The sequence below is a fragment of the Aricia agestis genome, chromosome 9, assembly GCF_905147365.1.
Source record: "Aricia agestis chromosome 9, ilAriAges1.1, whole genome shotgun sequence".
Lineage (NCBI taxonomy): Eukaryota > Metazoa > Arthropoda > Insecta > Lepidoptera > Lycaenidae > Aricia > Aricia agestis.
Window position 1 is genome coordinate 8,053,069 of NC_056414.1, and position 53,771 is coordinate 8,106,839.

Genomic DNA, 53,771 nt, shown 5'->3' on the forward strand with positions numbered 1-53,771 from the left:
TTGTAAATGCGAAAGTGTCCATCTGTCTGTCACCTCATAACGCCCAAACCGCTGAACCGATTTTGCTGAAAGGTATGGAGATATTTTGAATCCCGATACTTTGAGTCCCGGGAAAGGACATAGGATACTTTTTATCCCGGCAGAATGTACGGTTCCCGCGCGATACACGAATTTTAGTGCAACGGAGTTGAGAGTCATCTAATTGAGTACAAAATAATTTAAATTTGAGCTAAGTCATTTTGTAGGTAACGTGAGGATGTGGATGAAATATTAAGGATGCGTCCCCACTCGACCATGGGTTAGGTCACATTACAACGTGACGCAGCGTAGCGATGCAATGCATTTCGAATAGAAATGCATCTACGCGTCGCGTTGCGGTAGTCTGACCTAGCTGCAGTTTGACAGATTTCTAAAGATACGAGTCATTTTATAAAATATGGTTGATTAATTAATATTATTTTGCAGTAATTATTAGTACTGTATTTGGTACTATATTACTGTACAATCTATTTTATTTTTAATAGATAAATTGGGCTGTATTACCCTTTTTAATTGATATATTAAAACGTAGATAATTTTAATAATACCCATTCCAACTACCAAGTACCAACTTATATCTAAGCTCCAACAAAAACAATCTTCATATTCCGTGAAAATTTCTAAACAGCAATATTTGTTGCATTCTTCGTATATGGAACACTATTCTTGTGGGACACATGTCGAAACTTCCACTTGAAAACTCCATCTCCACGAAGAGTAAAGCCTTGTTCCTTGTAACCTGCACTGGAATTTATACCTCACTTGCGAAATCCTAATGAAATATTCTAAGGCGTAACGCGTAAAGTTTCGTTAATCGTTTTACTTTGATGCATTATGATAATATAATATTGTTTGATTCATTATTTCGTGCACACCGTTACATTTTTTGCATTATAATATTTTGTCTCGTTTTATAATATAAACTAGTACATTTTAAATGTAAAAGTGTGTCTATCTGTCTCTCTGTTACCTCTTCACGCCTAAACCGCTGAACCAATTAATAATATAACTTATACAATAATAATTATTAAAGTGAGATTTCACTAACTAAACATATTTTTAAGTTCTGCAAAAACACAGACATAGATCAAGATAGATACCGCATGTCGCTCCATTTGTATGAAAACGAGCGTGCCACTTTTTTCCTACCTACTGTGACGCACCGATGATAAGAAACGTGTCCATTATCTAGACCAACGTTTCTATTTGAATTTCTATTTTCTACAGCTCAATACGGCACTTTTAGGCATTTTTAAAATTCCGATTGACGTCCGATTCTGATAGCAAACTAAACAACAGACTTTCGAAAGTCGAGCATTGCTCGTCGTTTGGGAACGCGATATGGCACGCGAAGTACATACACATGCGATATCTATTTTGATCTATGTCTGTGTGCAAAAACCATAGTGATCAAAATCTTTATAAAAAATAACGTGTCAAAAATCAAAATAACTTTAACGGTGTCAAAATAAAACATCCCAATGAATTTTCCGCGAATATTATTTAAAAGATATAATTTAAACTTGAAGCGGTTTCTTCATGGAAATAATCAACAATGGAATAAGGAACAGGAAAAAGAAAATCCGTTTTGCTTAGAACCCATCGACCAAGCGGCTATCACTTTGAGAAAACATGACAATAGGAGGCGACAGAGTTTATACAACTTCGGCTTATACGTAGCGTCCTGTATGCCGAAGTATGTCCAAAAAATCCAGCTGCAGCACACAGATGAATTGGAAATACTTATTGCGCCAGAGGGTTTGTATCCCGTGCTGAGTTTCATGGCGCACCATCAAAATTCCTGCTTCAATCAGTGCTCCGAAGCGACCGCTATAGATGTACCGAAGCGTGCTTATAGATTCGAAGTGGTGTATAATCTTCTTAGCCTTAGGTATGGTGAACGGGCTCGAGTGAAGACTTACACCGACGAACTGACGCCTCTACATTCATCGTATTCGCTCTGGAAGTGCTGCAATTGGTACGAAAGAGAAATCTACGATATGTTCGGCATAGTTTTCACCAATCATCCGGACTTGAGAAGGATTCTCACTGATTACGGGTTCAAAGGTCATCCCCTAAGAAAAGACTTCCCACTAGTTGGGTATACGGAAGTTCGGTACGATGATGAATTGAAGAAAATCGTGTATGAACCAGTGGAATATGCACAGGAGGTGCGATTGTTCAATCTCGAATCCCCTTGGAATTATATGAAAAATTTCCATGAAGGCTATTCTGATCCACCTAAAAGTAAAGAAGAATCGAAAAATGTAACCTAAGAAAAAATAGTAACTGGCCAAAGAAAAATATGTAGGTTACTATTTGGTGTTTGTTGATGATTTGAAAAAATGGTGTGATACCTTTGCTATTACATCATTTTTTAATATAATACTCGGTAAAGAAACAGGTCAACATTAAAAATTGCTTGACAATACCCTATAAGTTTTCACTAATGTATTTTCAAATGTTCCTGGCCATCTAGGGACTAACCTAACAATTTACATTTTACAATGAAACACGGATTTACATATCCAAATTAGATGTGAGATTGCATGTCTAGGTAATAATTAATAAATTCAGATTTGGTAGTTACATTGTTTTATTCAACTCTGAAAGAAGCTGTTATAGTATAGAAGAGTATCGTACTAATAGTAACGACTTAAGAGGAGGCACAAAGAAGGTAAAAGAAATAAAATGTTAGTCACCCTTAGAAAGCAGATTTATTTATTTATTTATTCTTCATGCACAAGGTTACAAAGACACATTTAAACGTTTGTAATAATGCATCGGCGTACTTATCTCTTAAAAGAGATCTCTTCCAGCAAACCTTATAATTTTGTGGATGTATTGTAATAGAAGGGGCATGTACACAAAGAGACAAAAAAAGAAATCAAACAATCATAAACCTATACTAACTAATACTAACTTAATCTAAATTAAAATATAAATTATACTAATAAAAATATTTACTTAGAACTTACATAAATACGCAAAATACATAATATTATACTAATACTATACGCATATAACTACTATAAATACTATAATAAGATAATACATAATAATATATAAATACTTAAATATAACACAAAACGGCAGATAGTGTGAAGACAGATGCACATTGGTTAAATACATAATGAAATTTAGTAAAAGAGAGAAAATAATAATAATAAAATAATAATAAGAAAGGATTCATTTAAATTCATTCAGGACATTCATTTAAAGTAGCCAATCAAGGTAATGCCAAAAAGTAACGCTTTACGTTTTTTTTCAAAGCGCAGTTGACAGTTGGGGCTTCACGAACGTGGTCCGGCAGACCATTCCAGAGACGTGCTGCGACAGCCGAAAATGAGCTCTCATAGAATATAGTGTTGTAGTGTGGTATTTCTAGAGGCTTCTTCACTGATTTAGATGATGACTTATGATAAAATTAAAAAATATATATATATATATAAATAAGTTCATAAATAATATGGTTACAACGTGTAAAGATTATCCCACCAAAAACATTTCTTGTAAAATGTAGCCAAGACGACTTCGAACAAACCTACGCGTCAGCGACGCGGGACGCCGGACGCGATCCGGGAGCGTCTGCAACGCGAAACTGGGCGTGCACACCTGCTGTTGTCCACGCCCAGTTGCGTGCTATATTTACTGATATTATGTAGATATTTTTTTTTATTAAATAAGGGGGCAAACAAGCAAACGGGTCACCTGATGGTAAGCAACTACCGTCGCCCATGGACACTCGCAATATCAGAAGAGCTGCAGGTGCGTTGCCAGCCTTTTAAGAGGGAATACGCTCTTTTCTTGAAGGTTTTGTTTAAGTTAGGGTCGGTAGAGTTAGACCGTGTAGATTCAGAAGCTTGTCTCCACATGAGATCTCATATTTTTTTCACCGGGTAAGCCTTATGTGGTCGTCTCGGCTACATTTTACAAGAAATGTTTTTGGTGGAATTTCATTCTTTTTGTATGTTGGTTCTTGTAACTACTTATTTAAAGGGTTTTTAGTCTGTCCCGTATAAAAACATAAAATTGGTGAAAGTCTTATAAACCTCCCCCCATTTTTGGAGATGGGGGGGATTATAAGTTTATGAATTTTTTGTTGGTTGGTTGTATACTAAAATAAGATTACATACCCAATTTCAGCTTTCTAGCACTTCAGGAAGTAGCCAAACATTTTGATGATCATCAGTGTATTAGTGACGAAATCGGTATACTTTAGATATCAATAATATCTAAAGATATTAATAAATCTGCTATTGACATCATATCCTGACAATATGAAGTATCTGGTACATCGGAAACCAACTCTATGAGGGTTCAAAAAAAAGTCGAAAAACTTCGAGAAAAGGTAGATATAGTGCCCTCGCGCTTCGCTTGGCTCGCCTCGGCGTCAGATGCTAAGTTTGCTATACTTTAGTAAAAATTTAGTAAGGCTGATTCGTTACAGCTATAACTGTTTTACTACTGTTATTAAAAAGTAAATTTTCAGTACAAGTCGTAGTACTTTATAAGCCATTTTCAATATTTTCTAAAAAAAAATAACGTCTCTGTAGTTATTAGTGTTAAGAGTTGCAGCAGGAACTCTCTCTACATTATATAAATAAATAAATAAAAAAAATATATCCACAGCTGAACATATAACCTCCTCGTTTTTCGGAAGTCGGTTAATAAAATGAATATAATATTATAATCTGACTTATTATTTACTTACTAGCTGTGCCATACATGTGCCATAAATTAGTTATGATTTTCAATAAGATGTTTTTCCGTAGTAAAATGTAGCCTATAATATTATGTTATAAAAAAAATAAAAAAATAAAATATCTTTTTATTCAAAATGGGTATCATGATACACTTTTTGAAAGTCGAACGAAGAAACTACGTTGCCTACCACCGGTTCGGGAACTACCCCGCCGAGAAGAACCGGCGTAAGAAACTCGCACGGGGCCATCTTTTGCAAAAAAAAAAATGGAAAATTACAATGTTATGGCTTACAGCTATGTAACAAAATTAAAAGAAAAGTAACCTGCATGGAGCCACCCTATTCCCAAGGTGTGCTGTCCTCAAAGAAATCATTGACTTTATAATACGCTTTAGCACACAAACGTTCTTTAACTGCTTTTTTAAATTTGTTTAAAGGTAGATTTTGAACATTTTCTGGGATTTTATTGTATAGGCATATACATTAATATTAATTATTGTTAATTAACATTAATGTATACGCCTATACAATAAAATCGCCTATACAATAAAATTAATGTTAATCCAGGATGTCAGCTAGCTCCATACCAACATCAAAATTATTGCAGCCCTTTAGACGTGAAGAAGTAACAGATATACAAACTCACAAACTTTCGCATTTATAATATTAGTAAGTTTTTTTTTATGAATTATAAGGAGGCAAATGAGCAAACGGGTCACCTGATGGAAAGCAAGTTCCGTCGCCCATGGACACTCGCAGCATCAGAAGAGCTGCAGGTGCGTAGCCGGCCTTTTAAGAGGTAATAGGGTAGAGTAGGGAAGGAAATAGGAGAGGGTAGGGAAGGGAAAAGGGTAGGGGGGCCTCCGGTAAACTCACTCACTCGGTGATACACAGCGCAAGCGCTGTTTCACGCCGGTTTTCTGTGAGCCCGTGGTATTTCTCCGGTCGAGCCGGCCCATTCGTGCCGATGCATGGCTCTCCCACGTCACAAGTAGTATGGTATAATTAATTAGTAACTTTTATTGATTTTTATAAGTCAGGAGTAGTCAGGACTCAGACGTATTATAAAATAGATGATTAATTATAATATTATGGCATCTACAGAATTACATTTCAAAGAAATATAATCACTCCTATGAAATGCAAAATGTGAATTAACACTAGAAAGACCGGAATTCTGAACTTCCTAGAAAGACCAAGAGCGGTCAAATGACCCATCGTATGTTTTTAAATTTTTTTGTGTATCTTACTATTTTGCTTTTGCATTTTATTGATCGTGTAATTATTTATAAATGTAACTTAATTAAATTATAGAACAAATATTCTAGAAAATTATTTAAAAAAGCATTTTATAGACCTGCTACTGATATAATGACATTATAATGACTCCACAAGATTTATTGGTTTTGTTCCTGTATTTGAGCATAAAACACCGTTTTTTCAGATTATATATTTTTTCATTTTAGCAATAGAATGGTAAAGTTACACTTATGTTCACGTCTAGAGGCCATGAACATCTTGATGAAAATACCCTATTGGAGGACAAAACTATTATTTTTTCGTGTCGTATTTTTGGTCACAATATAAAAATCTTTTATCACTAAAACTAAAATGTACAAAAATATACTTTAGAAATTAAATATATTAAAAATTAGCATAAATATAATATTTTTATCATATTTTCATATAATTACAATTTCGCAACCTTTAGTTTGTTATTTGCTTCGTTTGTATAGGTAAAACAAAAACTAAAATTAACTCAGCATAAATATTTTATTGAAAATCGAACTACTAATAAACTTAGTAGTAAGCTATGTTAGGTCAACTCAGGCAATAATACTATGAAAATTGACACAGATTTTTGTAGTAACGTTGATAATTTTCAAAAAACAGGGTTTCATTAGGCAAAAAACTTGAAATACGTTACAATATCACAACCGGCAAGGCAAAAGGTTTTATTTGTGCACGTACTATATTTGTAAATATAGTATGTGCACAAATAAAACCTTTTGCCTTGCCTGTAGTATATTACCATTATTTTTACATATAAAAATGTGAAATTATAGACCATTTATGTAAATAAAAGTATTTATTCCACTTTTGTCCTATGAGTCATTGTCAAGTCTATTTCAGTCGAGTTTTTTATACATTTTAAATTAAATTTCAAATAAAATACATAAACAAACCATAATAGCAATAAAAAAATTAAAAGAAAAATAAAACTTGCAAGAAAAACCCACTTTCTTTAGAAATTTTATTCAAGCGATCAATTGACCGCTGCGGTCTTTCTAGGAAGGTTGTTATTTAAAACTTATAATTATTGAGCAATCATTAAAAACACGTTATCTCAATTTAAACAATCGAGAATTATTCAATGTCACGAGAGGAAAACGAATTTCACGCAACGTTAACAAAAATATCGTAAATTAAAAACGAAAATGCGGTCATTTGACCGCTCCGGTCTTTCTAGTGTTAAGAGGTACCCTATTAAATTGCTCATATTCAATTCTTACCAGATGACGCGGACTCTTTGAAAAGCCTTTTCAATTCATAACTTAAATTGGCACAAAACGCTAATTGTTCTATTCATTTTTGTCCGGTTCGATTAAGATTTGTAAAGACAATGATCTCTATTTGATTTAGCGATTAATTAAAACCAAATAATGTATTATTAAATCTAGAGAATATTATTGAATACTTTTCATAATCTGTAAGGCCTAGTTAATGTAGGTAATAATTATTAGTGATTCATAAATCATATTACTTACAAGTTCGTAAAAAAATGGACTCATATTATTTATATATTTTTTTAAATCGGCCAAGTGCCAGTTGGACTCGCGCACGAAGGGTTCCGACTTCCGTACCGTAATAGAGCAAAAATTTTTGTTTTTCGTATGGGAGCCCCCCTCAATTATTTAGTTTATTTTAATCTTATATAAATACTCACTAAGTATTTTGTGAACATTTCAATTGCCTTATTGTTGCCATTATAGATATCGAGCAAAAAAATAGCAAAAAAATCACGTTTGTTATAAGGGGCTACCTTAAAATATATTATTTAGTTTATTTTGTTTTTGTATTTTTTGTTAAAGTGGCAAAAGAAAATCTGAGAAGTCTAGCTATAGCGGTTCTTGAGATACAGCCTGGAGACAGATAGACGGACATCCATCGAAGTCTTAGGAATAGGGTACCGTTTTCACTCTTTGGATACGGAACCCGAAAAATTATCCTTGTTCAAAAAATTACTTATTTAAACCTTAATGTAGATTGTAGACTTACTTCAGCTAGAATAGGTATTGCATATTTTGTGACACTTTTATATTGCATTAAAAAAATTACAACACATTTTACCTAGCTTTCCATGTTACCATTTTTTTTTCTGTTTTTTTTTTTTTTTAATTTCATCGCTACAAATACTTCCAAGAGACTTTGACCATATTAAGTTCTACAGATTAACCCTGTTACACTTACAGCTTATTCCCAAAGGCAGGGTCTATAGCCGAATAGCGTATGTTTGTAATCTCGCGGGTACCATGACGGTAGCTCAGTGTGTGCCGCGCGGGCTGCCGAGCGCACGGCTCGGGACCGTTACACCCGTGACCAAACTTCGCACGAAAACTTTACGAGGTAAGTACGTAACTTTTTTTTTTAGAATAAAAAAATTAAGGGACTGACAAAGTTTAAAGGCTGTATTTTAAATGGTGTAGATCACTGATATAACTTTAATTCAGTAACTTTGTTTGACTGAAAAAGTGTTTTTTTTTTAAACGCAATTTTTCTGTGTTACAGGATAGTAGTATATTTTTGTATTGTGCTATTTAATAATTATTATTATAAGTTAATAAAATGAGTGTATGTATTTAACCTATCGTATATGTTTGCTTTAACTTTATAATATTTTGTAAAAAAAAATCCCTGTGATACTTAATCTCTTTTTATTTTTATTTGTATGCAGTACAGAACCTACTGACATAATTTCGGTACATTTATAATTATTTTTTTAATAAGGAGTTGAAATTTAGAAACATTTCAAAATCTTGATGCTCGTAGGTACATAATACAAAATATTCAATTACAGATGTAACATAATACAAAAAGAGATGAATAAATTATCTACGAAAACGATAATCTAAAGTTAATTTAAAATCTGTTGTTTTAACTTATAATTTCAAAAATTATACTTAAATATTAACTTATATATTTTAAATAGGTAGGTATATTTTCTCTCAACTTCGTTTGTTCAAAACGCAAGTTTAACGTGCCGAAACCATATTGTTCACAGTTTCCGACATAAAACTATTTTTATCATTATGTCCTTTTACGGGACCTTAAGAAGTTAAGACCTTGTATTTATAATAACGAATGTATTGTTATTTTCTTGTATTTTATTTATTTTTAATAATTACTATAAAAATTCGAAAGCATAACATAATATTATGTCTTTTCGCTGAAGCCGCTTTACCGTTTTAAATTAATTTAATTTTATCTAGTAGTTATGATTTATATTCCACAAAAGGATACCTACACATAAATACCGATGAACGTGCAAAATAAGTAATTATCGACAACGTCTAATGATAAAAAATATCATTAATTAACAAAATATAATATAACTTAAACAACAATTTGCTTATACCATGAACGTAGCAAGTTAATGCTATAAAGTTCAAGTAATTTAATTAAAAGCGTTTAGTTCAATGGTTATAAATTTTACTAAAAGCTGTATGCCTATAAGTAGAGACTAAGTGGTACTTGGCTCAGGAGTGAGCTTAAGCTTAAAAATGCTTATTGCGCCTAGCCAAAGTAATTACTGCTTCGTGCTTATATTTTGTATTTGCTTTTAAAGTACCTACTTCTAGAGGCAGAAAAGACGAGCTGGCTTACAAAAAAATTAAAAATTTGATGGCAGAGTCGCAACATAATGCTTCTGGAAGGCGGCTACAAAATTTTCCGATATAATCCTCAGGGAATGCTTCGAAAACATGAAAAAACGTAAAAACATACACTAATGGAATAAAAATGGGCGAAGGTAAAAATCTGGCGCTCTACAAAAACTGCATTGTTATGGAAATTTTCACGAAACGAAATGAAACCGAATCCTCCTTAAGATATTTGTTTGGTTTTTAATAGAACTACTTTAATATAATAACTAGGACTGATGGATGAAGATTCAGTTTATTAATTAGTTTCTAATAAGGAACCTAAGAGCTGAAAGTAAAAATAGGGCTTCTAAAATGATATGAAAGATTGTTGCGTAAACGCAGAATGCAATTCCAATTTTTGTACTGAATCCGTGCTTTCGAGATTATGATAAACTGTAATGTTATTTGACCAGATGTTGTCGAAAAAAAATATTCATCGTGTCCAAACCATACATATATTTTCCAAATTCCAAGACAAAACTATATCAAATCCTTTTCCGGGGCTTAAAGTATCTTGAAACCAAAAATCGAAATCAGTTCAGTTTTTAAGAGGAGTCCACACCGCCGTTTTTCCATACAAACGCTGTCCCCTGTTTCCTCCCTGGATGATGCCGGTAGAGTTATGATTTTTTTCCTGAACATCTATGGCCACTATTAGCATGTCCGTATGTTTTCTTTTTTTTTTTTCATAATTTTATTATTAAAGAAGATAAGAACGTCCAAAAACCCAAAAAAATGGCAAGATTTTCCTCTGTGTTCAAACACCCAGAAAACAAAAGTGGCTAAAAATATACAAAAAAAATAAAACATAGGAACACAGCTCGAGCCTTGCTTTAATTCTTAATGAAAAAGTACTTAAATCGGTTAAGTTTTGGAGAAGGAATCAGCGGACAACGAATCGAAGATTTTCTGTTCTTTTATTAGAACTTTTGTCGTGTTGTCTCTATCGCGCTCTGCGGTAGGAGACTTGAGATTGGTGAGACAGCAATACATTTTCAAATACCTATTTTCAATTTCTCTCGCCCCTGCTGTATCCTCTTAAACGTGAAGAAGTAATAGACAGACGGACTTTCGAATTCATATTGAATAAAAGATAATCACTTCGTTCAAATTAGAGCGAATAATTAATATCTACTATTATTTTTATTATACTGTGAAATGATTAATTTTAGTATACGCATCTCGTTCTTTCCAACTCAGATATTGTTACAAACATTATTACGGTGCGTTCTTTTGTTGCTTCAGTACGATTTTTTATACTTATTATAATATTGATCAATAATAAAATGGTCTCAAATATTATATCAAAACGAGCTTTTGCCCGCGGCTTCGCTCGCGTTAAGAAGTATTATTATATACAAACTTTCCTCCCCTGTTTTAACCCCTTGTGGATGGAATTAATCGAAATCCTTTCTTAGCGGATACCTTCGTCATAACATCTACCTGCATGCAAAATTTTAGCCTGATCCGTCCAGTGGTTTGGGCTGTGCATTGATAGATCACCATGTCAGTCAGTCACCTTTGAGTTTTATATATTATATAGATATAGATTACTGTTATGTTTTGTTTCATGAACTGAAATGCTATTGCTGAGTTTATTATAGAAATGCGATAGTTTAAAACTTGATCGAGCGTCGGAGTCGCGATCTGTAACAAGTAATTTCGCGGCTTCGGGATAGTTTGTGTTGCTGCTAATTGTTAACATTAATTGTGCTGTAGTTTAATTGACTTTCATCATTATCAGAGCCACAATAGTAGCAATGGTATACGATACGTCTGGAAAATCATACCTAGAATAAGTGATACATGGCAATTCAGAGTCTATCTGCGGGGCTAAAATGATCCCTTTGAAGAATCATATTATGAATCATGTTATGATCAAAATGCAATTCTGCTTGCAATTCATATTTAGTAATTCGTATTAATTTGACATTAGCCAGTTTGACAGTTTTGACAATTCATTTGCTGAATTGATTGAGAGGAATTGCTAAATGTGACCAATTTAGCCATAATCAACTAGGTATTGGATCAGACTAGGCCCCCGTAGGAACCGTATGTTTTTTAAGGATAAAGTCTCTATGTCCTTTCCCGGGGCTCAAAGTATCTTTTAATCTCTCTCTCTAATCTGAGGCAGTTTTAACGGGACTTTTTTTGACAGATAGCGGATATAATAAGGAGTAACTTAGGCTACCTTTTAACCGACTTTCAATAAGGGAGGAGGATATATTTTAAATTTTCATATTTGTTCATACATATTTTGTAATTTCAACTTTCTAGCTAGCGCGATGCTTGAGATAATATATCAGCCTGCAAACATACTACTATTGTATTATTGCCACGGACGAAGTCGCGGGCAACAGCTAGTATATTATAATATTAGTGTGGATATTTATTATTTTTTTATTACTTACCGACTTAAGATATTATATAATTATTTGGAACAGAAAATAGATTATAAGAAAATTAGTTTTAATATATATAAATAATAATAATAACTTTGCTTTTATGATGATGATGAATTTTTTTTTAATAAAAATAAATAAATAAACTAAAATAAAATATATTTTTATTCAAAATGGGTGTCATGATACACTTTATGAAAGTCGTAGAAAGAACGAAGAAACTACGCTGCCTACCACCGGTTCGGGAACTACCCCGCTAATAATTTTAACGTTTGGACTATAAACCAGTAGGTACCAATTATTTGTATTCTACATTTTAATAGATTCAAATCAAACTATATGAAAGAATTTAAAGTAGAACAGTAAAGCTTACATCCATAGTTATTCGAAAAGTAACTATTGATTTAAAAAATGTAAACAGAACCACTTCCTATGTTAATTGGTAACAATGATCAGTTGATTTTAGATCTTACATACTATGGAATAAATACTGTTTTTGATGTTAATCGCTAAGATCACAAAACGGACGCGATGATCAAAAACTGATTGAGCTCTTGTTTAAATTAATTTTGAGAATTTTTGTTACTTTTTTACTTACATTACCTTACTGTTTTCAAAAGCGTTGAACATTCGGCCAGATTTCACAGAAGTTTTTTCTTAACTGAACCTTGGGGGATTTTTTGATATTATATAATATCGTACTTTTTGTATCGAATTTAAAATAACATAATATATCGTTTCGGCGTTTAATCTAAGATAACAAATAAAATTAAGTTACAATCAGCTACATAGAAGTCCCATATTTAAATTACACTTAGGTTGGGTTGCACCAACTAACTTTAACTATAACTTTAACTACAATGCAAAATGTCAAGTCTTTGGTTAAAGTTAAAAATGGACGCCATCAAGACGCCATATTTAACCATAACCATAGAGCTCGACAAGGTTTTAAATGCACGTGGCGAAAAAAGGAACTAACGCTGTCATCATACAAAAACGCCATTTTTGACAGTTCTCCTTTACCAGCAGCGCCCACGTTCATTTATAACCTTGTTGGACCAGCTGTCATCTGTCAATTTCTCCGGTCAAAGTTAAGGTTAAATTTAGCATTAACTATAACCATAACTTTAACTTTAACCACGCCTCTGGTGCAACCCAACCTTAGTAAAAACGTTTTGCTAAATTCATATCCTATCTTTTACAACTATTATTTTCACAACAAACTTCTTCAAAGATAATCCAGAAGAAGAACTTAACGTTTATATAGGTTGGTATATTCCCAGTAAAAATTCATCTCTATCATTTCCCTGCAACTTTATTTTAAACAGCTGCAAACTCTCAGTGAATTCTGATTTACTCGGTTGGTCACAAAAGTTGGTGTTTTTTGTAGGATACTTCGCAAAAAATGTCGAATAAGCTTTTACTTTTAACAATGATTACGTCATATTTGTTTTTTTAGTGACGAAAGTGAATTGTGCAAACTGTTACGTTGGGTATTTTTAGCTGTTTCCTATATATTATTTTGAATATCGAATATTTATTTAAACCGGCTAATGCTTTGTTCAAACCTACGCGACCAGGCGACTGCCAAGCGGAGCGTCAAGTTGTCAAATGTGTGTTTTGTATGACAAAAAACACATTTGACAACTTGACGCAACTTGACGCTCCGTCACTGACGCGTAGGTTTGTTCCAAGCTTTATAATTGACGTTAGTTATTCGAGGGCTTCGTAGCTCTCTTGTAACCTGTACAGCCAAAATTGCTTGGTTTTTAGTTTGATACGTGTCAATGAGAGTGAAAATAGGCAAAAAAAACTAAAATGTTTATTTTAAAAAATCTCTCTTTCTTTCATATATCAATCGCAGTAGTTTTAAATAAATTAACCGGTTTAATGCCTCAATGTTCACCATCCTTCATTCGGATAAACCTTTTTACACATGTCTGAGCAGACACTATTTAAATGTTAATTTGCGGTTGACCTACGCCAAAATAAGTATCCGCATATATCGGCCACCGCAATTTAAAATACGATCTATTTTTTTATAAACAAGTGTATGCCATCTGTGATCGTAGTGCCAATTAAAATGTTTTTGAAGTTTTTTTTTATAAAATTAGAGGGCAAACGAGCAAACGTGTCAACTGATAGAAAGCAACTACAGTCGCCCAAGGACACTCGTTACATCTGAAGAGTTGCAGGTGAGGTTCCTTTTAAAAGCACTATTTTGAAATGGATAAAAAATGGTAAACTCGCGTGAGCGGCGTGAGTGACCTGATCTAAAATTCGTAAGACAGAAGGGAAGAACGTGGGGTGTATATGTGGGAGAGCCATGCTTCGGCACGAATGGGCCGGCTTGACCGGAGAAATACCACGTTCTCACAGAAAACCGGCATGTAACAACGCTTGCGCTGTGTTTTGCCGAGTGAGTGAGTGTACCGGAGGCCCAATACCACGTTCTCACAGAAAACCGGCATGTAACAGCGCTTGCGCCCCCCTCCCCTATTCCCTTCCCATCCCTACCCGCCCCTAATACCCTATTTCCTCTTAAAAGGCCGGCAACGCACCTGCAGCTCTTCTGATGCTGCAAGTGTCCATGGGCGGCGGAAGTTGCTTTCCATCAGGTGACCCGTTTGCTCGTTTGTTTCCCGTTTCATGTTATAAAACTAACATTTTATAACATGAGGACAAATTAACATTATCGAAGTTATGAGTCATAATAATATAGTCTCTAAAAATCCCGATCAGATTCAAATTACGATCAAACTTCGACCACAAAACACCGAAAATTCACGGACAAAGTCACAGCTTAGTCACTTTTATAACAAAATCGTCGCATCGTAAAAACGTTGCAAAAGCAATATCAGTGAAGTATCTAGAGAACCATAGAACTTATCTCGGTGATATTACATTCAAGAGTTTCTATACAATAAGTGCGCGGTCGAGACCATTACTAGTAGTACTTCCAATATGTCGCACCGCTGTATCGATACGACTAAACCGAGGCTCGAATTTTTCTCCGCATTATCGCGCCTTTGCGGAAAAGTAGTTACCGGTTTGCGATGACATCCCCTACACTACACTTTCGGCATATGCACGTTGTCGTAACTGTGAATCACTATGGGCTGATCGAATCACAGATAGTACCTTTATATCGCCTCCACACGTTTATACCGCGATGACGTAATAATACTTGTAACTTTGACGTTTAATTTTAAATGTAATCAGTAGAATTTCAATATTCGCATTTTAATTTATAGGTACGTAATTGTTTATTGGTTGTACTTACATTTCGGAGGCATTACGTTTCCGGAAATTATGATTTTAATTCAATTCATATAATATAAATCAAAATCATTAAATTATAAAAACATATCGACGCCCCCACCGAATAATCGGACAATGTGCTATTGTGGGGTTTTTGCTGTTATGTGATTTTTGGCATCTAAAAGTTAAAATACATCATGTGATTTTTTTTCAGATTTTTTCTATGGATAGTTACAAAGATATAAAATATTATGTGATTATTCCATAACAATACTTAAAATTGTATTTTACACCAAAAACTGGGCAATAGGCTATTGCGAAAAAATATGTTAAAACGATTTAACGATAAACGACTATTGCATGATTATTCGGGTAAATACATTGCTGCCTACTGCACACTTCCACTCCTGCACATCTCACTTTCATACTCCTTTCACTCAGGTAGCCGCTGATCACCCGCCTCGGGTTCCCCAGACACCTAACTTCAGTTAACCGAACCTTTACAGCTGGCCACCAAGCATTGTCGAAGGCCCCCTTTGTGTCCAGCGATACCACAACAGAAATTTTCTCCTTCCCTCTCTTCTTTCTGATGTGGTTCACTTACCTATAGAGGGCGTCTTCGGTGCACCCTTGGGGCATAAAGACATATTGGTTGGGTTTTATTTTGGACAACTTGTAGAATCTGATTCGGACGTCCATCATATATCGCTGTGATCATCTCAGTCCACTCACCTCCAGCCTGAAGTCTCAGACCAGCATCAGATCAGTCATCGCAGAGGTTTACACAGGTCCCAAGAGTCAGGAATGGTCAGACTTTCTTCATTAAAAAAATTAAGAATGTCTGACTGTCTCTGGCAAGCTTTTCTGGATGTCTTAAGTCGTCATAGCCGGAAGAACGACCAGCGGTTGTTTTGGAAGACATCAAGTGGTAAAGTTCTTACTAACATTCGTTACATTATGTACATTGCTAATATTTTTATTTTATACTTTAGGGTTATTGTAGGAATCCGTCTTCTTCAGTTTTCAGGATATATAACCATATTCTGTTTCGATTCTTGTAATCCACATGCGGGTTTTCTCACAAACAAGGATGTATGGGCATTGGGAAATACTTGCTACAAAATCGTGACCGATAAGCAGCGAGATCTGTTACAAATTAACGAGAACGTATTTAGATATTTTCTTCTTTCTCAAAGACTCCTAAGAACTGCTTAAAACTGTCACGACAGCACTTGTTACAGTTTCACGCCTGCAAGCAGCTGTCAGACAGTCAAACATTATTGGTGGAAGTTGTCCTGCAGGTTCTAATGGGACCCAATTCAGTATTTAATTAGGAATGCGATTGCTTGCTACTACTGGTAAAAAAAGTGGGCCCCGTGCGAGTTTCTTACGCCGGTTCTTCTCGCCGGGATAGTTCCCGAACCGGTGGTAGGCACCGTAGCTAATATTAACATTCTGAAAGTATTTTCTTAAAATCTACTCAGAAATAAAACATTTTTATTTTATTATTTTTATTTTTTATAATATGTGCTGTTATAGTATGTTGTGTGAATATTGTATTGTATTGTAACTTGAGAAGTTTTTAACATAGTTTTGATCCTGATGACATTGAACTGTATTACGATGTAGATAGAAGTCGACGATTAAAGCACCGTCATATAAGAAAGGCCTACTATGCTCTCGGAAGACTATCTAAAGCAATTTCCTACAATTATCATTCATTTTATTAGATCATAATATGATATTGATTATTGTGACACCAACTCTAGAGGCGTCGGTGGCGATGAGGGTTATCATTAACATTTTAGTTAACTGCAATGATTATAATAATAATAATAATAATAATAATAATAATACTCCCCACACCGGTTTCGGTGAGGGTGGCCGGTTTCATTGAAACCAGACCAGGTATGCAGGAGTAATTTTATAGTGCCCAAGTGTGTGCGCAGTACACAAGAGCACTCTCTATTCCTTTACTCTCATAACCCAGTGGGACGGAAGACCGACACGACTGGCGAGAGATCAGGCGCAGGACCGACTTTTTACATGCCCATCCGACGCATGGATCATCTTACTTGTCAGACAATCAGGTGATCAGCCTGATTATAAGTACTATTAAAATGATAGACCCAGTCTCCAGAGTGTATTTTTTTAACCTAGAGCCGTTTCAATTGCAAGAATGTCATTTATGTCATCAAATAATGAACGTATTAAAAACAAAACTACATATTATTTTATTTTACCAATAGTAGAAAATCATTGGAATAAACGACAATGACGATAATTGTAAAGTGTACAATATTTTTTAATCACCGAATAGTAAAGTAATAGATGTTCACCAATATTCTTATCCCAAACAATTTCCCCGAATAATATTGCAATAAGATATTATATGTGCATTTTATTGCAGTCGAAACGCAAAATTACCCGAATAATCATGCAATAGACAATAATGATTAGAGCTTGACCTACTCCAGAACGATAAGTTGCGTTTTGCTTTATTAAAAAAAAAAACCTTCGGTGGTAATTAAGTGTTGTTATGATAGCAAGATAGGCAAAAAAATTAGCTTTCATTTGAGATATAAAAAGTTTTCGATGGTTTTTTTTGACCGAGTTATTAACAAAAATCTGTTTTTCGGCTCTCCTGAACATTTTCAGTTTTACGATTGTCCGGTTGTTCGGTGGGGGCGTCGATATCTCTTGCACGCACGCACGCGCGCGCGCACACACACACACACACACACACACACACACACACACACACACACACACACACACACACACACACACACACACACACACACACACACACATTATGTATGTTATGTATATGTTGTAAAAACTTAAATGACAATTCATTTCAGTTGTTTTTCCCCCTTTTACTTTGTTAATTATTATGTAGTTTTTGTTTTTTTTTTCATTTACTTTTATTTTGTAATTTTGTATGTAAGTCTCTGTATATGACCTTGTATTAATTCTTCCATACAACATTTTGTCACATTAGGAGTTAGAAACGTATCAGCCTTACGAGTCTATTACTTACCGAATAAATTTCTTTGCAGCCTCATGGATATAGGGGGATTTGGGTTGTGACGGCGCGCGGGATCAGAGGGAAATATGCAGCAACCTTGCTGGTTGCTATATTTTCTGGTTATTTTCATACTAGGCCTCGACACGAAGCTCGTAGGTGAGGCTTAGGTTTTATCACGATGAATATTGGATGTGATTGGACATTTCCAATCACACTTTGATTCCAGTTTCAATTTGATGGCATATCTCAAGATATAATAAGTTATCTTTATTCAATGCTCTTTGAAATCCTTTAAAGTACTCAATAGAATAACAGTAACTAATAAATAATAATGGTAATTGTTAAAAAATATATTACTCTATAGGATTCATATCATATCATTTAAATATCATTTGTTACATTTTCAGTGATTCACATTATTTTAAATGAATGCATTTAATTTATGTTCATTACTTAAATGCGTTATACATTTCAGGACTGGCGTTTCAGCCGGAGTTTGTAGAGCCAATTGCAAACCTAACAGTACCGGTAGGACGAGATGCAACATTTAGATGCTTAGTACAAAATTTAGGCGGATATAGGGTAAGTACAATATTGTGTACTACACATTGTGTAGCTAGTTTGTATTCGTACTAAGAACTTGGAGATTTTACTTTGGTAATTCAAAAGAATAAATTGGTTACGGGTTAAGAGTTAAGACTTAAAACTAACAGTCAATATTTTGCCTCGTGTAACAGTCTCTGTACAATGTACAATGATCAACAAAAATGTGACTTTAACAATGCAAAAACGATTAAATAACCGATTGTTACTAAAGCAATTTTCTTCTACGGTGATTTAAATTCCTCGTCTAATATGTTACAAAAGTTGATTGATAAGAAAAAAATATGTGTGGATCACTTTGAAATATTAGGAAAGTACATTATTTAAACATTCATAACCAATAGCATAACTTAAAGCTTTGATAAGATATATTATGCCCTATATTAATGAGGATAAGAATTTGAAAATGATTGACATGTCAAATTAAAGTGCCCCTTCGCAGCTGCATTCCTAAGTAATCAATTAACTTGCAGGTCGGCTGGGTCAAAGCGGATACAAAAGCGATTCAAGCAATACATATACATGTGATAACCAATAACCACAGAGTAGGCGTATCCCATAACGGTCAGACAGTGTGGAATCTGCACATTAGGAGCGTACAGGAGGAGGACAGGGGGCAGTATATGTGTCAAATCAATACTGATCCAATGAAAAGCCAGGTATTAACATATTTTTATTGATAGCATAATCCTAACAGGACATTTGGATGTTTTGCTTTGTTGTTTGAGTAATTAAGGGTTACGAACGAAAAGAGGTGCGATGCGATGTCATCGGACTTTTTTTGTAAGTATTGTTTTTATCCGTTGCCTAGTTCTCTCTTTAATAATTTTACAAAACATAAAATTGGATATTATAACCTCAACGTATAATTTGACTATTGCTTATTATGTTTGAAGTTGTTTAAAACTGATAAGCTGATGAATATCAGTTGGATGTCAAAGCGTTCCATTTAGTCTTGTAAGATAATGAATCTTCAGAGTCCGTTTTCTTATAACTTCTCCTAGCAGATACAGCTTTTTTTCTATAGCCATGTATTCTGACTTGTCTGTATAGGAATTCCCGCGTCATAATTTCGGGTACGAACATTTTTCTACTTCTAAACAACACTTTGTCTTTGGGACCCCAGTTTTCTGCAGGTTCAAGTATCTTAGACAATTTTCCCCGAGAGTAGTAATATTGAAATTCTACAATCGCGCCAATCAGTAGGAGGAGAACATATAAAAAGAGTAGAAACCAAAATAGCGTTTCATCTACTGTTGCCGAAATATTTTCCATGAAAAAGGAATTCTGGAATTTATTGAAACATTGATTGGTGATATTAAAATAAATAAATCCTAGTAAAATTATTGGATTAAACAGCCACGATAATCTCCAAAAATGACTAGCTTTGATTCCAATCATGAAAGTGATATCGTTGGCGTGGTGTCTGTAACCGTACACCCAATACAGTGCAAAGGAATACAAAAACGAGTTTCCTATTTGAATTATTGCGGTGACATCGGCGAGGACTTCGGTTAGATCTGAACAAACGAACGGCCAAGACAGAGCCGATATAACACAAATCAGGATGGCTGAGTACCATAGATTAGCTCTTTTATCGTCAATTTGGGTCACGACAATATGATCGTACAGGAACATGTACAAAATCCAAACACTCGTCACTAAACACAAGTAAATCGTGCCGTACCATAGAAGAGACCAAAACGATTTATTGCTGAAGTAGCCCAAGATCTCGCTCACTTCCGCGAAAGCGTCGAAAAAAGTATTGTTTCCCTTTTCCAAAATATTTCGTTTCTCGCCGTGGTAGAAGAACATAGATTTTATACCGTTGAATAAAACCAGGCCAAGCAGAGAGGACGTCATCGAAGCGAATAATGTAGGGGAGATTGCACTTATTGTAGCCGGACTTCGAAAAGGTACGCCGCGTGTTAGATACCCGATGACGCCTACTCCCGTCCCGCACGTGAGCAGGCCCGACGTTAAAATATCTAAGCAAGATTTGTAGTTTAATTTATCCCATTCGATAACTAGGCCCGCAGAAAACCAAGCTCCTTCATTCAGCAAAGAGATACATAGTAAAACGAATACGATAATAGTAAATGCAATTACGAAACTTTTAGCAATAACTCCGTACAGACGATATCGTAGGACGCATACGAGGTACAAAACTAAGCTTGTAATTATTGTACACAGTACAGTTCTCCATGCGTACAAACAGTTGCCAGATTTCGTCGTGTAGTCTCCGATTTCTCGGTCGAAGAAAAGATCACTGGCGGTCTTTGTATGAATGCAGCTACTGCCTAAATTCAAGCAGTTTTGATAGTCCGACACGTTGACATATTTAACTATACACGGTAAGTTTTTAAATTCCTTGCAGGAGACCCATGGCGGGCTTCCGTATACCGAATAAAATGCATACAGCAGGTACCAAGAAGACACAACGTTGAGGTATATAATCTTCAAAATCACCATGTATATAGAAGCGTAGCCGGCACCTCTGAACAGCGGAAAGAATTTCCATATATCGAGTGCATTGTTCGTAGTATATTGCACCATACATATCTCGGAATATACCAGAGGTATACCGACGAATATAATTGATAAAATATACAAAACCACATGCAAGTGAAATCCATTAAATGACAACTGTACCGGAGCAAACACTATGGAAATTTCATTTATCATCCAAGCTGTCAGCATTAATCTGTATGTGCCATAGTTGATTATTTCTTCTTTGGATTCTTTAGTTTCTTTCATGTTTTATAAGTGTATATTTTTATATTATCAGACAAAAAAAGGGGTACAAAAATGTGTGACATGATAAAAATCATGACCATCTAAATTTTTTAAACATTCGGTGATGTCCGTTTTTTAAAAGCGTCCTTGAAACCTTTCATGTTCCTAAAGTTTTACTATACTCATAAATATTCAACTAAGCTGGCTATATAGGTACATATACGTTGCCTACTGCAACAAAATTATAATACTTTTAAAACCATTTGTCCACTTTACAAAGTGTCACGAACAGACCTTTTAGAATTAGTACCAAAGCATCGACTTCAGTTGATCACAATGACGGATGTTTGGCGATATACAGCCTTTCGTGTCAAATGTCGTGTCAAACAGACATATGACAGCTATATCGTGACTATGTGGAAGCTATTTTGTGACAAAATATGACAGCTGTTTGACACGATAATTAACACGATAGACCCTACGGCTACATAGCGCCAAATATCCCTCATTGATACCCTTTATTAATATCCCGCATTGATAAAACATTACAATAAACATTGGAAAGATAAAGTGAATTAAAGTACAGCGGGACGGAAAGCGACGCAGCGGGTAATGATTCGTGTATGGTCCCCCTAAATTATTGCAGTGCGGGGTAATTTACAGCCGGCTGATAACGGCATAAATCCAGTGCAGCGACAGACCAGCTGTAGCATCGACGCTGCCGTCCGCACCGCATGACGCCCATTCACTAATGTTTTAAATATTCTTTCGCTGTTTCCAACATTGTTTCAGTTCGAATCTATGGCTATGATTTGATAAGTGAGTAATGATTGCTAATATTATGGTTATTGAGACGTAGATAAGTCATGGTTTGGGTTATCATTAGCTAATATTATTATAGTTATTGATATTTGGACATTAAGAAGTCCTGGTTTTCATCAGAGGTTAACTTAGCTGGACGCTGTTAACAATTCGTGTACTAACCCACAAAAAATACGTATTGAGTTATGAATGCATTTATGTTCAGAATTTAAAAATATTGTGGGTTAGGACACAAATGCTTTTAACAGCGACCAGCTTACATTAATATGTTCTGTAGTGATTGCCTACAGTGCTAGGATATACGAGTATTAGGCATCTTAAAGTCTATGATAAGCAACACCTCTAGTTCGTAATAATGTCCTCAAAAATGATTTCCAATTTTAGTTCCAACTTCGTATGACTTTTAGCATTTGTGCTAGAGCAATGGGCGAGATAGTTTAAGAAAGTAGACACGTACTTAGGATTTCGTAACGCCAGGAAACGTGCTACGGTAGCGCGTCCTGAGTGATGTTTTATTCAATAAGGATATCTGCAAATATTGTGTTAGCACATCCAACGTTTTATAAGAAATATATCTTCTACTATACATCAATTTTCTTGTCAAATTGGAAAAGGGTAGAAGTTCTAGTCAGTGAATAGTGCAGTCTCGTAATAACCGCTAGGCACATTTTTACTTTTTACTATACTTATTTCTTATAAGGACAAATATAATTACGGCCTTATCAATTAACGAAACCATTTTGTTGTCTTTGTCTTATAGATTGACAACCTCTTTTGTCAGACAAAGAGAAAGAGGATACATACACTAGTTAGTCCTCGTTTATTAATAAGACCGTAAGTGCGTTATACCCACTCAATATCATTCAGTATATCAGTACAGAAATTGCAATGGATATAGTCTACTTGTAAAATATGGCCCTTGGATCGTTACCTAAGCTAATGTTCTGTGAATTATTAGAATTATTTGCCTTAAGCCATGAGCAAATTTCATGTTTCTTTTGTCTTTATTCCTAAGAACTTAGAAATAACTAAGAAATGTACAAGTTGTGTACGAGTTTTATATATTTACAGTAACTAAAAAATTATTGTATTCATTCTCTTACATTTAAATAATATTGTTTAATATTAAAATTATTATATTTATTTTCTTACAAAACTATGTTAATATTTAATAAAATAAAATATTATGTAATTTCTTATCCTAAGTTCTAAATTTAAATCTGTAATTTCTAGTTCTAAATTCTTTAATAGCAAAATTGAAATCTGAAATTTCTTGTTCTAATTTCCATTTACCTTGTTCAAGATGGGTCATTTAGAGGTGGTGGTACCACCGGACTTTATTATGGAGGAGACTTCTGGAGATGTTATGGTACCTGAAGGTGGTACCGCGAAGGTGTCGTGTCGGGCGCGTGGTCAGCCCACACCACGCGTCATGTGGAGGAGAGAAGACGGATCTGACATAGTGTTGAAAGACCCTAATGGCGTTAAAACAAAAGGTATAGAGCAGGTGCTATTCCTTTATACAGCTATGTTATTGTGACGTTGAAGAATAACAAATTGAATGACTGGAACCTGTAGCTTTCGAACAAATCTTTTTACTTTACGTTACGATTACTCAGGCGTCTTCGAGAACTTGTTTTTAATCTGTAAATAATTTTAGACCAATTTGTGCTAGTCTGACCTAAAGCTTGTTTTTAGATTTTTTAGAAATGCAATACTTTGTGTTAGTGATACAGAAGGTAGATATAATTATTAATTATGTACTAACAAAAACTACGACTAGTGCAATTGGGCTTTGGTGTATCAAAAAGATAATTTATTAATTGCTTAAAAAGATAGCAGCAAAGTTAATAACTTGTTTATACTTAGTACTGTATTGACTATAATTTTATTGACTGCAAGTTTTTTATTAAATATTCTATTACAGTGACAGTGTACGAGGACGAAGTATTGACTCTGAACAAGATATCCCGGTCGGACATGGGCGCGTACTTGTGTATTGCCAGCAACGGCGTGCCCCCATCAGTCAGCAAGAGGATCGTCATCAAAGTACACTGTAAGCATCAGATCACTATATAATATAGACTTAATCCATCAGGGCATTTTCAAATATTGGATCAAAAGGATGGTTTCTTTCACAGGACGACATAGGTTTTAAGACTTCTATATTTTGAGGTCAACGCTATATCGAAAAATTTCAGAAGTGAAGCTCTCTTTCATGTTGTACTCACAGTGATCACCAGTGTTAAATTTTCTTCAACACATCTCCACCTACGGTGTTCTTAGATTCTATTTTTGTTCGCCCATTTTTACCCTACGTTTATTAATAGTGACCTAGTAATGATATTGTTATCAAATATAAAAATATATAAAACATTTTAAAACCATTACATATCATCCTATTTCATTCATATCTATTTTATTTATCATCTTATTTCATCAACGCCGGGTATTTTAGATGTAAACCGTCAATTTTGACTACAACTAACTCCTTCTCAACAGTTCACCCGGTCATCCAAGTACCGAATCAGCTGGTTGGTGCTCCTCTCGGCACGGACGTCAGCCTGGAGTGCTACGTCGAGTCCTCGCCCAAGTCCATCAACTACTGGATACGAGATTCAAGTAAGTAAATGACCGCAATGACTATCGACATTTAAGGAGCGAGCACACTGAGAAGGGCCGTGCCGGGGCTCAGCGTGCCGGGGCTCATCGCAAAAATCCACCTCCATACAATTTGTATGGAAGCGGATGCGCGTATCGCAAACTGTGTCGAGGCGCAGCGGATTTCCGCTTCCATACAAATTGTATGGAGGCGGATTTTTGCGATGAGCCCCGGCACGCTGAGCCCCGGCAGTGTGCTCACTCCTTTAAACTACATATTTCTGCGAGTAAAAAATTTAATGGCGTCGTGAAATAAATGATTTTCATCGTTTTTGATTTAGCGGTAACCATCCCAATCGTACGCAAATATGATAGTAGCTACTAGCTACGCCCATTCACTTCCGCGAACGATAAATTATTATGCTTTGTGATAGCAAATTGTAAATAAAAACCAATATTATAATTGTTTTTATACGTGGGAGAGCCATGCTTCGGCACGAATGGGCCGGCTCGACCGGAGAAATACCACGTTCTCACAGAAAACCGGCGTGAAACAGCGCTTGCGCTGTGTTTCGCCGAGTGAGTGAGTTTACCGGAGGCCCAATCCCCTACCCTATTCTCTTCCCTACCCTCCCCTATTCCCTACCCTCCCCTATTACCCTATTCGCTCTTAAAAGGCCGGCAACGCACCTGCAGCTCTTCTGATGCTGCGAGTGTCCATGGGCGACGGAAGTTGCTTTCCATCAGGTGACCCGTTTGCTCATTTGCCCCCTTATTTCATAAAAAAAATATTGTAATAACTATAGTTGTATTGGTTCTATATGCAACATTTCAACATTTCATTGGTTCTATATGCAAACGCCTCCGTGGTCTAGTGGTATAGAGCGCGGCTCTTGACTCGGAGGTCGTGGGTTCAATTCCCGCGTTGGAAACATGTTATTTCCAAGTTTGGTTAGGACGATGCAGGGTGATCACCTGATTGTCTGACAAGTAAGATGATCCATGCGTCGGATGGGCATGTAAAAAGTCGGTCCTGCGACTGATCTCTCGCCAGTCGTGTCGGTCTTCCGTCCCACTGGGTTATGAGAGTAAATGAACAGAGAGTGCTCTTGTGTACTGCGCACACACTTGGGCACTATAAAATTACTCCTGCGTAGCTGGCCTGGTTTCAATGAAACCGGCCACCGTCACCGAAACCGGTGTGGGAGCTATTATTATATGCAACATTTTATATTATTCTACTTGATACATTACTTTATACTCGTAGTCCTACTATATATAGTCCTACTCGTACAAACTTTATCTTGTTTACTTTACTTGCTTACTTTTCTAAGACTTGCTTCATATAAGTTGTACCAAAAATACAATACAATATAAAGTATTTCTCCTTTAACGACAGCTTAGAACCGCTTCGTCGGAAAGCCACGGCTTATCTTCCGACTGTAAATACTTGAAAAGGAGAAAATATATCCATATTCCAGGGTAATTACTACCCGCGAAGTTTGTCTGTTTGTTTGCCCCTTTCTCATCAAAAACTTTTCTTCTACCTCGACGCGAAAAGAGCTAAAAACTTTTCATGTGCTTCAAAGTAAAACAATGCAAAAATAACAAGTCCACATGCAAATTTCAAACACAGAGACAAAAGTTTGGGAGATGTTTAGATGGTGGATTCATAAGCACTTTGATGTTACATTTTCCCGATAATTTCTCGGAGCAAACAAGGGAGAAATTTACGAAAACAAAATACAAATTATCGCTTATTCCAAATCCGTAAGTAACTTCGTAATGATGAAACTCATGTTTATATTTTACTTGACACATCGACTTTACTCGGTCGCAAGTGTTACGCCAAATTTATACAAATTTTACCATACATCCATTATGTGACTATAGAGAGAAAACCAAATTACTAGCGGATAAGAGTTTTTTCCTTTAACACAGATTTACAACTGACAGAAGAACATTAATTAATGTGGTAGTTCCTGAACCGGTGGTAGGCCTCATGTAGACACGACGTTCTAAAAGTTTAACTTTGTTAACCCATTTAAAAATAAATATTTTGATTTTGATGATTTTGATAATTTTTTGTAACTGTCGTATGGCTTGGTATCATAATTATTTCAGACTGGCAATAATCCAGCAATGGAGCTCTAGGTCTGCGTTCACCTTTAAAACACTTCTTGTTATATACTACACAATGAAATTCAAACCCACAGATTCGCCACAAACGCTAATTACGGCCAATTAATAATTAATTCTCTCAGCTTACATCCCTATATTTGAAATATAACCAAACAGAAACATGATATTACTTTTCCATGAAAACGTGTCTATTTATTGACACGTTATATTATTAAGTTTAAATGTTCTTATGGCTTGTAAAATTTGCCATGTTCAGCTGTAAAAAAAAAAAAGAGAAATTAAACTGCATATTGAGTTCATTAGGCAGGTAACAGTTATTATAATAATTATAAAATTTTAAAAACAACAGATCATGCAGTTCAAATACAATCGAAAAAAATATCTTATATGACACACTCTCATCCATTTCTTTTTATGTAATTAGGCACTGTCACCTTTTCTTTGAAATTCAAACCTCTCTCAATGCTCTCTAAATATTTTCACTTCAAAAACATCACAAACCAGTGAAACGTAAAAAGTAAAGTTTTTTCCGTCACAAATCCTGTGGTCTGCTCGAAATTGGTGTAGTTTTTTGGCAAGAGTCGAACGTTGGGCGGAGCAAGGCTTGCGAGTAATGAGATATTAAGATTTAATTTACGAGGTCTTAAGAAAAGTGACCTATTGTGGTAAAATAAGACAATGCTCGTTAGTTCCAGTTGAGTGGCCCCAGCTCACGACTTCAGCGACTCACAATGCCTTTCAAATTTATATCCTAACGCTCGACGTGGCAGGAATATTCCGGAAAAATTCTAGTTTTTTACCAGCCTTTCTGTGATTATTTTATTCTATTTGATTATTGGCAAAAATGTTGAAATTAAAAAAGCAATTTTTAACTTTAATATTCTTCAAATTTTCGAAACATAAAAATTGGTCTGATGCTGTTTAGAAAGTCTATAGCTTAGTCCAATTCCTAAACATCAGCTAACTCAGAGTTAAATGACAGTGTACAAGCTAACACTAAGTTCGGTGCAAGATCAAACATTCCAGAAACTGCAGTGAAGCTTTTGATTCTGCAAGTTTGCCGGCGGACCGCCACGCTCGCGTGACGCTATCACTTCTAACATTTCTACAGTCTCGGTTCCTGTTGCTTGTCTTAGCTAAATAAACTCTCTATTAAACCAGCAACTCAAACTATTAAGTCAACGGTTAGTCGAGGCCTAGATTTTGTTAGTCAGTGCCTTTAGTTTCAATTAAGGCAAAACAGGGATTTTTGGGATCACGGAAACTATATTGAAAATTTTCCATTCCAACCTACGAATAAATTCCAACTAATTTATGCTTCGTATTTTTTAATTATAAACATGAAAATGTTCGATAATTTGTGTTTACTGGGTTTCTCTATTTTCAAACGTCATAATATATTATTATTTTCTCATTTAAATGATTGAATATTTTTTATAGCAATCTTTGATCCGTGTTTTGATTGATATTTGTTGATTTATCGCAAACAGGTACCAAATTATTGCTAATTTAGTTTCTGGATAAACCTTGCTCTTTGAACCCATTTCAAATGTCAGTACTGCAATTATTTATACCAAATTTGATGTGGCAAACAGGCATGAGGTTAGGAATTTTGATGTAATATTATAATAGTATCTGGTGTCGCCTAATAGTTAATTAACCTATCTTCAACATTGGTTTTAACTTGAAGCATGGAAGGATGTTATATAATATATACCTCGTTTTATTCAATGATAACAAACAAGTGTAACAAATTCAAGTGATAATACTTGCGCTCTTTAGACTTTGTAGTTTATTATGAAAATGAGCAGCGTTGAAAGAGTTACTTCTTTTAATTTTTGAGCGTGCATGATTTTGGTGCATTTCCCATGGAAATATTGAATCCAGAAGTAACTCTTTCAGCGCAACTATTTTTACAGTTAACTCTACAGAAGAGATAGAGCCTAGAGTATTATTACATAGTTTTGTGACTTGATGTGTTAGTACTTCATGTTTTCTTAAAAATATTGTTTGCTAAGGCTTCTTACAGACTTGTCGACGGCAGCCGTCGATTGTCGTCGACAAGAAGCTTTCGTTTGTAAGAAGCCTTGGTAGCTCAGGGGCTGTAGCAAAAGTCCCTTTCGTTAAAAACGATCACGAAATTCGTTATCAAAATGTATGGGATTTGACATTAGTGTTAGAAAGCGAAATGTCATTTAGCGATGACTTATGTCAAACCGCATACATTTTGATAACGAATTTCGTCATCGTTTTTAACGAAAGACACTTTGTCTAAGGGGGCTGGTACTGTAATGTCACAAAATGATATCGACTTACAATTTCTATAAAAATATTACGTCTTTGTGGTCGCATAAACTCTACTCGTCATACCTTAATATCATGCAGAGTGCATTTTTAATAATTTCACCAGTCACGGATTCCGAGGTTCATAATCTCAATGCATAAAGCTGATACGCTTCAATCATACCGAAACGTTGCAGACTTTATGATCGAGGGATAATAAAATCCACCCTGGAAAATCCATTAGCAACTATTCGTGTGTAAAATGAAGTTACAAAACTTACGCAAACATTTTCTTGTTTCGTATACTAAATTTTCCCGTTTCGTATACTAAATTTTCTCATTTCAACAATACGTCGGAAAAATCTGTGCGTATCGTAGACGTGCATTATGTATTCACTCTGATGTTTCCGATCGTGTCTGTGTTTCACAAGGTACTGAGAAAATTGTTGCCAGTGAGATCGACGCTGTCCTGTATTCTGTCCTGTCCTGGCATACAAGTGTAGATACCACATATCAATATTTAGTACTGGTAAAGAAAGACGTCTAGCATCGTGGCTCAAATAAAACATCAATTTTTAATATTATTAATTTTATATTAATAAGTGTTCTCGAAATTACAGCTTGATAGCATTTGTATTTTTTTTTGTTATGCGCCTTCAAACTAAGATATTCAAGTCGATTTTTTTTCAATTAAATTTCCTAATATTTGTATACGATTCGATAAGTTATGCAATTAAAAGCAACTTTTGTTATGAAACCACTATCATAAACGCAATATTTAATATACCTGTCGAACAAAGTTGTCTCCCGATGCGTACAAACTACGAAAGACTGACGTCATACTTTCGTAGCACTTTGTATGGAGCGTTTCGGGCAGGTCTTTTTGATGAGATATTTGAATTGTCATATCTTGGTGAATTTTTAAGCTATCAGAGTCATTCTTTCAACGATGTTTCTATTTTTTAAGTGTCTTTCAATTACCGATAAGAAAAAAAAATAGTCATCATGCCTATTCTACTAAACTGAAAATATTAGTTACTATTGATAAATAGACTAAAAGTTATTAAATTCTAAAACATTGAAGACCCTTGTGTGGCGAAAATTAATAAATTTCTTTATAAATGTTATATTATGAAAGGTGTGAAAATGCTTTATTCGTTTAGAGCGAGTAATGAGTTAGACTGGAGTACTTCGTTCTTAACCCGCGGGCGGTTTCGAACTTCTTTACTCAGTTGTCGCGAGAAATTTACGGGTTAATTTTCAATGTACTTTATGTTTAGAGTATTCTTTATTACTTTATATTCACAGTTTGCCAAGTCAATTTTTCAGAACTTTTTCATGAATAAATAAGGAAAGGCGCATTTAGTTAAATAATAGGTTAGGCTTTTTATCAATTCAGGTAAATTATAATATAAGTAGAATAGAAATTTTGTGGGCATAAACATGCTCACATGAGTACTTACATTACAGTTTATAATACTTATTACTAACGACCCGTCTCGGCGTGGCACGAGCATAAAATATATTATAGCCACTGAAAAATGATTAAAATCGATAGCCTATGATCCTTCACCAAATAACATAAAAATTGCTTCAGTAGTTCGCTAGATAAGCCCATTCAAATCATTTTCACCGTTTTTCCATATTCTCATATTAGTCTTAGCGAAGCCTTCCTCAATAAATGGGCTATCTAACACTGAAAGAATTTTTCAAATCGGACCAGTTATAGTTCTTGAGATTAGCGCGTTCAAGTTAGCCCTTTCAAATAATTTTCCCTATTTTTTCCACATTTTCCTCTATTTCTTCGCTCCTATTAGTCTTAGCGTGATAAAATATAGCCTTTCTTATTATTCGTAGCCTATAACCTTCGTGGATAAAGGGGCTATCTAACACTGAAAGAATCATCAAAATCCGTTCATTAGTTTTAAATATTAAAGGGAACAAAGGGACATGAGGGAAAAAAAGCGACTTTGCTTTATAATAATATGTATAGATTTAGGTATAGATAATTAATCAACTTAATCCATTTTGCAACAGAATTTTGTAGCATATACTTGTTTTTTTTTCAAAAAGCATAAATACAAATAATACAATGAAAACAACATTTTAAGAGTTCTAAAGAGTAACTTCTCAATGTGGGTCAAAGATTATTACTGGAAGTCCATTACTAGATACGATTTACAACGTCATAGTCGAGATACACTCGTAACATTTTCAACGACTACGCTCTTGACTTATTATTCTAGTTATCTGTGCACATAATTCAAGATTACCTGGGTCGTTATTTAGAGTATTGATCAATAATTATATATCTACCTCACTAAAATTGGTCAAATCAAATCAAAAGCTTAGGCGCAATAGTTATACGAACATTTATATTGTAAAAAGAGATCGAATAGCCGAATTTTATTCGTTAGTTCCCAAACAGATGCCTCATGTAGACGTTCTATAAGTGTTTATTTATAACCGATTTAGAAACAAATGATTTTTCATATCATTTTCGAATAAACAAATCTATATTTTTAAATACTGCTGAGGAAAGACAGCTGCGATTTCAGTCATAGCTCCAAGATGTACATAACAAGAATATTATCAGGCTAATTGAATTTGTAAAAGTTTGTCCTTTACAAATGGCCCTACGGACTTTGCGAGGAAAAAGCAAAGTCATATTATTCAGTAAATTTTAAAAAATCACATTAAGCAATAACGCGCCACAATTATAGCGTACAGTAAAAAACAAATTCAACTTTTAAATACAATCTTTAATTTTTTTTTTCGTCTTAATTTAACTTTTACTTTCCGGGATTTTTAGATTATAATCAAAGGGAGGGATGACCTTCAAACGCAATTACTTAAACCCGAGCCAAATGAAATGGGAGGTCGTTTCATTATAACAAGAAATTTCATCTCAATTAATGTCGGGAATAACACTGTAACTCCTAATTACGTTAGAGTGGGGTAAATTAACACTTACACGTCGCGCTAACGTAGATTGATGACAAAGAGTGACAGACTGACAGTAGGTCCGCGGAACAGCCAGTCACTCCCAAACAAAGGGTTGATCGACGCGGTATTATAGCCATTAAATCAGATTGCGGACACAAATAAGTTGGCTAATGAATTTTGTTAATAAACTCGACGTTTTTGCAAAGCCCCGCTGCAAACTTTTCTCTTAAACTAATACAGCCTCGTGTAGCCAGCCGCTTTTGAAATAGTTTTGGGAAAGTATTATTATTAAGAATTTTGTTACTCCTTGCATTTATTACAGTTATAAATAAATAAATACGACCTTGACCATACATTTGACGCGTTGCCGAGATCGCACCAAAATCCTATTTTTAGGGTTCTGTACTCAAAGGGTAAAAATAACCCTATTACTAAGACTTTGTTGTCTTTCCGTCTGTATGTCTCCAGGCTGTAACTCCATAACGGTAATAGCTAGAGAGTTGAAATTTTCAAAGATTGTGTATATCAGCTGTTGCCGCTATAACAACAAATACTAAAAACAAAATTAAATTTACATTTAAGGGGGGCTACCCAATGATAAAAAACTCAAAGCAGATATGTTAATACTGCGTGCGTTGTGAAGATTCAAATACGGCCCAATTGGACCGTCTGTTGTTTAGTCTGCATCGAGCGCAGTCACGAACGTGCTGCGTCTTGTCTTACCTAAATAAATTGAAAATGACGTCATGCGTGTATCGAAAATGTACCAATTATGACTCGAAAGTAAATTAAACACATGGAATCTCTTACCACATGTCTTGATTGCAATAAATACCTCAATTATTTACATTTTCAATTATTTTTTCGAACAATCTGGAAAAAATCGAATTTTCATCATAGCTCGAATAAATCGAAGAAAGAGACAGCGATACGATTCGACGTTTAAAAATAGAACTGTCTCTTTTATGTAAATGGTTTTTCATATCTTTTGTTTCACTTATCTGTCAAATTTGTCAATGTTTGCAATTTTGAATTTGAAAACTGTTCGGAAGAGATTTAAGCCGGAAAATACTATGGACGTAACATATCTGTATAAGTAGAATATCATTGGGGGCTACCATACAAAAAACGTGATTTTTTAAAATAAAATAGGTTAACAAAGTTAACACTTTAAAAATGTCGCATCTACATGAGGCCTACCACCGGTTTGGGAACTACCCCGCCGAGAAGAACCAGCGTAAGAAACTCCCATCAAGCCCCATAAGCTCACCAGTGAGTGAGACACAATAGAATAACTATAGATTTCCAAGAATTCACGATCGAAGGATTTATATTTAATAATAATATTATTATTAAATAAAAAATAAGAGGGGCTCCCATACAAAAAACACTAATTTTGGCCTAATTTGACTCTATAATGGTACGGAACAATTCGTGCGCGAGTCCGACTCGCACTTGGCCGATTATTTTTACTTATCTTAGTTAAAAATTGACATAAAAAAATCAAACGGGGAATATGTAGCAAGTTGAAATTATTGTCTATCAATTATGTCGTGTGTTTCAAATAAAAGTAATTTGTAAATACTAGGGAGATACTGAAAGAATGCTTGAATTTTAATAAATTGGTATTACTTTGGAAGCTAATAATATCATGAGTATAGTAAACAAAAATAGTAAATTAATAACAGGGAAAGGAATGTTAATATTATACTGAAGATTATTGCTGAATTTTTATTATATTTTTGTAGTTTTCAAATTATGAGTTAATAAGGCTCTAAATACGATGTATTACGGCATATCCGTGCGGGGAGCACCTTAATTTATTTTTCTTGAATTCTGCGGACCGTAGGCATCACGTAGGGTTTAGTTCTTAATTTTTATTTGACTAATATAAGGAATCACATCATCATAATATAAATAGTAAAAATATCTATGGACGCTTCACACCACGGCAGTCTGGCCCCGTGCTAATAGTACCTGAAGGACTTGTGTTACGGGTACTATACAATATAATAATTATTTAAGATTTTTATTACATGATACACACATTTTTAATACACATCCATGACCCAATCCCCTACCCTATTCCCTTCCATACCTATAGGAATAGGGGAGCTATTCCCTTCCCTTCCCTTCCCTACCCTCCCCTATTACCCTATTCCCTATTAAAAGGCTGGCAACGCACCTGCAGCTCTTCTGATGCTGCGAGTGTCCATGGGCGACGGAAGTTGCTTTCCATCAAGTGACCCGTTTGCTCGTTTGCCCCCTTATATCATAAAAAAATTACCCAGGAAGTTTGAAAACTTTTTGTTCCGTCGGCGGGATTCGAACCCGTGACCGCCAGCTTGAGCTACCAACGTGCTTATTCACTGAGCCATGACGGAGATCTTCTGTAGATTGCAATCAAAACCAAAAATGTGGTGAAAAGTACCTTTAAGTTTAAGTTTATAATATTAGCATAAACTGTGAGTTTTTCATGATATGTTTGTTGTAATCATTATATAATGACTAGCTGTCCCGGCAAACGTTGCTTTGCCATAATAATATAAAGTATTTCCAGCGTATTATTATTTTATTAAAGTGACTAAATAAGTATATGTTACCATGGCAACGTCCCGTCCCGTCCCGTCGCACAAACAATGATCGCCGTCAGTCTCGAGTTGTAATAATTTACTATTATATAATCAACAAATGTACTTATCAATATTAAAAGTACCCAGTAGCCGATTCTCAGACCCACTGAATATGCATATAAAATTTGGTTAAAATCAGTAAAGCCGTTTCGGAGGAGTACGCGGCCTAACATTGTGACACGAGAATTTTATATATTATAAGATGTAATTATTGTAATTTTTCTTTATAATTTTTATATAATATCTATGGACGCTTCACACCACGTCAGTCTGGCCCCGTTCTAAGTACCTAAAGGACTTGTGTTACAGGTACCAGACAACGGAAATATATTTAATACTTTTATACTATACATATTATATTAAGGATTTTTATTATATCATACTCATATTTAATATACATCCAGACCCGGGAACATTGAAAACTTTTTTGTTCCGTCGGCGGGATTCGAACCCGCGACCCCCGGCTTGAGCTACCAACGCGCTTACCACTGAGCCACAGAGGTCGTCGATTAATTACCTAGCATAATATTATAAATTTGTAAATATATTTTTACTTTGTTACCCAAATAACAACAAACAAAGGTGCTTTTATTCTCAATATAAAATAAAAACAACCTGAGTCGCTGATTGACGCTGAAACTTTTTCTAACAATCCAAACTAAAAACAATGCCATACATTCAAACATTGTTTTTACTGGATCCCATGTTATACCTATTGGTTTATTAATTCGATAAAATAAATTCATCCAGATTATTTAAGTAAGCTTGTATGAGTATTATATATACTCAGCTTTAAATTATTTCTACTATTTAACTATTAAAGTGGCATAATTATGATAAGAATTTTGTAAACGTAAAACTGTAGGTTTAAAAAAAGCGTGTAAAATTAATCTGTTCTTATTTTTTTAAGGTTTAACTTTTCTGTCTTGAATATTTTATTATTCAATCAAACAAGGAATAACGTTAAAACAATTAAAACAAGCATAAAATAAGCTCGCCACGTTTGTGTATGACGCAACCACTTTTTAACAAACGCACAAACATAAATAACATTTAATCCGCCGCATAATACGATGAAAATAATGGCCGCCCAGATATTATTTGGTTACTTAAATATATTCGTAAAAACTTTCAGGATTTTTTATAACTACTATTCTTAAATCACGGAATTCTGTATGTAGCGGCCATTGACTCTAAAAACTTGTCATGCTTCATCTTTTTCTATACAAACCGCGATTGACAATGAAGTGACAGATGTTTCTAGTCTAAGGGCGATATCGTATTTTGCATACATGATGTGAACAGATTCTGAATTATATTTTCATTTCAAACTCAAATAGTTGGAGATTATCATGCGAAGAGTTACCAATACGTTTTCCGAGGAAACTATAGTAGTCTGTTTCTTTACAAGAATGCAATTTTATTCTTAAGTTAAGAGAATGTAGTGCGAGTATTTCTCAATAGCTCCTAGACTAGAAAGGTCAATGACCGCTGGTGCCACCTTAAATTGCCCTAATTATAGAAGACGACGGAGTTGCGGGCATCTATTATGCGTATTTCTTAATACGGAAACCATACGTTCTTTCCGGGTAAAGTATCATGATGTCCTTTTCTGCGACTCAAAGTTGTCTGTCTCTCTCTCCATACCAGATTTCATCAAAATGCGTTCATCAGTTTGGGCTTGAAGAAGTGACAAACAAACAGACACACTTTTCCATGTATGATGTTAGTGTGGATTTATTAACCTAAGTTTCAGTTATTAATAGTACAGTCAACAGTAATTCAGTACAGCTCCTGCAGTGCCGTGCCAGTTGTGAGTTGTGACGTTATTCGGAAGAACGGTCGCTTTATCATTTGCGGACAACCGACGTGTGAGCTTAGCGCGGCTCTGCCCGCACAATAACTCCTATTAAATTACTTTCAACGAAAATATTATGTAATAAATAATAATAAATAAGTTAATACTTTTTATTTTACCGCGACATTGAATAAATTCACACGTAATTCTCTTACTATAACAGTAGGCATCTGGCATCATTCTTCTGGCACTTGAAGGGTAATCTGGTGCATACTTCACTTACGTAACTATACTAACAATAAAATATGTATTGTTAGTATAGTTACGTAACTGAAGTATAATTAATCTGTAATGATAGGTACAAACAGATTATTATACGCATGTGCTAGGGCGGCGGGCAAAGGGAACTTAACGTATCAACAACCACAAAAACAAACTAGATACTATTGTTTCCTCCACAGATGAGATGGTGATATCATCCAGCAAGTACGAGGTGGTGAACTCCGTGATCAGCTCGTTCGAGAGCCGCATGACGCTGACGGTGCGCCGGCTGACGGCGGCCGACGTCGGCGGGTACAGATGCGTCGCCAAGAACTCGCTCGGTGAAGTCGATAGCATCATACGACTTTACGGTTTGTTCAGATTCTTACAACCTTTCACTTTATTATTAGGTCATTATCGAACGTGTGAACGAATGGACGTTAAGGAACACGAACGTTTTTAGGAACTGTTTGTACACTAATGCGACCCAATTTCTCAATACCAATAATATTTTGCATCGAATACGCATAGTTTAGCTATCTTGGTAGCAACCATAGCAACCACGGCGCTGTTAGTATCAATACAAATAAAAATTACATAGAGCGAGTTCATCGAATAAAAAAAATTAAATAAAGTTACGGTAAACTTAATTTTTTTTAAATATAATATGGGGGCAAACGAGCAAACGGGTCACCTGATGGAAAGCAACTTCCGTCGCCCATGGACACTCGCAGCATCAGTAGAGCTGCAAGTGCGTTGCCGGCCTTTTAAGAGGGAATAAGGTAATAGGGGAGGGTAGGGAAGGGAATAGGGGATGGTAGGGAAGGGAATAGGGCAGGGGATTGGGTCTTCGGTAAACTCACTCACTCGGCGAAACACAGCGCAAGCGCTGATTCACGCCGGTTTTCTGTGAGAACGTGGTATTTCTACGGTCGAGCCGGCCCATTCGTGCCGAAGCATGGCTCTCCCACGTTGTGCAAATTCATCTATTGTCAACTTTTTACCTCAGAAAACTCTTAATTGCTATTCGTCATCAAACATCAAAGGTTCTAATGTTTTTATGATAAGGTGCTATTTTCCTTTTCCTTTTTTATTTGAAAATTCGAAACTGAAATTGCCACAATATTTATCCAAAACTAGGTTCCTTAGATTTACACAGGTCGCAACTCTAGACAGTCCAGGTTCCACCTAAAATATTCAGGCAGCAGGTAGGTCTGTAACTTTGACCAAACTAAGCTCATAAAGCTACAGTTCACCTCAGTGAATTCGAAACCAAAGCTGGATCCAACAAAACAACATTTAAGTCCGATATATTAACAGATTATTTATATTTTTTTCACCTAAAAATTAAATTCATTTGTCGTAATAAATAACGAAAAATGTTTGCCGTTTATTTTTTTATCAACAAATCTTAAAATCATTCGAAAATAACACGTGTTTTTTTAATCAAAATATTACATTTTTATATCAATTATATTTTGATGTAACGGCTGGTTTATATTATTCCAATCCAGAGATTCAATGTAGCGCTGGATTATATTTGGAATAATGCAAACAGGCACTGTGTAAAGTAAATAAACTGGAATGCAATTTAGCAAAAAAGGGCTGGATTGGATCACTCGATTGAATAATGTAAAGCGACCATAATGCGACATAAAAATTAATATACACAATTTACCAAAAACGCTTGCACCATTGTTGCATCAATACGGACGCACCTAATCGTCAGTGTTTAAGGGGATCTGGGTCCTACAGGCTTAGCGCTAATGGTGTGATATATGTTATGCGACCTAAATAGGAGCTAGGGCATAAACAAGCCTAGCTTAAGATCCTTGCAGCTGATCCTAATACAACCCTAGAATGTAGATGCAATAATTCACTTACCTTTATAAGGTAATTTTTCAACAAACTTCTTTCTTAAAACATAACATACAATGTTACTTTTTACTTGTCTCCACTCGATGTTATGTAACTTTGTATGTTATTTTACTTGTTTTCCCTTGATAATATTATGTAGTTACAAAGAAATCAATACGTATTGACTAATTTCCTAAAATAATATTGCCACACCTGAATAAAACGATTGTGAATTGTTCAATTTTATATTTTCTAGCAAAGCAAAAAACCGATCGCAAGAAAATTTCAAAGGACAATGCCCAAAAAAACCCATAATCGATTAAAATAATTTATGTACAGCAAAGTAGATCATAAATAGTAGATTGAAAATATGCAATTCATTTTTTTCTAAACCATAACCGAAACCAATAATTTGAAAAAATAAATCTGAGATACACAGTATGGTATCTACTTCGAATCAACTAGTTATTTCCTTAGTTTTTGTGATCTTTCTCGTGAAAGCGATGTTGATAGACAATAATGTTTGTACATTATTGTCTATCAAATAGAAAAAAAAAATTGGCCAAGTGCGAGTCGGACTCGCGCACGAAGGGTTCCGTACCGTTATAGAGCGAAAGTAGGGAAAAATTGTTTTCTGTATGGGAGCCCTCCTTAATTAATTACCTATTTTATTTTAATTTTGCGATTAAATATTAAAGTACACACATAATTGAGGATTTCGTAAAAAAATCATGTGTCTACATAATATAACCATTATAGATTAGGAGCCAAAAAGGGCAAAAACTCACGTTTGTTGTATGGGAGCCTCCCTTGAATCTTAATTTTATTTAGTTTTTAGTATCTGTTGTTACAGCGGCATCAGATAATATACATATTACACAACCTGTGAAGATTTCAGAAGTCTAGCTATAGCGGTTATTGAGTAAGAGCCTGGAGGCAGACAGACGGACAGACATCGAAGTCTCAGTCTCATCGAAGTCCCGTTATTACCCTTTGGGTACGGAACCCTAAAAATTATGTCAAATCTACACTTACTATTATAAAGAGGAAAGATTTGATTGTTTGTTTGTTTGTCTTGAATAGGCTCCGAAACTACTGGACCGATTTGAAAGATTCTTTTACCATTGGAATCTTACATGAATTCTGCTGAACATAGGCTAAATTTTATTTTGGAAAAAATAGGGTTCCGTAAGATATTTGGGATTTTCGGACGCAAGGTGTAAAAAATCAACCAGAAATGTTACTTTTTTCGCGTACGCTGCCTAAACTATAAAAGATAGAACCATAAAATGTTCCAAGTAATTGTAAATCTTTTAAATATCTACAAAAAAGTCCGCGACATAATGTACCTATCTATGTTGAGTGAGGGACAATAACCATTTTTTTATTAAAAAATCTTGAAATGTTTTTGGACTACATTTAAATGCCTTTATTTTACTCATGCCATTAATTCTTATCAAAATAAATTATTTCATTACTAAGTACAGTTAATGTAGATAATATTTGCTCTTTGAATGATCAAAATTGGACGTTTGGTTTTAATGTTACGACGAAATTAAAATATTACGATTTCTGCTGCACGTTGCGAATTGGGCGTCGTCAAGGCGCGCCGCGCGGGTGTGCTCGCCCGGAGAGTCCACGTAAATATTAATTATTACTGAACTAATTAAAGATTGACTAAGAAATAAAGATTGAAAAAAAAATTTTAAAAAATCAATGTCCACCCGTGCGAAGCCGGGGCGGGCCGCTAGTATAATATATTTTAAGAATAAACTAAATCACAAGTGGCTTTACTCTACATCCTCTATCGGTTGTATCACGGCGAGTGCTCTAAGAAATTGTTCAGAATCATACCTCCTGCAACTTTTCGCCATCGCTTCACGCAAAAAATATACCATCCTCATCACTTTGATGAGTGGCAGTCTTCTATCGTGCGTTTTTTGCGTAACTTACTGCTGCGCACTGTAAAACTCTGAAATAGACTGTCACTATATTTTCAATACGACCTGCAAACTTTCAAAGGCCGGCAACGTACTTGCAGCTCTTCTAAATTCTGATTTTGCGAGTGTCCATGGGCGACAGTATAGTTGCTTTCCATCAGGTGACCCGTTTGCTCGTTTGCCCCCTTATTTTATACAAAAATGATCATAATATAACCGATATCGTGTACTTAATAGTCATAAAAAAACAGTACATATTGTATACAGATTATTTTCTATACCAAACTAACATTCTATATTGTGAGATATAAAAGTGATAAATATTTAAACATTAAATTCATAAATACATAATTACAACACTGTACATCTGTATTAAAAATATTTTTACTAGGTACTAATCGCCACACTATCGTTTGTAGCATCGCGTCGTCCTATCATAGATTCCTATAAGAAAAGTCAATTAGTTACGATCGTTTTTAAAGTACTCGGTGATTGTTTAATTCAAAAAAGACATTGTATTTGGGATACAGTATAAATAGTCTACGATGCCACAAATAAATGGTTTCAATCGATTACGGGTTTTTGGTCCATACATTTTTGGGCATTCGCCTTTAATATTAGCCAACCTCTCTACCTTAAATACAACAGTGTCATTATTTATTTATTACAGAAATACCTGGACCAACTGTAAAGAACACAAGTCTGGCAACAAAGAAAGAAGAATACATTGACTCAACTCCCATAGAAGGACCTGACAACCAGTTCGGTTCAGCCGAGAAATCTGACGACGAAGATGATTCTGTTACTGACGTTTCGTACAAAATCGACAACACAACCAAAATTAAAGTACCCACATACATACAGACAAATACCAACAAATATAATTTTAGTAATAAAGTTCGTAAAGTTGTAAATAAACTAGAATATGAATCAGCAGGCTCACGTAGGTTACATCCTTGTTTTTCACTTATCTTGCTTACTATACTTAGGTTTGTATGAAATAAATAGTTAGAAAATGTTTTATATGAACAGGTGTATTTTATTTGAGTTAAGGGTAATATTTTGTGGTGTTTTGAAGAATCGAAAGATCTTTAAATAAGGGCTTTTACAGGCCTAAAGTAGTATGTTCTTTTTGATTAAATTATATTATGAAATATTATAAAAAACTGACGTAAAGTGATTGAATAAACGATGACGCTAGTAAAATCGTGTATAGTCGTACTCTACATGATTTATAATAACAATCAGTGAATTTGGTTTTACCTCTTTCCTTTTTAACCCTGAATTGTACCTCTCTTTCCCTCTTTATCAATTAATAGAGAAAAAATGGTAAGTAAGTATTTTTGGCCTTACCGACTAAAAAAATCTGGGTGTACTATCGCTATTTCCTTAAGCATTAATGTATCATACTGTTAATAATCTCCAGTATCTACTTGTTATCTCAAATTAGCCTATTAACTGAAAAATTATTATCAATTATTATTAACTGAAAATATTTAAATTGAATTCTTATAGTAAATATTATATTCCCATAGATGACTTTGTTATAATATATATGTACAAGCTTGTAAATAGCGTGATGTATAAATAAAAATTATTGTTGCAATACTGTATAAACAATAATGTAAATTAAGAAATAAAGTTTGAATAAAATTACTATAAGTTGTTTTATTTAAATATTAACTAATTATGTAAGGGTTCATTTAATTACGATAAATCATTCGCACGACACATTCAGATTAATACCAAAAGTGAGATGGTCATGTTAATATAATAGACAAGACGTAGACCCAAGATAAAACCTAGGCACGGTATGCTACAATCATGCTACGAAATGCTACGTAAGGCGTTTGTGCACTACACGGAATTTTACCGTCCGGTGTTGGTAACGTTCACGTTTGCCATATCGAAACGTACGAAATCGGGACGCTGCGCTGCTGCACCGCGCCGCATAGTAAAATTCCGTATAGTGTACAAACGCCCTAAAACTACAACCATTACTACGAATTAGCATTCGTAGCAATGGTTACGTAAAACTACAACCGTTGCTTCAAAGTGCTACGTAGTGACTAGTGCTACAACCGTTGCTACGAAGTGCTACGTAGTGCTACGTAAAACTACAACCGTTGCTTCAAAGTGCTACGTAGTGGCTAGTGCTACAACCGTTACTACGAAGTGCTACGTAGTGCTACGTAAAACTACAACCGTTGCTTCAAAGTGCTACGTAGTGCTACAACCGTTGCTACGAAGTGCTACGTAAAACTACAACCGTTGCTTCAAAGTGCTACGTAGTGACTAGTGCTACAACCGTTGCTACGAAGTGCTACGTAGTGCTACGTAAAACTACAACCGTTGCTTCAAAGTGCTACGTAGTGCTACAACCGTTGCTACGAAGTGCTACGTAAAACTACAACCGTTGCTTCAAAGTGCTACGTAGTGACTAGTGCTACAACCGTTGCTACGAAGTGCTACGTAGTGCTACGTAAAACTACAACCGTTGCTTCAAAGTGCTACGTAGTGCTACAACCGTTGCTACGAAGTGCTACGTAAAACTACAACCGTTGCTTCAAAGTGCTACGTAGTGACTAGTGCTACAACCGTTGCTACGAAGTGCTACGTAGTGCTACGTAAAACTACAACCGTTGCTACAAAGTGCTACGTAGTGACTAGTGCTACAACCGTTGCTACGAAGTGCTACGTAGTGCTACGTAAAACTACAACCGTTGCTACAAAGTGCTACGTAGTGACTAGTGCTACAACCGTTGCTACGAAGTGCTACGTAGTCAGAGTAGACAGAATGATAGAGTATGCCGTCTTAGAACTGATGTTGAATTTTTTAAATTTGACGTATTATGACGAAAATCGTCGCTAGGGTTGTTAACTTGTTACCTACGAATTTAAAACTATGACATATTCGCTGGCCGTGTTCCTCTTTGGTCGTATTGTTGTTTGTGTTTTGGCACATGCGATTAAAATTGTCAGAATCCAATTTTGAAATCTTTATTTGAAATATTTAAAAATAAATTATATCAGCCAGCGCGGGGCACAATCCGTTCATAATCCTAGTGAAACCCGACGAATTTGACAGATATTGAAACCTGTCCGTTTATTTGCAGTCGAACTACTGGTAGTTATGTCTATTGTGACGTAGTGCTACAACCGTTCCTACGAAATGCTACATAAAACTACATTGCTACGTAGTGCTACGTAAAACTAAAACCTTTGCTATGAAGTGCTTCGAATTGTAATTAATAAATTACACTTGTTTTGCTATATTTTATTAAAACCTAACATTGGATTCGCCAATGCAATGTGTATAACCTACTTTCTGCTTCAGCAACTTTACTATTATGTGTGTATTAAAAATTGAAATAATAAAAAAGACTATAGTAGCACTAGCAAATCTGTATAGACCTTAAAATATAATAAAATAAAGATTTGTTCTTAAGGTACTGTAAAAATAGCTACAACTTGAATATTTTTTGGCAAAGAAAAAGAGAAGGGCTAAAATGGTCTCATTTAGCAATTCCTCTCAATCAATTTAGCAAAATGAATTGTCAAAACTGTCAAACTGACAAATGTCAAATTAGTTCGAATTACTAGACATGAATTGCAAGTAGACTTGCATTTTACGATTTTAAAAAAATGAATGATAATAATATTATGATTTATAATGTGATTCTCTAAAGCGACCATTTTAGCTCCGCTGAACAAATTTCAGCATAAGTTCCCGACAAGGGACAAAGAAAGACTAAGTGGTTTGCGGCTTGAGGCAAGTTTCAGTGAGGATTACCAGCGTCTCACCTCATGTTCATTATGCGAACAAGTTTGCCAGCTCGCAGCCTGCGCTGTCTGTGTATGCTAATTCCCGTATGTCAGTTCCGTTTTAGTTTACTAATCGTTCAAAGTATGGCAGTCAAAGAAAAAAGTTCCAAAACATAATAAGAGAAAAAAAATATGACAATTCAAAACATTTATTGAAGTTAAAGAACACGTATTTAGTTCATTATAATATGTAATTTTACTAAAGTTGCTTGTAATTGAAATCTAAAGTTAAAAAAAAAAAAACTTTATTATCATGTTGGTTTTGACAGCTAGAACTATTTAAATTATGTCCTCAATTTTAACACGCTTTGGTAACACAAACAAAAGTCAACATAATTAAAAGTTTTAAATCGTACCTCTTGGTTTATTTAATTAGAAACATGGTTTAAGTACGTACTTATTTTAAATTGAAATCATATTTGTAAAAATAATCTCGAATTGTAATTTTCATAGCATTAGTTGAACTACTAGATTAATAATTTTTATACACGCTCGACGTTTTATATTTACAGGTAGATTTTCATAATTATGGTTTTGTACGTTAATTTAATATAATTTGCGTAGTGATGGACAAATTTTAAAATAACTTGATTAAAAATATAGGAACAATAAAATTAATATTGCTTCACAAAGTGTTTACGTATGAAATGTTATTTAAAGTTAGCAGTTAAATGATTTTGATTCTGAGTATCGACACTGCAAAGGTTGTTTTCATACTTTTCATTTGCCAGCTGCCCAGCAATTCTAGGCCCAATGCCCTACCCTATTCCCTTCCCTACCCTCCCCTATTCCCTTCCTTACCCTTGTCTACAGTATTACCCTATGCCCTCTTAAAAGGCCGGCAACGCACCTGCAGCTCTTCTGTTGTTGCGAGTATCCATGGAAGTTGCTTTTCATCAGGTGACCCGTTTGCTCGCTTGCCCCCTTATTTCTTAAAAAAAAAACGAAAGGTATGAAAGAGCCCTCACAACCAAGATAACTAAGTTTGCGCGTGCCATAACCCCGTGCACTGGTCAACGGTTGCTGGTCAGTTAATTAAAACACGTCTGAATTCGGCGCAGTATTTCACGCGGGTTTTTCACAAAACTTTTCGACAGAGCATCCAGTTTTCTGTTTATTTATGAGCTTTTGCCAGCGGCGGACGGACGGTCCGTTTAACCGACAATATTTTTACATTAATGTTAGCTATTTTTTGGAATAACACTTTAGGACACAGCTTCGGAACAATTTTCACGGGCCGCTCGCGGGAAAACCGCATTCATGACTTTTTTGAACTAGAAATTTACAAATGTTCTACACAAACGGTGAATGTTAAAAAAACATTTGGAAAGTAAACAATTTCACGTTCGTTGCTCGGCATTAGATCTCGCGGGCTAAAAAATGTTTTTGTATTTCGATTCTGCTGCATGATAGAAGTAACATATAAAGAAATAATATATTATTATTATATACTATTGTTACGCTACGCTGAATGCTAGTATTTTAAATATAATAATAATAATATAATAGCTCCCACACCGGTTTCGGTGACGGTGGCCGGTTTCGTTGAAACCAGGCCAGCTACGCAGGAGTAATTTTATAGTGCCCAAGTGTGTACGCAGTACACAAGAGCACTCTCTATTCCTTTACTCTCATAACCCAGTGGGACGGAAGACCGACACGACCGGCGAGAGATCAGGCTCAGTATGTATATATGCATACTGAGACTGTATTATCTATGGATTAGGCGCATGACCGACTTTTTACATGCCCATCCGACGCATGGACCATCTTACTTATCAGACAATCAGGTGATTAGCCTGCACTGTCCTAACCAAACTTGGAAATAACAATATGTTCCCAACGCGGGAATCGAACCCACGACCCCCGAGTCAAGAGCCGCGCTCTATACCACTAGACCACGGAGGAAATTTTAAATATAGCCTAGGTAATCACTGTTGTTGTCTTAAGAATATACAATAATATATTTAGAACTTAAAACAAAATGTGTTTAAAACTTGCTGCAATAATTACCGTTTTTCTTGTGACTATACAACAACTTAATTTTATATTTTAAGCTTAACACGTTGCCTTAAAAATTCTCTCAAAATATCCCTTGACTGATGAAGAAAGTGTGAAGAATCTATGTACTCAACGATAACACAAGACAACGGAGTCGTAACGAGAAAATAATCAATTTCCAAAGTCAACGGAAGCAATCAACGGTCTTAACCGTTGTGTCCATCAAATCCGATAAAGGGACGATATATCAAAGACGTCCATAGTCCAATTACTGGCAATGTGCTATCAGCTAGATACAGTAATCGAAAATATCGCAATGTCAACAGCAGCGGAATCAGTCGTTAAAAAATATTTTTTATTGAAAAAAAGATTTCTAGTCATAACATTTATTTTCTTACTAAAAGAATGACTAACTTTCTTGTGTTTATAAGTAGCTTTTGAGACGTTACGTTTTTTTTTTTTTGAAAAAAGTTAAAAATAATCGGCCAAGTGCGAGTCGAGGCCAAGTGAGAGAAGGGTTCCGTACCGTTATAAAGCGCAAATAGGGAAAACATTGCGTTTTTTGTATGGGAGCCCCCCTAATTATTTATTTTAATTTTATTGTTTAATATTGAAATACACATATAATTAAGGATTTTCTGAAAATTTCAAGTGTCCATAATATGTTGCCATTATGGATTAAGAGCCAAAAAGACCAAAAAATAACGTTTGTTGTATGGGAGCCCTTCTTAAACATTAACTTTATTTTGTTTTTAGTATTTGTTGTTATAGCGGCACCTGAAACACATAATCTGTGAAAATTTCAGAATAGCTATTCTTGAGTTACAGCCTGGAGACAGACAGACAGACGGACAGACATCGAAGTTTCAGTAGTAGGGTCCGGTTTTTACCCTTTGGGTACGGAACACTAAAAACATGAAAAAGACTTGAAAAATAATACAAATCATAAAATACCTAATTCCTAATCCACAGCCTAATATAATCCTTCAGAAACACGCCACAATAGTTCAGCGGCAGACAGTGATTTAATCCTATATCTTGAATATCACATTAACATATTACGGCTCATTAATAGCAGAATGAGTTATATACGGCGTGTTTATCATTATCATATTGTCTAGGGTTGCCAATATTTGTAACTCAAAACTAAAAGGATAATAGGCGCTTTTATAATTTTCTGTGGCAGGGCACGACACGTTTTTTCCATCTCGGTAAAATTGAACCGTATGGTATATCGCTTTACGGCAACAATAGGCCGTAAAGAATAAAAAAAATACGGCTTATTGCTAGTTAATCGCATAATATATCGTTTTAAAATTATCTGCTTACCATGGCGAAAAAAAATTTTAATTACGTGCTCTTATGAAAATGCCATATAATTTCCACACAGGAGCAGGACCAAAAATATTTAAATGTAACCTGCCGACCACTGCGTTCGAGTATCTACTACCTAGTAGTAGTAACTCATATTAATTATGCTGCCATATTATATTTTTGCTAATCAATAACAGCCTTAGATTAAAATGTCATGGTGAAAATGTTAGGGGCCAGTATTATGAACAACCAGTATGTGACCCTGACAACCCTAGCCTGATTATCCATTTAATAGGCTTAGTGGGTAAACCAGGTGTGATAGTATTTTGTTTGAAATTAAGATATTCAGTATGTTACTGTTCATATGTAAAATTCAAACGCAAAAGGTGATCGATTGTTTCAAATAAAACAAAAGGAACCAACGGTTGAGGTTATTTTTTTGAGATGAAAAATATGTTTTTTCGAAAAACATTAACTATTTTATACACTATAAATAAAATCCATACTATAAATGCATGGGTGAATCCATGAAAAGAGGCTCAAATTCCAGATTTTATTTTATATTATTTATTTAAGTAATACAAATTATAACTTAAGTCTAATTGAGAGAGATACATACATCCTTTTTAACTAAATAATATTAAACGTACAAAAGTATAGATCTCCCACGTTTCAGTCTCCCGAAATCTCCACTAAAATGATATAGCTATTTTATGTAAGGATAATGATATTATTATAAACTTTTACCCAGTTCATATATGTATATTGTACATAATTTTGTACATATCATAACGTCGGGACATATTAATGCAATTACCTGCTAAAAGCCCGTCGCCTCGGGCGCCAATCTCAAAGGCGCTGAGTGACGCCTAAATGTTTCCAATGGTCCCATACGTGCCATAGATAATTCCTTTATTTTATAAGTAATACAATATATAAATTTAAAATAATATATATAATAATAATATAATAGCTCCCGCACCAGTTTCGGTGACGGAAACCAGACTAGCTACGCAGGAGTAATTTTAAAGTGCTCAAGTGTGTGCGCAGTACGCAAGAGCACTCTCTATTCCATTACTCTCATAACCCAGTGGGACGGAACACCGACACGACCGGCGAGAGATCAGGCGCAGGACCGACTTTTTACATGCCCATCCGACGCATGGATCATTCTTACTTGTCGGACAATTTCAGGTGATCAGCCTGCATTTTCCTAACCAAACTTGGAAATAACATAATATTTCCAACGCGGGAATCGAACCCACGACCTCCGAGTCAAGAGCCGCGCTCTATACCACAAGACCACGGAGGCGTTTTTTTTAAGTACTAAAGCTGACCCGGTAAACATTGTTTTTCCTATAAGGTTGCTAATATTATATGTCCTTTATGAAACTTTTCATCTCATTTGAAAGTTATTGAGCTATTGTATAGCTTTTTATCACGGGTTTCGAGCGCGGTGACCGAATCAAGAAATTCTGTAACGAAAAACACCACTCGTCTAACGTCGTTCAGTTCGGCAGACTTGGGCTCGGTGTTTGTGTGTGTGCGACTAGACGTATGCAAACTTTAATTTCATAAATTGATACAAAATGCTGTGCAATAGCTTTACCGCGGCAGTCCCCGAGTGCCACACGTTTTTTTTTAAGTCAAGCAATTCGAATTAAAACAGTAACCATACTTCCTTTGGGAGATCGCAGACGGCACACTTTTTATGTGATCGAGTCTGCGGCGCACATACAGTTTGCATGGCCGCGCTATGCAGACTGTATGTGCGCCGCAGACTCGATCACACAAAAAGTGTGCCGTCTGCGATCTCCCGTTGCGTTGCGCAGTGCGCGCAGAGTACCTATGGAATGTAGCTACAAAAAATATTTCAGAAAACTACACATTTTATCTAGATTTTATGCAGTATAAAACCAAAAGTGGTAAGCATACATAAGTACATAATATTTTAAACAATTAATACTAAACAGTTCTATTTCATATAAGTTATAAGCCTGGCATTGAATCTAGAAGAAATCTCTAGGAACTCCAAGGATCCTCGATAAATGTCTTATAAACGAATTATAGTTCGATTCGAGATTAATGAAAGATGATTCTCGCAAGTCATAACGAGTGAATTTCCTACGATTCCTCCCTGTCCATCCATCTTTTGTTATAACAATTACTACATACATCTCTGTCATTATCAGGTACCTTAATAATATCTTATATCACACGCTAATCGGAGCTGCAGTACCTTTTATATTTTATATCTTTAAACGAGCAATTCTTGTATACAGTCACCGTAAGATTGTAAACACCGCGAGATTGTAATATGACGAAGTGATGGATTGTAAACAACCAGTTTTCCGGTCATTTTAAATTAATTATTTCGTATTTAAAATATAATAGGAATATAATAGGTATATATATAATTGGAATCTCGGAATCGGCTCAACGATTTTCACAAAATTTAGTATACAGGGGATTTCGGGGGCGATAAATTGATCTAGCTAGGAATCACTTTTAGAAAATGTCATTTATTCGTGTTTTATCCAATACCGAGCAAAGCTCGGTCAAATAGCTAGTAAAACATAATGAAATTATCTTTTCATCTACAAAATATTATACAAACACTATAAAGTATTTGCTTAAAACTTACAACTTTGTGGGATATCTTTTTGTGAGCCTTTATTTTTATAGAAAGTATAACAGCTGAGAAGTAATGAATTTGCCGTAGCCAAAGTGTTTTAAAATTCAAATAGCATTAATAGAAGTTTCCATGCAACTGTAAACGAATACGGTAGCATTAATTAAGTGTCACATATGATGTGACACTTTTTGCGACGAAAAATGACCAAGAAACAAGATGAAGCCAGCAACTCCGTTGGGCTAAAATTCGTTTATTGCGCGGGAATGAAAAATATTCTATGTCCAATTTATATTCTATGTCCTTTCACGGGACTCAAAGTATCCCCATGCCAAATTTCAGCAAAATCGATTCAGCGGTTTGTGCGTGAGGAGGTAACAGACGGACAGACACACTTTCGCATTTATAATAAGACATTTGGATCGGTCGAAGTTAATCTCATATTAACGATAAGATTCAATTTCATAACAAGTGCACCAACTATATCTGTAAGAACTTTTACGAAGTTCCACTAGGTACGATATAATCAAGTGCGCCAATATTTCACACTCGAAGTTGCCGGAGTTGGGAACAATAATGTAGTTCTCTCAAGGCTGCAGTTCATCGGGACTGAACTAATGTGAGAAACAGAGCGCCTAGTTCCGACCCACGCTGCCTAAATCTGACAGCTGTACCTAATTCCAAACGTTCTAAATACGATTCTACAAATCGGTGTTTCTACAATGGGCGTTCAAAACATTAGCCCGTTTGGAAAGCTTGCGGCATCTGATGCAAACAAAACTATGTGTGTTGTGTTTATTTAACTGTAAACATTTCAAATGGTTTTTTTACTACATACATATACTCAATTAGCTACTCGTAAATTTCATGTAAGTATATTTAATTATATTATAGTATTATTTTTTTTTTTCCGCAGGGCAGAAAAAAGTTTATTTACATTTTTCTCTCCTACGCAAAAAGTGTTATTTTTATTTTAATACTTAGGGTGGGTTGCACCAACTTACATTAACTATAACTTTAATGTCAAATGAACTGTCAAATCCCTAGTAAAAGTCCCTAACCTTACCTTAACCTTAACTATAACTACGCCTCTGGTGCAACCCACCCTTAGGTTGTTAACAATAATTATGAAACATAGATTCATTTCAGCATTGAATATAAAATTACATAAAATTACTTACCTATTCCAAACTGAACACACTAAACCACTAACTCGTGTCGATCGCAAATTGACACACTTCGTAGAAAGAGGTCCATCTGGTTCCAACCAGTAATCGAAAATTTTATGTTCACCAGCGAAACTGTATCTCGCACGAAACCAGCAACAGAACGTGACAAAAAGCCAAAGAGAACGCATCTATCCCCAAGTCTGCCGTCCCGTCTGACAATATTTTATACAGCTGCGAAAATTGCAACCACATTTCCAACTTTAACAATTTACACCGACGCGTCGCAATCGTAGTTTTGTTAACATAACTGGAGCAAAGGATTAGCAAAACTGAGCCCAATGTTTTGCGCTGTAAGGTTAAAATTAAAGTTTAACCGGAATGCTAAATCTAACTGTCTCCAAGATCAATGACTAGAAATATTGGAGATACGAAAAATAACCATTACAACCTTTGTTCAATTTGAAAGTAAAACATTACTTTGCAGTTGCATAGCAGCTGGCGGCAAAAAAGCGGTTATACGGAAGAGCAATACTTCGGCACAAATGAGCCGGTTCGACCGAATTAGTACCACGGCCGAATTAGTAATTTTTAACTACTACCACTTCTATGTGCAGTTTAATCTAGATGTCGTATCTAGTAACTATATAATAATGTAAACTTCTTCCCCTCTATATTCCTATACACAAGGCCAACATTGCTTAGTGCTTAGTTAAGATTATGGTCCTCAACCGTAAGAGGTAAATTTATACGTGGGAGAGCCATGCTTCGGCACGAATGGGCCGGCTCGACCGGATAAATACCACGTTCTCACAGAAAACCGGCGTGAAACAGCGCTTGCGCTGTGTTTCGCCGAGTGAGTGAGTTTACCGGAGGCCCAATCCCCTAACCCCTACCCTATTCCCTTCCCTACCCTCAACTATTCCCTTCCCTTCCCTTCTCTACCCTCCCCTATTACCCTATTCCCTCTTAAAAGGCCGGCAACGCACTTGCAGCTCTTCTGATGCTGCGAGTGTCCATGGGCGACGGAAGTTGCTTTCCATCAGGTGACCCGTTTGCTTGTTTGCCCCCTTATTTCATAAAAAAAAAAATAGAAACTGAGGCCAATGGAGTTTCTAAAAAGGAACAATAATATGTCAATAGCATTCTGTATTGCAGTAATGTGAAATATTAAAAACAGTCAATTTCAGACAACGTCCTATCTTAACGATACCAGCCTCATACAAATTATATAAAATAAATATGGGCGAGGACAGATCAAACAATGCACCTCTTTTAAAGTTTTTATTCACTTTAAATGCTCTTCGTCAACTTAAACGAGTATCAAATTAAGGTCACCAAAGATATACAAATGCACCAATTCTTACATGCATGAAAGCAAATGTATTTTGTCCTCGAAGTTCTAGAATAATAATTTAAAGCGTGTACAGCAAATTATCATAACTACTACCTGAACCGGCAAACTGTTTTACCATATCAATTATTTTTAGTATCAATATAAAAAGTAGATAAAAAACTTGAGAGGTGTCATGGGACACCCGAATGGAAGAAAGTTATTTCTTATGTTCAAAAAACCTGTACATACATAATTAATATTCAGTCAAAAAAAAATATAAAAACACCTCTGCCCCTACCATTCAGATACTAATAAAAAAGTATCGTTATAAATTTTTCAGTCTAGCCTTAGGCGCAACGAGCGATAATGAATTACGTTCCAAAACCTATTCTCAGGCCTAACGAATGTACCATCGAGGAATTTGATTCCTATCCAGTTGACACACCAACGTCATTTAGTCAGTTCATGATAATTCAATGTTAATCATGATTTATTTTATCGACTGGTTTTGATGT

The 53,771-nt window shown here is 35.1% G+C and overlaps 3 protein-coding genes across 4 annotated transcripts; 2 read left to right on the plus strand and 1 right to left on the minus strand.

The window, feature by feature from the left end:
• The first annotated feature begins 1,520 nt into the window (after positions 1 to 1,520).
• On the plus strand, positions 1,521 to 2,591 carry LOC121730440 (NADH dehydrogenase [ubiquinone] iron-sulfur protein 3, mitochondrial-like). The gene has a single exon (XM_042119469.1). It carries the CDS (start codon positions 1,521 to 1,523, stop codon positions 2,313 to 2,315), a length of 795 nt encoding a protein of 264 aa, XP_041975403.1. The 3' UTR covers positions 2,316 to 2,591.
• Positions 2,592 to 8,297: 5,706 nt separating this feature from the next.
• On the plus strand, positions 8,298 to 42,445 carry LOC121730546 (lachesin-like). 2 transcript variants are annotated; one of them, XM_042119640.1, is made up of 9 exons: positions 8,298 to 8,371; positions 18,392 to 18,516; positions 18,836 to 18,942; positions 19,437 to 19,622; positions 23,825 to 24,017; positions 24,449 to 24,577; positions 25,024 to 25,143; positions 37,386 to 37,556; positions 41,653 to 42,445. In XM_042119640.1, the coding sequence occupies exons 2-9, from the start codon at positions 18,447 to 18,449 to the stop codon at positions 41,979 to 41,981; spliced, it is 1,305 nt and encodes a 434-aa protein (XP_041975574.1). In that variant the 5' UTR covers positions 8,298 to 8,371; positions 18,392 to 18,446; the 3' UTR covers positions 41,982 to 42,445. The 2 variants fall into 2 exon arrangements, with proteins under 2 accessions (XP_041975574.1, XP_041975575.1); XM_042119641.1 differs by lacking the exons at positions 8,298 to 8,371; positions 18,392 to 18,516; positions 18,836 to 18,942; positions 19,437 to 19,622 and adding an exon at positions 21,330 to 21,411.
• LOC121730545 (sodium-dependent noradrenaline transporter-like) lies at positions 19,630 to 21,778 on the minus strand. The gene has a single exon (XM_042119639.1). It carries the CDS (start codon positions 21,718 to 21,720, stop codon positions 19,888 to 19,890), a length of 1,833 nt encoding a protein of 610 aa, XP_041975573.1. The 5' UTR covers positions 21,721 to 21,778; the 3' UTR covers positions 19,630 to 19,887.
• Positions 42,446 to 53,771: the final 11,326 nt, after the last annotated feature.

Coding starts and splice junctions, on each gene's coding strand:
- LOC121730440 (XM_042119469.1), top strand. CDS start 1,521: ATGAATTTTCCGCGAATATTATTTAAAAGATATAATTTAAACTTGAAG.
- LOC121730546 (XM_042119640.1), top strand. CDS start 18,447: ATGCAGCAACCTTGCTGGTTGCTATATTTTCTGGTTATTTTCATACTA. Junction 24,578..25,023: donor GATCGTCATCAAAGTACACT/GTAAGCATCAGA, acceptor CCTTCTCAACAG/TTCACCCGGTCATCCAAGTA. Junction 37,557..41,652: donor TAGCATCATACGACTTTACG/GTTTGTTCAGAT, acceptor TATTTATTACAG/AAATACCTGGACCAACTGTA.
- LOC121730545 (XM_042119639.1), bottom strand. CDS start 21,720: ATGAAAGAAACTAAAGAATCCAAAGAAGAAATAATCAACTATGGCACA.